This window comes from Carex rostrata, chromosome 12, assembly GCF_964058835.1.
Source record: "Carex rostrata chromosome 12, lpCarRost1.2, whole genome shotgun sequence".
In the NCBI taxonomy this organism is placed as follows: Eukaryota; Viridiplantae; Streptophyta; class Magnoliopsida; order Poales; family Cyperaceae; genus Carex; species Carex rostrata.
Window position 1 is genome coordinate 4,383,516 of NC_135929.1, and position 72,089 is coordinate 4,455,604.

The window sequence follows — 72,089 nt, forward strand, 5'->3', positions numbered from 1 at the left end:
GCAGTCTTTCTAATAAATCAAATTATATTGTATTTCATCTATTTTCAAAGAAATATATTCAACATTTCTAATATTTTAATACAAAAAAAAATTAGAAATTTCTGTTAAAAAAAAAAAAAAAAAAAAACTACACCGATCCACAGGATCGGTGGAGGGCTATTTTGTTTTGATTTTCTGATTTTCTGTGACATTCTGCGGCAAGAGAACGGTGGAGTGATAAATGGGCTGCACTGATCCTAGGGATCGGTGTAGGATGTGTTTTTTTTGCTCCACCGATCCTAGGGATCTGTGGAGGCTAGTTTTCGAAAATTCCAACAGTCTGGACTTGTTCTATTAAATTATTTCAATGTAATTCTATTTTAAAAAAAAAATCCACTCCTAGTCTCTGGTGTGATTGACTCACTACAGCGTGTACAATTACATTTTTGACACATAAAATTATAGTTAGGAGGATGTACGACCGGTGACCGCCATCGGTTGTAACGTCGGAAGGACTAAACCGGTCTTGATTTGAAATCCTGATTTGAAGCCAACGGGGACCCATTTTAACTCGATGGCTAGGCTTGTGATTGGATGCTGCCATGCTGGTACAACAACGCAGTGGAATTAGTACACTGTGATAGATTTCAAGATTTTGTCCATTATATTGTCCCCCCTGTAGAGAGTACTCGGCAATCAAAGCAGGTAACTGTTGTGGCCTTGTGGGTATTCACTATTCAGATCCAGTTGCAATATCTGACTCTGACCGTGTACACTGTAGAATGAGATCTGAGTCAGTCCGCTTTAATCTAGCACGGATTTTAAAAAGGTATTGAATTATCTACAGTACCGCACTTGGTTCACTGAGATTGGAATTCGTCTATTTTGATATAAGGGTCTGTTTTTGAGATTCATTTTTAAAAAAAAATTTAAAAAAAAAATGATCCAAATTCGAGGGAATTCGTATCCTCTGCGTTAACTCAAAAATGAATATTTTGAGTTAATGCAACCGTTCGATCAGCTTTAATATCCATGCAAATTAGATCTGTACTAACATTGAAGACCGCATATGTTTTAGACTAGAGCCGGATGGACTCCGTTTATAATCGGACGGTCGATATGAATTAAAAATACTCTTTTGAGTTAATGCAGATGATGCGGACTCAATTCCAGGTATCTAAGAGGACACTCACTCTTATTGCGGTGTCTATGACAGTTCGAATCAACATGAAATTTTAATCAATTTCAATTTTAAATGAATAATTATAATATTTATTGTTAAATATTTAATAATATTATATCTGATTGTTGAAAGTATTATTTTGTAATTTTGACCGAAAATGTACGCTTTAAATAAATTTTTATATGTAAAAATAGTAAATTTCGAATAGTAAATATTTTTGTTTCTAAACTTCGAACAGTCAATCTCTATTTTCAAATGTACTTGCAAACTAAATTTTACAATTTTTTAAAAAATTACTAATTTTTTAAGTTAGGTAGAAAATAACTACTTTGATCTAGATTTATTTATTTATTTTAAAAAAAATCCCAAATTCACTAAGTATGATCATGTCAATTGATTCAATTGATTGTTTGAATTTTAAAACTGAAAATATTAATTCATAGTACCGATCATTATTATGGCCGGCCCTCGTGTTGGACAGTTAGGGCGACTGTTCCGGATCTCAAGATCCAAGGGGCTCCAAAAAAAATGTTTGTATATATATAAAATGTATATATTAAAAATAAATAAAATATTAGAGTCCAAATTTTGTATATATAACGAGCTCAAATTTTTCTATAAATAGGTATCATTTATTGGCATATCAATAAAAAATCATACCGGCTAATCATTTTCACAAGTACTTCAATATCATATGCTTATAAGTCGTTTTTGTGTTTTAAAAGTTTAAATAGTCGATCCAAACCGTTCAACATGATATCCATATTAAAATGTGTTTGGAGACCAAATTTTATATTTTTTTGAATTTTTTTTTACCATTTTGTAAGGTAGGTAGAAAAATCATTGTTTTTGTTATGGTTCAGAATCTTCTGAATCAATGGATTTTCTACCTATCTTAAAAAACAGTAAAAAAATTCAAAAAAAAATGTAAAATTTGGTCTCCAAGCACGCTTTAATTTGGATATCATATTGAACGGTTCGAATCAACTGTTTGGACTTTGAAAATACAAAAATGACTTAATAGGCATATGGTGTGGAAGTGCATTAGCCGATCTCATAAATGGTTTGTATATATAAATGGCCCAAATTTTTCTCCCATCTTGGGCCCCAAAATATTCAGGACCGGCCCCAAAAGTATCATATCCAGATGCAAACCCACATGGTTCCATGGGGAGCAACTGCCCCCTTGGATTTTGAGTTTTAGTGGTGATCTATCGGTCCCGATCGACTTTGCCTGTCTCTGAATTTTTTTTTGGCCCCCTTTGGATATTTGATTTGTAGTTTGGGTTAAATTTAGTGTTAAAATCAAAATAAATTTCTTAATTATGATTGGTAATTATAATTATAAGTTAGAGCATCAAAAATTATAAGTTAAAGCATTAGAAAATATAAGTCAAAGTATTAATTTTTTTTTAATATCCAATTAATTAATTGATTTAAATCTGATTCGATATTTTTTTACCCTTACGAAAATTCTGAATCCGCCATGATCATATCCTCCCTCAAATAATAAAACAGAACAGAACACGTATATGGAGACAAATTTAGACGCATATAATCAAAACTCTATTTCTTAAGTTTGCACTTCAAATTTGTTTTTTCACTGAGCTGAATAAAATTTACTGCATCATGACTAACACCATACAGTCGCTACAATATCTCAAGCTTTTCTATTTACTTTCTTCCCAGATGGTCTTAAATAATTATTTCTGATAGAATAGCTTTAAATTATTGTTAACATGATGTTCGAATATTAAAAAATAATGAAAAAAAATTCAAAGCTTGTATCTTCTGTTGAACATAGTAGTTCTTTAATTCAAGCTGAAACACATCATAAATTGAAATAAACAAAAAAAAATTAACAAAATTGCTACAGTTATAACAAGGGACATATGTCATGCTTCAAATTGGAGGATAAAAACTGTAAATTTACAATTGTTAATTGTAGTGTCCTAAATGCACGTCAATTTACTAATTCTCAACTAGTTTCGATACAACACAATAGAGATAGACAATCAACGAAAACATGGAGATTGAAGTTTACTAATTCGCAATTGTTGCACATGAACACACACTAAAGATTTGTTATCTGCTGAGATTGAAGCCTATTAGAAGTTGTCGACAGTACTAAGCCTACCATCAATTTGCAGAACCATTTAAAATGATTAAATGCATCGCAGAATATCTTAGTTCAATAATGATGGCAAGAACCTGCCTTTGTTATAGAAAGGAAGACGCATGATTCTTATATAAAAAGTCATGTGTTCAAAACCCACAAAATAAAAAAAATCCTATGTAACATACACAGATTTGAAAGTGTGTTGGATGACTTGGTCTCAACTCATAACTCCTGATTTCAAAAAAAAAAAATAAATAATGACAAAGAAGATTAAAAAAACGTAGTTAGCAGTCATTTTTTTTAAGAATATATATATCATCATAAAAATATCTCAAAAAAAAATGTATCACAATGACAAAGAAATGAAAAGAAAGCCAATAGCATGACATAATTCAAACATCTGACAAATTAATGAATTTTCTGTGCTCTCTACATAATCATACAGATGATTTTTTTTTTCTTTTTTGTCAAAGGAATGTTGTGCAAGGGATTCAGAATCTTGAACTAGTAGAATAATGAGAAGAGCGTCTGCTGGTACGGGAACGGTCCTTTTTCCACATGGCTTCCAGGTTTTGGAAACATCTCAATGGCTTCACCTGTCACAATATGTTACAAAAATGCTGTCCTTGGTTGTTAAGCTTGTTTTGCCACATGCAAAAGAACTGTGGTACCAAAATTGTTTACCATGCCAAATACCAAAAAGCCAAAGAGTCAAATATGTACAGGTCTCTTCTTTTCAAATCCTGAACAGGCATGCGCCTAATACGAGTAAAGAACTAATTGGTTTAGGAGAAACCGAGAGCAGATACCAATGCCACACTAGTAAGGTCGAGTACCAGCACGTACCAATATTTATTGGTCAATCTCAATTTATCAGGCCATTGTTTTGTGTATCTTTGTTAGGTCATGTTTTATTTAATCACGTAATCTGGGCAAGAAAAAGGTTAAAAGAAAAAAAGATGAAAAAAAAAAATTAAGAACAGTGGTACCACACTCTGCTGGTTTGGTACAGTGTTGGGCCGGTCTGGTGATCCATGACGAGTCTCAGCATACTACGATGATACACATACATAATCATATTTAAAATATCATCCTACACATTTTTCTTCTAAAAGAAAGTACAAGAACAATGGTGGTGGTGTAAAAGAGAGAAATCTATATGTACCTTCCAGCGTTTTTTAGAAGTAATATTAGCTTGAATTTCAGTCAGGCGACGAACTATCTCCTTAAAATATGGCCTTGAAGCAGGATCCTCACTCCAACATTCTTCTATCAACCTAAAAAATTACACACGAGTATACAATCATATTATACCATACAATAACATTATTAAACACAAGATTTCCAAAAAAAAAGAAGTGAAAAGCATACTCTTTCAAGCCGTAAGCATAATGCTTGAGAGGAGCTGTAAACGGAGGCCTCTCCTTAGAGGTTATTGCTTTTGACACTTCATTATTTTCTTTAGCAGAAAATGGGGGGCAGCCTTCTATCATCTGAATTTAGTCAATTCATAAACTGATAAACATACAAATAAATGAAAAATATATAATATGTTGAAAAAAATATATTTCTTCAGTGGATTAGTTCACCTCGTGGAGAATCAAGGCAAATGAGAAAACATCAACCTTTACATCATACTCTTCATTTCTGAAAACTTCTGGAGCTACATACCTGCCTGGAACATTTTATTTACCCAGTAATCCAGTAAGTTAAAACCTTTGGAGTAGATACTATACAGCTAGTGAGAAAAGAAAATGTTTCTTTAATTTGGAAAACCACTTCCGGAGGTGGGTTCTATTTTTATTTCTTTATTAAATCTGGGCAGACACAGGTCTGTCCTTGATGACAAGTGCATAAAGGTCTTTATGAGATTTAGCAATTTCATCTCATGCTCAATTATCTCTTAACTAAGCTGATTTTTAACCATATTTTGAGTTTAATTTATTCCACCATACCAACAAAGCAATTCCTTTACTAAACACGCATGTTTCATATGGTTTACAGGATCTGCTCTAGACTCCGATTATATGAAAAACCCAACAGAGAGAGACACTATGCCCTAGGAAAGCAAACACTGTACAATTCTTTCTTTTTAAAAAAAAGAAAAAAAGGAACTCACAATCACTGTTTTGAAAATTAACAGGATGATTTTCTCTAACTTTTCTCCATTTTAACATCTTGCTGATGCCAAAATCAGCAACTTTGAGATGGCCTGAATCATCCCTTAATATATTCCTGTTATCTTACAAAGTGCAAACACCACTGGTTAATAGTTTGTTCTGGAAACTTTATTAACAGAAAATACACCACATTTTTTGTAAATCACAGACACACTTTTGTAAAGTATTTACATACAACAATCAGTATTTTATCCTTTTTGCCTTTCCTTTTGACCCCTCTCATGGTAACCTTTTATCGGTTTTACAGCAATTCATGAATTAAATCATATACAAAAAAATCCTTCAGTGCAATTTGTAATTAAAAAATACTGGGTCAGAATTGCAAAAAAAATCATAAAATCTAATAACATAAATACAATAACTCACGAGGGCTCAAGATCGCGGTGAATGATAGCTTCTGGTTTATGCTCATGCAAGTAATTCAGACCTCTGCCAACACCATTAAATTAACTGAAAGTAAATTTCTGCATGGAACAAAAGAAAAATAGAAGTGGGACAATAAATGATAAAGACCTTGCAATGTCAAGTGCAAACTTGACAGCCAGTGATGTCTTTAGAGCTCCCTTACGGCCCAAGAAAGTACGGAGATCACCCTGCATACAAATTTTATAAGACAAAGGGGTATATTCAGTGTTCTCATTCAAATAAATTATTACAAATTTAATACCCTAAATTAAAAGTGTCATTTCATATTTTCTAAACCAAGTATACTACAGTTATATGATTATGATTGTGTTAGAAGAAACAGTACCACATATGGCTGATATCTATTGGTAAAGTCATTACTTTCACAATGATAATAATTTAAGTCTTTTTCAGTAACTTCTTTTCTTTTAGCTTATCTACCTCATACATACCTGTACCAGTACTGGTGCCAAATCCTTAAGAAAAAAACAAACCTTAGGCAAATATTCTGTGACAATCATCATCGGGGTACTTTGAGTGACAGCACCTAAAAACTGTACCACATTCGGATGTCGTACTAGCTGAAGCAATGTCAGTTCATCTCTGAATGCCCTTCTGAAATTGTAACAAAAGAGTTTACCTATGAGTCTAGACAACACCTTAAAAGAACAAACCAGAATTTAAGAAATAACGGGGGACCAACCCACACTTTATCCTCGTCAGTTATTAAATCATCATCTAGTTGTTTAACTGCAACCTGAGTCCCTCTCCATGTCGCTCTACGAAAAGTACCCTAATCAAATGCAAAAGAAATATTACGGAAAAATAACTAACTAGAGATAGCAGCTAATGTAGGTGACTATACGGAAAGTAGTTGTCCAAAGTCATAATTCCATTTCTTTCTTTTTTTAACTTCTATTCTTCTGTTGTTATCATTATTATTCAGTCTTGGCTTCAAGAATATAAAACAAACTTAATAAGCTGCATTTCCATGTAATTCACTTCAATAATTTCATGTTTATTCTGGAAATAGTATGAACTGAGGAAATAACCAAAAGAGGGGTGATACCAAATGAGATGTATTAAGAAGCTTTAACATGTCAATAACAAAATGTCCATAGTACCTTAGTAAGCTGGATGCTATCAGTAAAATCAAGTTCACGCGGATCAATTTCATATTCTGGCACTTCACGCACATTGTCTACACGCATTGGAGCTACCTTAAAGTCAGACAAAGGGAACAATAACAGTCAGAAATGTCACATTGAAATACTGGACTGTTGGATAATAACCAAAACTGGAGTAAGATCTAGACTCTATGAGACTTTAATTATTCAAACTATTTTTGTGGCAAATTTGGAAAAATTTCAACCAGTACAAGAAGCAGTAACTGACCCCACCAAATTACATAATCAGATAGCATTTGTACAATTGAAGTAAATATAAAACAAAATGTACTCTTGTATTAAGCCCAATTCAACCAATCATATAAGCTTTTGTGCGATTTAAGGGGAATTGACGAAATTTCTATCTGATTAAATACCAATTCAACCAAGCAAAACACAAAATAAGTAATAACATTTTTTTAAAAGAGGCAAAAATAGTAATAATATTGCAACACAATTACTCTGTGAAATAAATCTACAAACCTTCATCCTGGCACCGTGCTTCTCGAATAGCTTGATCACCTCATTATTTTTGTAATGTATAGCATCAGCTAGTGGCTGTTCATAGAGAACAAAATAACCAAGGTTTTAACTTTTAACACAAATAATAATCAATCGATTAATTATGACACTGCGAAAGCTTAGAAGAAATAACTAAGAAACAAGTCCAAGCTGTACCGTACTGCCCCAGCGATCCTCAGTGTCGACCTGAGCCCCTTTCTCAAGTAACATCCGCACTACCTCAGTTTGACTCTGACAAGCTGCCACGTGGAGAGCTGTCCGACCGTCAATGTCCTTGAAATTGACATCTACACCCGAATTGATGATTTCCTGGATCCCCTCGACATCGCCTTCGTTAGCGAGGTACATGAGTCGTATGTTGGCATCGATGTTATCTGGCAGGTCCATGTCGTCCGAACTGCTTTCGTCTAGATCCTTACCCCGGTCAGGTGCCATCGACGATTGCTTTCCCAAGGTAAAGCGCTGGCCATTGTTGGCTTTGACATCCATTGCTTATACTAGAAGATTTGGTACTTAAAACCTAATATGAGAGAGAGAGAGAGAGAGAGAGAGAGGAGACTTTCTTGGAGAGCGGATGAAGACGAAATGTGAATAAAAAAGGAAAGGTCAAGTTGTAAACAATTCATCGTAGACTAATTCTATGTTGAGTTAGGCTGGGTTGCTATGGATAGCACAGTGGCCTCTATGCTACGGCTCAATATTTGAGTTTTCAAAATTCAAACGGTCGATCCGAACCGTTCATCTTATTCTTCATATTAATATCTGTTTGGAGATCAAATTTTACATTTTTCTGAATTTTTTTACTATTTATTAAGCATTTTACAAAATTGTTGATCCAACGGTGGCTGCACAAAACAGTAAAACAGTTGGATTAGCAATTTTCAAAATGGCTTAATAAATAGTAAAAGAATTCAGAAAATTATAAAATTTGGTCTCCAAGCAGATATTAATATGGAGAATAAGATAAACGGTTCGAATCGACCGTTTAGATTTTGAAAACTCAAATATTGAGCCGTAGCATAGAGGCCACTATGCTATCCATAGCACTCAGCCTAACTCTTCTATGTTTTAGCTTTTTCCAATGTATTGTGGGTCTACTTCCACCTAGAAGAATATTACCATGAAGTCTTTTGTATAACGCTCCATAATATACACCTGGTCCAGGAGATGATATGTCCGGCGTAGTCTCTCGAGGCCGAGTAAAGGGGGGGTTTAACCGCTTAAGCAACTCCAGTAACACTCAGTTGTTCTCCTCGAGCTAAATACCCGTTGCGGGTGCAGTCTGAAGAGAAATACTATGTTTCGACCCGCTATAAAGAAAAGAGTATAATGTAGAAACAGAAGATCAATGGATTACTTAAAAATAAGTAATGTTCAGGCAGTGTTTTAAAATGCGGTTTTGTTCATGCATGCGGAAGGCCACTGCATACCGCATATGTGGATTTTCATGCGGATTTATATATGCGGATTTTAAAATAAAAATTCACGTATATATATATATAGAGAGAGAGAGAGTGTGTGTGTGTGTGACTAATGTGCATTCGTATGCATACGGTCTAAATTTAAAATTTTAAAATCCGAAACGTCGATCGAACCGTTCATCTTGTTCTCCATATTAATATGTGCTTGGAGACCAAATTTTACATTTTTCTGAATTTTTTTACTATTTATTAAGCCACTTTGAAAATTGCTGATCCAACAGTGGCTGCTGATCCGCATGGGAGGACTGCATGGCTGCATATTCGGACCGCATGGCCACATTTTTAATCCGCATATGCATTTTTTTTTCCGCATGGCCGCATATTCGGACCGCATATGCGGCCGCATGCTCAAAACCGCATGGGATGACTGCTTGGCCGTTCTGAGCGCGGCTGCCGACCGCATACGCATATGCGGCTGCATTTTAAAACACTGTGTTCAGGTGTGGACTAGGGTCTAGAGGCAAAACAGGAATTTACTAAACGGAATGAGCCGGCGCCCGGCGGGCTTGTTGCTGGAGACGGTTTTTATAATTTAATGAGGAATTCAGTGATTTGATGCCTTTTCATAGCTATAATATAATTGATAATAATTCAAAATTTCGAAAGTTAATTACAAATACGAACTGTTTATTTTGTTATATTTCTAAACCAACACAGTACGTAACAAAAGGTAAATAATTTGAGTTCAGTTGCAGAAGGTCAAAGTGTGAACAAATTACATGTGCAAAGGAATCACAATAAACCGTAAATTTTCCATTTTTTAATAGGGTAGAAAACAAAATAAAAATTGTCTATTCTTCTAAAGTACTATTTTATGAATAAAACAAAGTAAACAATTCAAATTTATTATTTGATTACAATTTGGATTATTAAAAACATATTTTGATAATGATGACGATTTTTGAAAATTTATTGTGAAAATTGTGAAAATAATTATTCTCAAATTATCTCTTCTTTTATTTAAATTACTACAGCTAAACTCGGCTGCGCTTACATAATTGTACTATGATCGACGAATTTTCTTTCTAAGAAAAAACAAGGAAAACGATGTTAGATTTTATGCAGACGTGACAACACTTCTTGAATTAGTCTTATTTGAAAATGAAATAAAAATAAAAATAAAAGCAAAGAAGGTTCCTGAATTAGATCAAACACCTGATGAAAGGTCATAATGCCCAATAAATGAGACATTTAATAAGTTTTGTGGTAATACTATAGGCCCAATTTATAACAGATTCTGATTTTTGTTAGGACTCATGGCAACGGAAATTCTCATACTAATTGTTAGAAAACAAATTCTGATACCAATTGTTAGAACAGTGCAAACCACAAGAACGACAAATATAACAACAAACTACAAGACAAGACAAGACAACAAATTTCCGATGGAAAATCTCAACGAATAGAAAAAAAAATGTTACTGCCGTTTTCCTCATAGTCATTCTCTGTCCTTTCATCGTTAAAGTGTTATTCTTATTATATATATATAGAGAGAGAGAACGGCTAAGCTCAAATTGTTTGTTTCTGGATTTAGAAACAAACGACTCGGTTCTCTAATTTTCAAAATTTAAATGGCCGATCTAAACCGTTAGATGTTTAATCTATATTAAAATGTGCTTGAAGACAAAATTTTATATTTTTTGGAATTTTTTTACTATTTATTAAGATGGTTTGAAAATCGCTGTTTTTATTAAAATTTTGCACCATAAAAAAACAGCGACTTTCAAACCATCTTAATAAATAGTAAAAAAATTTCAAAAAATATAAAATTTTGTCTCCATGGACATTTTAATATAGATTAAACATCTAACGGTTTGGATTGACCGTTTGAACTTCGAAAATCAGAGAACCGAGTCGTTTGTTCCTGAGTCCAGGAACAAATGATTTGATCTTAGCCATTCTCTCTCTCTATATATTTTTTGCCAAACTTTTATTATTATTCAGTAACTGAACACAGTTTTCTCTTTTTAGTTTGCATATTGAATTATTATTATTATTATTTTTGAATAAAAGTGGGGTTACTACCAGTTTCATTAGAAACTAAACTGTCTTACAGATTACAGCATAGACCATAGCAAGTTATTAAGTTATTATTATTTAGCTTGGTTTATTGTTCGATTTAAATTTTTATTTCCTGTTACAATGAATTTTAGTGTTTTTGTGTTTTAATATGTGTTTCGATATCATTATTTCTCCAATTGATACCATTTTATATCTTCTGGTTATTATTCAGGACCATAAAATCGTCTTCCAATCCTTCAATTCTTAATCCAATTAGCCAACAATATTTTTTCTATTAATAGAAGGGTTCATTGACAAAGAATTAACTCGTCAATTAATACACATAACTTGTAATTGAAAAATCGTATTATTAGAATATAATATATACATCATGCACATTATACACGGGAATTTTGATTAAGAAAAATTAATGCAAGTTTTGTCATGAAATGATTTAAAATTTGAAACGATCAATGTTTAACATTACGTGATGGAAATACGGAATATCAGATGACATTTAAATTTGTATGAGAATGATACACTAACTGATTGATAAGACAAAATAACATGCCAGCATCAAATTTTATCAATTCTTTATTTAATTAATATTTTAATGAATTTCTCAAATTAATCATCGGCCTGGTTTCAATTATTAAATTTGAAGTCCAGGTCATCATCAAAGCCCTTTAATCAATTGCTATTCAAACATATTTTCTTTTTGGTTTTCTCCGGATTGGGCCCAACCCGAAATTATTTCTCTACCTAGTTTTACAGAGTATGGCCCAATTCCAGTTTCTTCTCCTTTTTTCCTCTTAATTATTTATTCCGGCCCAACAACCCAACAGATTTCTCCTTTATATACTAAATTAATTGTTATGCAATGCAGTCCTTCTGACATGGGAATATTACATAATTTAATGCGAGAATGTATCTGTAGTTGTACTGATCTCCAAGGTATCTAATCTAAATATGGCGGGCTCAGCCGGTATTACCCCTGGCAACCTCTTCTCAGCCATGCATCAAGAAAGTGGACACACTCCCACACATTAAAATTCCAAGTAAAGAAAAACCCTTGCTCGGCGAGGGAGAAGAGAAAAGAGATTCGAATAACCCATATAAAAATTCAAGCACTGCCTTTCGTTGAGAGATGTAGGATCGAGAAGAGGAACGCTGAGAGAGCGAGAGAGATGCGAAGGAATAAAGGGGGAGAGGGACGAAGGAATAAAAGTTGAATCATACTGTCTTTCTCAGTTTCTCTTCAAAAGATTCAATAAAATAGTAACTAATATTTTAAAGAATAAGGCTACGGTGCTATGGGTCTACCTATCTATAAAATAGTAAAAAAAAAATTCTAAAAAATATAAAATTTGGTTTGCAAGTACATATTTATATAAAGATCATGTTGAACAATTTGAATCGACCGTTATAATTTTAAAAACTCAAATATTGAGCCGTTGCATACAGACTCTTTATGCAACCCATAGCACTATAGCCTTACTCTATTTTAAAAGCACCACTTTTTTAATTTTTTTTTTATACCCAATTTGTTCTTTAGGTCTTTCTTTCTTTTCTTTACACAACCAATTGATACACAACTATTTAATCAATAAATTTTTTATTAACACAATATTATTTAAATATTATAATATATGAATAATTTTATTCTTCATTAAATATTTTCTTGAAAATTTACAACTCTCTCATACATTATCATAGAATTTTCTTTCCATAAAATTTATGTTTATAAAATATATTATTTTATTGAAATTATGTTTTTCACTGATACATTATTATATGATTTCTTTTCTTAAAAATTAGGTTTATACAATAAGTAAGTATTCTGCCATATTTATTATTTATATTTGGTTGCGTCTTTAAGATTTTTAAAGAGAATACAAGAGTGTAATGTTTTTATTTTATTATGAAAACTATCACCATTGTATATTTTGACGATTAAACAAAATTTTATTCGACAAAAATTTACTAAAGAAAATGGCATAATTACCTATATAAATTAAACGTGAATTAATGCAAATCGCATGAATAATTTTGACAGTCGACTAATGATTAAAAAATACAAATAACAATGCAACCTGACACTACAATAAAAAAAAATTACATCAATCAGGCCAAAATAAATGAATTGTTTGCACTAAAGTAAAATTGATAAATTATCCAATAAGTTTCTCAATATCATATAGATCGACATGTTAATATTTTAGACAAAAAAAATAATAAAGTGACTTGAACAAATAAAAAGTTCAATGCATGGTTACATAGAAACAAATAAAAAGTTTAAATGACCAATTCATGATACGTGCTTGCAAAAATTTACCCTATATTTTTTTTATTTGAATGGTCAAACCAAGTTGTTATGTACTAGAATATCAAATTTTACTACTTTCAAAAATCCGGAAAAAATAATATAATATCTAATAATAATCAAATTGAGTTTCTACAAAATTATTGGATCAAATTTTCGGATATAAATAAAATATGATTGCAAAATGGAGTAAAACTAGGGTGTTCTTAAGTTCACCAAGTCTCTTGGTGAACTCAAGTCTAAAACCCATCGAATCGGCTTCAAATGACAAATCTGAACTGTTGAAACCCGCCTACCTTATGAGTGATGCGTTTACATGTAAAACATTTTAATTTTAAAATTAATTTTGCATAGAGTCAAGTGGTCAAAAATAGTTCAAAAAATGAATGCATTAAAATTAATTTATTAACCTTTGACTGCTTGACTTTATACTAAATTAATTCACATGTTTAAGATTTTCACATATAGACATATCACTCGTAAGGTAGACGGGTTTTAACGGTTCAGATTCTTTATTTGAAGTAGATTCGATGGATTTTAGACTTGAGTTCACCAGGAACTCGGTGAACTTAAGACCAAAATTTTTTTTTCTTACCACCCTAATAAATAAGAATTAAATGTATACTACTCATTAATTTTGAATTCATATTCCACCACGAACTCAGACTCAATCCGCGGAAGGATCCCCAATCCGAATTCATACTGGGTACGGGACGGATCCCTCTGCATTTTGGGTCTGATTTCGGATTGGTGCGCATATTGAGTCTGAGTTCAGATTGCGTACTACTATATCTGCCCAAGTTTCATCCCTTATTCTTTCAGAAGGCAGCAACAGAAGTATTTTTATAATTTCATTCCTTTTTTTTCAAAAAATTTATATTTTGCAGTATTTTTAATTTAGTGTAATTTTTTTAATTGTTAGGTTTGTATATTATTTCAACCAACTATGATTAGAATTGCTTGTTATTTTGGTGGTGAAGTATTACAAGGACCAAATGGCGCTTATTACAGTACCCAGACACTGAAAATGTTCAATATCGGCTCAGGTTTGGATTTTAGAGGTATAAATAGGAAAGTGTACCAGCAACTCGGTATTGACCACTATAATTATGAACTGGTAATTACCACAAGGATCAATATTGGCCAAGGCAACCAAACCTGGTTCCAACAGTTTTCGGTACAAAACGATAACAGTTGGGAGTTATATGTCCAAATGACAAAGAATTTGACCACTCCTTTCAAGTTCCTAGAGTTATACGTGGTAGCCAATCTCAGACAAAACCCTAGACAGAACTCCAGATAGAACACCAAACAATTATTGCTGTTGACTTATGGTTTGGGCCTCGAGCATTCTGTAACGGGTCCTAGCCGAGCTCCATCTGTAGCGGGTCTTAGTCGGATCCCATCTGTAGCTGGTCCTAGTCGGTCCAATCTGATAGGGGTTGATCCCGGATTCCATCCTCATCCTCTAGCTGAGCTCAATTTCAAAACAAACAAACATATAACTTACCTATTTCATTTAAATGAAAATAAAAATTATTTGCATTTCTCAAAATGTAAACTTACATATGAGTTTATGATCTTGTGCTCCTCGAATTTATACCAACAAAGAGGGATGATACTCTATTTCGTCATATTAGAAAATATGGTACGGGCCAGTGATAAATCTAACTGTAAATTATTTTGCGTACGACGGTTTTCATTGCTATCGCTGGTTGACGCCATACTAACATCAATTTTATCAATTTTGTCAATTTTTCACTCTATCGATAATTTCAAACATTACAATCTAATAATAATAAAAATATCTATGGTAATTCGATAATATATCACTATTTTTGGACAAATCGGTAAAAAATCATACAATCTACGGTAATTCAGAAAAATAAATTTCTAATTTGGTGCATTTCTACTCAATTTTGGTCTAAATCAAAGGTTTAAATGACGTTTATCGCGTCATAGTGGCATGGTTAAAAAAATGGTGCTATAGCCATATAGCGCTATAGCTTTTATGGTCCGAAATCGCTATAGCGCCGCTCTTGCGCGCTATTTAGAACCTTGGTCTAAATACAACAATGTAATAATAATATATTATAATTTTTGGACACTAGTCGAACTATTTAATATAAATTGGTCTAAATTCTAAATTCTAAATCTAAATTGGTCTAAATACAATAATTGGTCTAAGTTGGACAATTCTAAATTAATACATTTCTAAATTATAAATTATAAATTTTAAATTGATCTAGATGCACAAATATTATAATATACTACTATTTTGGTAACATATATCTAACTAAACTACTTAACAAAATAATTAAATAACAAATTTTAACTAAAAAAAATAAATTACCTTTTTACAGTGGGAGGTGTGCGCTGGCCTCTGGGACGGATTGGAATGGTAAAAAAATGATGTGCAGTCGCTTATATGCGTTCCCCAATTCGAATTCAGACTGGGTATACGAACGGATCTGAACTCAGACTGAGTATGCGGACGGATCCGTCTGGATAATGTGATGAGCAATATGTTGAGATATATATTCTGTAATCCAAACGTTTCCATCAAATTTTTACATCATCGTCATATCCCTAGCTATATTGGAATATTGGTGGCGTGGGCACGCAACCCAGCAGATTTATTTCCTGGAGCTTACTGTGACCCTTTAATTCTATGACCGAATATGAACTTTTTTTCAGAAAGAAAATAATACAATTCGACGCAGGTCACGCAGTCACGTGAAATGTAAGGAACCTTTGAAAAGCTCTGGATGACTGTGCTTCCGGTCTTCACTAGAAAGTAGAAGCATAACATAAAAATTTAAGACTTTTGAGTACTTTTTATATACTTTTTAAAAATAGGAAGAGAGATTGTGCGTGTGTATATATATATATATTTCTCTTTTCATTAATTAAAAGAACGGCTCAGGCCTCAGGGCCCGTACAAATATCTTGCTTCCACAACAAAAGCTATTATGCGCGGGCGCGCACACATACATACATACATACATACATACATACATACATGTACTCAAGTTATTTTTCCGTTTTCAAAGTACAAACAGTTAATTGGAAATGTTCAACAAGATATCTATATTAAAATGTACTAGGAGATTCAAATTTTTACATTTTTTTTACTATTTTTTTAGATTGGTAGAAAATTATTATTTTTTATGTTCAAAATATTTTGAATTTATACATACATACATACATGTGCTTATAAGTTATTTTTTCATTTTCAAAGTCCAAATAGTTGATCGAAACTGTTCAACAAGATATCTATATTAAAATGTATTAGGAGATCAAATTTTTTACATTTTTTTACTATTTTTTTAAATTGGTAGAAAATTATTGTTTTTTATGTTCAACATCTTTTGAATTTATGGATCTTCCACTTACCTTAAAAAATAGTAAAAAAGTTTCAAAAAATGTAAAATTTTGTCTGAACCATATTTTTATATGAAGATCATGAACGGTTCGAATCAACTGTTTAGACTTTGAAAACGTAAGATGACTTAGAACTTATAGCTGGTGTAATGAATGCAAATATATAATTCTTTATTGATGCACTAATTTTAGTTAGCAAAATAATTATAATCAGTGTTATATGAAGAAGTATTTCTTGTTTTAATTAAATAAGAAATCGGTAGACTAGATATTACTTATCTAAAAAATGGTTAGAGTGAGTCTATGGTACTGTATATGCATAACATAAATTAGTTGGTAATACAAATTAATATATATTTTTTTAATTTTAACGGTTAATTTGAGTCGTTCAATATAATTATTATATGAATATGTAATTACAAATCGAATTTTATATTTTTACTATTTTTTAAGATTGTAAACCGTCATTAAAAGTCACAATTACTGACGGTATACAACCGTCTGTACATGGTCCATATAATCACTGGCGATGCCATCACTAGCGGTACTAATAAGTAATAACTGCCATTGATGTCCATTCACAACTGTTGGTGATGATGTGTTTAGATGTTTTTTGTGATAAAAGTGGTTTTCCACATGTTTCATTACGAAACCATAGATTATGTTCAAACAAACTAATACCTTAACCAAAATATAAACAGGCAGTAATAAAGAAAGTGCATATCACAGCAAAAAAGCAGTTACAACAAATAAGTAGACAACATGCGATAAAATACAACACAGTAAAAATGATAAGTAGATGTTAACACTAAACTTTTTTTATTTTTATTTTGACTTAGAGAAATGTTAATTAATTTCCTGTACCCTGAGCCACCAAACCGGAGCCCGTCCCCGAACTGGTTTAACTGGATTTAACCGTCCGCTAATAACGGTAATTTATTAATTTGCCATTAATTAACGAATTGTTGTTTTAACGGATTGCAGTTTTAATTTGATTGTTTTAAACGTTAGCTTTGCATGCTTTTGTACTGTGTTTTAATTTCGTGGACAATTGTTAGGAACAGTTGTAATCACCAATCCCCAATTAGTCCCCCAGATTGTTAACGGTCCTCTAATCATTTTCTAACTAATTAAGTACTTTAACTAGTTAAACTAGTTATAAGTACTTTACTGTACTTTAAAGTACAATTTAAACCCAGTTAGCTTGGGGACGCGGTGGGGAATTTGTTCTAATTTTAATTATGCAAATTAACAACTTTTGATATTTAATAACTAAAAAAATAGTCTTCATTTTGAACAATTAATTTATTAAATGAAGATTTTTCAATGTTTGTAAACACAGGTTTATATGCTTAAAAATGTGTTTGAAGAATAAGCTTTAAAATGTGTTTGTAAATACATGTTTATATGTTTGTAAACACATGTTTATATGCTTTAAAATGTATTTGTAAACACATGTTTATATGCACATGTTAATTTTAATTATGCAAATTAACAACTTTTGATATTTCATAACTAAAAAAATAGTCTTCATTTTGAACAATTAATTTATTAAATGAAGATTTTTCAATGTTTGTAAACACAGGTTTATATGCTTTAAAATGTGTTTGAAGAATAAGCTTTAAAATGTGTTTGTAAACACAGGTTTATATATTTGTAAACACAGATTTTTCAATGTTTGTAAACACAGGTTTATATGCTTTAAAATGTGTTTGTAAACACATGTTTATATGCACAAATTTTCAATGCTTTGTTTATGTTGTTTGCTTGCTAGTACATATTGGTAGAGGTTTGCTAAACCCGTTAGGGGTTGAACCCGTTTTGCCCGGCCCGTACCCGTTACCCGTGGTACCCGTACCCGTTGCCCGGGTACAAACGGGTAGACGGGTACGGGTAATAAACGGACCGGACAACATATTTTTTTAAAAAACCCGTTGTACCCGTACCCGTCTACCCGCCAACCCGTACCCGCCTACCCGTACCCATCTACCTGCATACCCGTACCCGTTTCAGTTCAAAAAAATTCGAATTTTTTGAAAAAAACAAAAAAAAAAACGGGCGCACCGGACCCGTACCCGTACCCGTCAACCCGCAACGGGTACGGGTAATAAACGGACCGGATAGAGGTTTTGGGAAAATTACCCGTCTACCCGTTACGGGTTTTACCCGTACCCGACCTACCCCTTTACCCGTCCTACCCGTTACCCCTAACGGGTCACGGGTAACCCGTTAGCAAACCACTACATATTGGTTGACATGCTTTACTTGTTCACAGGTACTGTTCCTGGCACATTCTGCACAAATGAAAAAAAAATATTTGCTGGGGGACACCCTCGGGGATTAGTACAAATTTAGAGTTGTAAATTTCGTGCTCGGGGACGCGCTTGGGAATTGGTTCAAATTTAGAGCTGTAAATTTTTGCTCGGGGACGAATTCGCGGATTCATTTTTGTTTTAAAAAAATGAAAATTTAACTCATTTACAATTAAAGTTAAACACTTGAATGCAGTTGATTAAACACTTTTCTTTATATATTTAAATTATACGATTGTTTCGCTGCATTTGGCTGTGCTTTTGTTAAATTTTTTTAACAGAGCATTTTTCTCTTCATGCAATGAAATTCTATACAATAAAGAAAGATTGGTATTGTTATTGCGCTGTATGAAGTAAAACCTGATCTTTTTATCACTAACATTCTAGAAGGTTAGGGGACGCGGACGGGTACTTTGTTTGAGGTACAATTATCAGCTTTCTTTGACTTATTCAAAATATTTAATATAGCTTTCTGTGGATGGGTAATTGAATTTTTAGATTGTGGTAATGAGGAGAAAATAATTAAAGTAGAAACAATTTTGTAATTTGTTATTATTTTTTAAAGAGTATGGCTAATATAACATCAGTGTCATTTCAGTCTATATAACACAAACTCTAAAATCTATCAAATCGAGTTCAAATGGTGAATCCAAACCATTCAAACCAATTTACTTTATGAGTGATGTGTTTACATGCAAACTTTTTATATTTTCGAGTTATTTTAGTACCCAATCAATCGGCAAAAAAATTGAAAACTGAATGTATTAAAATTAACTTAAAAACTCACACATTTGACCGCTTGACTTGATATCAAATAAACTCAAAAACTTATAAATTTTACATATAAACGCACAACTAATGAAGTAGATCGGTTTGAACAATTTGGATTCACTATTTGAATTCGATTTGATAGGTTTTAAAATTTGTGTCATATAGACTGAAATGACACTGATGTTGTATTAGCTGTACTCTTTTTTAAATATCTAAGGATTTACGACCGACGATTTTGAGGTGGTCAAATCATGCATTGCCTTTGTAGGCGCAAGGTATCTTGTGATAAGAAAAAGATAGAATTTTGGAACCGACAGATCCGATAGATGCCATCCCTCTTGCAAGCATCAAAGACCTTGAGATAGGACATGAGACTTTTCATCATGCCTAGCTAGCGTAATCACGCAAAATAAAGGAGGGGGACTGGTGGTATGGTATATTCACTTTTACCTCGCTGTTATAAAAAAGAAAATAAGATTCTACTTCTATTTTTTTTTAAGTATAAAATATGATTAAATTATATTATAGTTTTAATTATTTTTTTACCGACGTCCTAGTAATTAATTAATTTGACCAAGTTTTTAATCTTGAACTCATATGTGCTTTTTTTCATACAATAAAACAAAAAGTTAAGTAACAAAATAACTATGACTATGACTATGACTATGACTATGATGAATGATGTTAATGTATTTAGTAAATTAAGTGTGCTTTATGTTTCACAATTAGTCAATTACATCGTGTATCTAGTAATCTCATTTATTTAAGATTAGCGATGGCTTAATTTACATTATGCTCTTAATTTTCTGCCCTAAATGTTTTATTATATAAAAACATATTTTGTAAAAAAAAAAAAACAGCCTATATACTAGAGTGAGATTATGGTACTTTGAAAAGCGCAAATAAGTATGTGTTATAAATTTATATTGTCATTTTTAAAGTTCAAACGGTCGATCCAAAGTGTTTAATATGATCTCCATTTGAAAATGTACTTGGGGACCAATATATTTTTAGATATTTTTAAATAAGTAGAAACCACTACTTTCAAATGATTCAAAATCTTTTAAATAAGGTAATTTCCTAGTTTTTTAAAAACATAGTACAAAAATTATTAAAAATATATATATAAGTGACCTCCAAGTACAGATTTATAGAGATTATGTTGGACGGTGTGAATCAAAACATTTGTTGTGGGGCCGTGGAACAAACGTTTCGGTTTTTATATTTTCAAACTCTAAAAAGTCGATCCAAACCGTTCAACATTCAATATGTATTAAAATGTATTTGGAGACTAAATTTTACATTTTTTTTATTTTTCTACTATTTATTAAGTTAGTTTTAAAATTATTGTTTTCAATGATCCATAATTTTTTCACCGTTTATTAAAATCAGTAATTTTAAAACTGTCTTAATAAATATTAAACAGTAAAAAAGTTCCAAAAAATGTTAAATTTGATATCCAAGCATATTTTAATATAGAGATCATATCTAACGGTTTAGATTGATGGGTTGGAAAAGGATGGAGTCATGGAGATGGCAAGAATGTCACTGAGCTGTGACAGTCAGAGCTCTATTAACTTCATGGAGGATTAAATGTTTAATGAGTGCAACAAGCAAAATAATATCAAGTTACATGTTGTTCGACAGGTCATTTCAATATGCAGATTGAATGTTAATGCAAGAAGAATGTTCCTATTGGGACATCAACAGAGACTCAACTGACCCCAAGTCCAGCTAGCTATTATGCGGTATATATTAACTGGTTTCAGTTTGATGTTAGTAACTTCTTTTTGTGTGTTTTTGGATGTTTGTTGTTACTTTGCTTTTTGAGTCAAGGTGAGATTGCTTGGAATGAGCCTTTTCAGATTAATTAGTGTTTCACAATTAGCATGTATATTAGGGTTGTATTTGTAAGTTTTACATCTTCTACTTTTGTTTTGTATTTTCATTTGTTTGTAGATGACTTTAAGAGTACTTAAAATTGATAATTTATTCCCACATAGATTAATATTCTTACAATTACAAATATTTATAAAAAATGAGCCTGTTAAGATAGATGAAGTTTCATCACATGCAAAATGATTGCTTCGATGATCACTCCTATATATTTTATTTCCAGACAGATTAATTAAGTTAATTAATTTTTTTCGAAAGAAACACTTAAATACTTGACGATGATTCTAGCAAAAAAACTGGAATTAGGATTGGTTATTTACACACAGTATCAGATTTTAACCGATCCTGATCAAGGCGATAATAATACTACACTAATCTGGATCGGTTAAACAACCGATCCTAAAAGTTTGAATTAGGATTGAAACAACCGATCCTAATAGTACAAATTAGGATCAGTTATTTGAAACAACCGATCCTAATTTGAGTTTCCACCGAAAAAAAGGAATTTGGTTCGGTTGTTTCAAAAAACCGAACCTAATGCGCTTTTTTTTTGCAGAACCATTAAAAAAATGGAATTAGAATCGGTTGTTTCAAAAAACCGATCCTAATAGTACTATTAGGATCGATTATTTGAAACAACCGATCCTAATGCTTTTTTTTTGCAGAACCATTTAAAAAAAAAGGAATTAGGATCGGTTGTTTCAAAAAACCGAACCTAATAGTACTATTAGGGTCGGTTTTTTGAAACAACCAATCCTATTTTTTTTTTTTTTTTGCAAAACCAACATTTTGTGAATTCAGATTATAATGCATTACATATTATAACAAGAAATTTAAATCCAAAAAATTTAATTAACAAACATACAAGTGACTGATTGAGCTATTTCTTCAATTAACACACATTTATGCAATTAATGTAAAGCACAACAATAAAAATAAATAATAATTACCTCTTTTGCAATCACGTCACTTGAGATTAGAAAAGACCCGAAAAAGAAAAACAAAGGAAACAATTAGATGGAAAATTATTTTCCAATGAAAAAAAATAGTGTTTTAAAAGTATAATAATGAGAAAATTAGATAAAGCTAATACCGTGATAGTTGATCGGCCGGATGATTAATAAGTAACTTGAGCGAGATATCCTCAGGACTGTAAAATAATATACAAACACCATTAATTAATTTTTGAAACAATAAAAAAAATTAAAAGACGGAGACAAACTTGAGCCGAGATGTCCTCGGCTTTGAGAAGGAGAGACGGAGACAGAGAGAGAGAGAGACACGGAGGAGAGGCGGAGACAGAGAGAGAGAGACGCTAAGTTGAAAATGAGAGGCGTGAAATGAAAATAAGAACCCTAAGCAGGTTATATAGGGAGTTATCAGGTTCAGTTATTTATTGAACCGATCTTAATAGTATTGAGACTCAAAATTTTTGGCTAAGTACAGAGACGCAAAATGAAAATCAACCCTAGCGCCAATTAGAATTAAGATCAGTTGTTTCAAAAAAACTGATACTAATAGTACTATTAGGATCGGTTATTTCAAAAAACCGATCCTAATTCCTTTTTTCTTTTTTTTTTGCAGAACCAACATTAAAAAAAAGGATCGGTTGTTTCATTTTTTTTTTTGTAGAATTAGGATCGATTAATTCGAAAAAAATAAAATATAAATAAATAAATAAAAATAGAACAAAGTAATCATCTCCATTATATGTGGAGAGTGGTGCAACCTTTCCTCCTAAAACAGGTGCCCCAGAAATATTTGAAACAATAAATCCTTGGCACAGGGGGCTAAAGTAATCATCTCCATTATTTATGAAGTGATGTCGTAACTCTTTATAACTTTGATTTGATTTGTCAGTTGGATATAACAAGTCTAAATAACACTAATTAAGGACTTGGCATTGATTCTTAATAATTTATTTTATTCAAATATACAAAAGAAATTATAGTTAGATTGCTTCAATGATGTCAACTTCTCTTTTTTTTAGAGAATAATTGGATTATTTGATTATTGTCGATATATACCATTTGCTCGGAGATAGGCAAACGAACATAATAAATAGTAAATGCATTTTAAAATAATTATATGAATAATCTCTTAGGCTTTTGACTAAACAAAATACCGATTATTGTACGTCTATCGTCAAACGAAAACTTAAACTGAGTTTTTGAGGCACTAAATGACGTTTTTTTGAAATTTTGATGCTTCAGATACCTGGGGGTTGTCCCTAGGGTGACATTCGGATCTGTCTCGTCCCCCCCTTTCCGAAAAGTGGTCATATGCGCAAATCCAACTTTCCTAGCAAAAGTCATGTCTGTTTAAAGTTTTTTCGACAACTGAACTTTGGAAATTCATAACTAATTGTAAAAAAATCCAAATAAATTGAAATTTGTGTCAATTCTGCATGTTTTTGAATGCTCTACATGCTGGTATAATTATTTTTTCAGTTTAGTCCATATATCAGTTCAAACTTGCTGATTTACCAGAAGAGGTCAAATTTGATGTTTTTAGTGGATTGCACTATACCAGTGGCCTTTGCTTAGTACTTGGTTGCTGAGTTTGGACTTGGTACCATACCAGAGGTCAGTCTAGGATGCTTTGCGCCGCTGTTGCGCACTATTTAGAACCTTGTTTTTGGCATACAAGAAAATTTTTTCTTCACAAAATTATTTAAATAAAAATATTAAGATCTCTAAAAAAATAGTATTAAATTATTTACAAAATAGTATTAGGATCGGTTATTATAAAGAACCGATCCTAATAGTGCATACCTTAGGATCGGTTCTTTATATAACCAATCCTAATACTATTAGGATCAGTTTTTTCGAAGAACCGAACCTAATGTATGCACTATTAGGATCGGTTCTTTAAAATAACCGATCGTAATACTATTAGGATCGGTTTTTACAAAGAACCGATCCTAATTAGCATAGTATTACGATCGGTTCACTTAAAAAGCCGATCTTAATAGTTTTTAGGATCGGTTTTTTTGAAAGATTTTAAAGCATGTAGTTTACATTCAAATTTTAAAGTATATTTTGTTTTAGCATATATCTAATAACTAAAATTTATGTTTGAAATATTTTATTTCGTTAGTTTACTGTTAGTAAATTGGAAAAAAATGACATCATAAAATATACATATAATATATAAAAGGTAAAATATTTTGGATATAAGAAATTTAAACCTAATTATGGAAATGTGATGCAAATTTTTATATTAGAAAAATACTTAACTTGATATTCATACTATTATTTAAATTGATTTGTTTTACTGTTTTGAAATCCATTGCTCTTATTCATAATGCATGCTTAACAGAATGTATGTTACAAATGTAGGGGCCAACGAAACTATTATCGCTACTGTCAGGATCATCTATGTTAAATATAAAAAATGAAGTGTGAAAATGTACCTAAATCAACATCTCCCTTCTGTATGAGAGCGACAACAATTTGGTTCTTTCAGAATAAAAAAATTTCTTAATTTAAAGGGTATCATTTGAATTCTATCTTCTTTAAATTCTCTCACATGCACACCTGTCCATTGAGATAACAAACATAAGTTCAGGATGCTTTGTATTCTGGGAGACCAAACTAATATAATCAGCCCAATGAACCCTTAGTTGTCTTATTAAATAATTATTAGTCAATTAATTAATCCATCAATATTATTAAATATTACCCTTAAAGTTTTACAATTAAAGGTCCATATGTATATATATAATAAACGGTCACTTTCAATATGAACATAAAATTGATATATATAGTATATTAAATACATAGTTATTTAATTTATAATAGTCGAATTTTAGATTAATGACCGAATGATGTAATTTGAAAACGAAATGTGTACGTCAGATTTAGCTACTACTTTAATAAAAATTTGAAAAAAAGAATATTCATGTATGGACCGACTTTTCACGTGGACTACTTTGGAATCTTTAGCTCTATGTCAAGTGGCGTACGTGGCGTCTGATTAGATTACGCTAAATTGTTCCCTCGTTCAACTTTTGCATGAAAGATGCTTTCCTAACAACTAAAAGTAATATCCGATGCAAGAAGACGCTAGCATAGTTTTAGCTAGAAAGCTTTGCATGAACATGACAGACTATATACCCACTGATCACTAACTTCATTAGCCTAAAACATAGTTTTTCTCAATTTAGCATACATAAATTAAAAGCTGATAGCAACCTCTCTCATTCCTCTTGGTAGCATCTACCAAGTTCTCAAAAAAAAAAACCTCTCTCATTCCCCCTCTTCTCCTCTTCCTATAAGAAGACATCGCTAATGCACTATTTCTTCAAGCAATCCTGATATATTGAATCCAGTTAGCTAGTTCAACTTAGTTATTTCAGTTCACTCACTAGCTAACTCGCCGCAATGTCAGACCCTTTGGTTATGGCACATGTAATTAGGGATGTGTTGGACCCCTTCAGACCAACAGTTACCTTTCGAGTGATCTATACCAACAGGTTGATGCTTAATGGGACTGAACTACGACCGTCATCAGTTGTGAACCGACCGAGACTTGATATCGGTGGTACTGACCTCCGAGTTTTCTACACACTTGTGAGTTATCATATATATATATATGTATGTATGTATAATTGTGTGAATACATGCACAGCCGACACACTACTTAATTTTAAGTATATACAAAGTTGTTGATGTTAAAGAAGGCACTCAGTGAAAATGTCTTTTTCAAATGAAAATATCTTGTGCAACACTAATTTGCTCACCTAGCTACAGGTGCACGGCCGGTATTGTTGCTTTCCTTACCCTTTTTTCTTTTCTTTTACTTTGAAAGGTATTGGTGGATCCAGATGCACCTAGTCCAAGTAACCCAAATCTAAGGGAGTACTTGCATTGGTGAGCTCAATATATAATCTCCATTTCTTACTTCAATTTGTTGAATTTACTGGCATTGACAATATTAGTGTACTTGCTAGCATCATATGTATACACATAGAATTAATTTTTGAGATTGATGTGATATTGGTCTTTATATATACAGGCATTTATTTGAGTGTATCATTTTGTATATTAAATGTCAAATAAATGATGTTGAACAGTGCACACAACAATTAATGATGTTTCATGTAATGGAAATTTTTTAGCTCGTCCTATAATTGGTTAATTTGTCTCGACACATTAAGGGGGAGAGAGACCATGAACATAATTTTTTTTTTTTTTTATCTTTCTATCATAGGATGGTGACTGACATCCCTGGAAGCACAGATGTCTCCTATGGTATATATGTCAAAACTTTTCATCATTTTGCATTTTTTTTATTATTTTATGATTTTCTTCAATATTCTTAGAAGCACGAGAAACACGTCTATTATATTTAGTTAAGAATTGATCTTCATGTGAAAATATAGGTTTCAAACCTTGTTAACTCGGAAAGATGAAAAATATAAGTGCTCATTTTTTTTTTTTTTTTTTTTTTTAAAAGAGGCGAAATCCCATTTCCATTGCTGAAAATATAAAGTTACAAAATTAGGCCATATACTGGCTGTTCAGGAATAACCATCCGACCACACATTCCAAAAGAGGGTATAGACAAGTGAGAATCCAAGCAAAAAACAGGTCTAACAACCAACATTTTAGACAAACTAGCTAGTGATAAGCCTCTGAATAAAGGGCTGGTAATAACAAAAATTATGTGTTCAGTTAATCACGCCGGAAGTACGCAAAAACAAACCCTGTTTATTATTAACACTCAACATTATGAAACTTATAATATGATAACAGACTTTGCACCTGATTATTTATTAACTTGCCAATTTTATTGTAATGATGTTTATAAATGAAGTTTAAACAACAAAATCTAAAAACTTCCCTGGTTGCATTAGTTATAAGACATCATTCATTATGATTTATGAGATGTTTTATTGCACCAATATGGCACTTCATTAATAATGCCCATATAACATCTTCAAGAGGATTTTATCATTTTATGGGTGCTTTTATTTACTAAATGTAAATACTAATTATATAATGCAGGACAAGAGGTGATATTCTATGAGAGACCGGAACCAAGATCTGGAATCCATCGCATGGTTTTCGTGTTGTACCGTCAGCTCGGTCGGGCAACAGTATTCCCGCCTGACATGCGCCAGAACTTCAACAGCCGGAGTTTTGCAAGGGAGCACCACCTCGATATTGTTGCCGCCATGTACTTCAACTGCCAGAGGGAGTCTGGTTCCGGTGGCAGGAGATTTCAGGCCTGACAAATAGATGCTTTAATTAACTGCATAAACACAGTTTATGCTTATCTATGCTTAATTAATGCTGATTGTGTGTGATTGTATGTGTATCCTTATTATATATGTCAGTTGCTCCAAGGAGAATAAATTTGTGGCAACTGCCTGGTTGATTTGCTAATATTATATATTGAAGATGGATATGATGATCTTATGCATCGCCTTGTTCTAATTAATGTACTAAAATAATGCTACGCGCTATAATATGTTGGATAATCTTATTCATCACCCTGTTTTAATAATGATTATTAATATCAATAAATAATGCATCGCCTTGAGATTCGTGCTATCCCTGAATAGGGACCGTACACGTCGGTCAAGCAAAAGTTGAGATATTTCACAGGATACGCACTCAAAAGCCACCCGATCATCATATTTCAATTCAGTAAATCATAATAAAAAAGTTGTTGATAAATTTCAAGATTTTAAATAGCGATTATCACGTCATAGCGGAAAAGATTAAAAAAAAAACTATTACGAATAGCATAGTTATAACAAAAGCTATCTTACATAGCGTTTTTGTTTAAAAAATTATATTTTATATTTCTACTAATTATTAAAGTCACATAGAGTAATAAGTATACAAAATTAATTTAGAAATTAGAATATTCATATTAAACCAGTACAATATTGTCCAAATTGTTATTCAAAATATTTCTAATAATATCATAAATTATCTATATTTTTTCATTCGAAATAACATAACCATAATGACATAACATATATATATTTTTTCTATTAAAAAGACATTGCCATCATGAATATTATATTGAAATGTGAATAGGCGAGTCCACTTTTTTTTTTCTGCAATATTTGAATTCACATCCTCTCCATTACTTGAAAAAAAATATCTTTTACAATTAGTGGATCCGGACCGTCCCTTTTAACTTGGCTCAAATCTTAAAGTTTCAATACAAGGAGATCCTTTAACCAGACGTCGTTTTTTTTCCACTCTCATCATTCTCTCTCCGTAATATCAACCTTTCCAAGGCCTACAGGTATCTTGAATGGATTATATATAAAGTGCTGTCTCATTGTTAGGTCTTCACTGTGGGACTAAGATAAGTCCGGATCCGAACTGGAATTTTTTTTTTGTTTTTTTGCAACATTTTGGACAAAAAATATTTTAATCTTCATTTTACACATCGGACGAAACAGTAATTTTAAATACTCTTTAATACTCATTAATCGTGTACAATAACTTTGGTACAAATTATCATTTTTTAATACTCGTTAATAAAATCTGGCACAACATATCGGGTATCGATACGGCGATACGATATGTATCGGATACGATACATGACTATATATGAAGTATTAAGGTAACATAAATTATTATCTATTGAATTTGCCAATATAACTCGGCAATTATAGAGAATATGAGTAATTACTTTTGTTATATTTATTACATGAGCATTCATGTAATGATCGATGTTTATAGTCCAATTATATTGTAGACGTTTGTTGCTTTTCTAAAATGCTAGATATATAATTATGTATTTGACTAATGGTAAGGCTAGCTTAATTAAGCTAGATATCTAATTAAGGTCTAATTACAACTATATTATTTTGGATTTTATTTAATTTCTTTCTAAGTAAGCTTATGATAATTTTACGCTGTTATCAACATTTACTTGCAAGTAGTGCAGTTTAGTAAAAATGAGGTGGATAAAGGATGTGTTATATTTATAATTTGGACTTCATAAAATGAGGGGAAAAACATACTTTTTGAAAAAGTATTGGCATCATAATTTTTTTTTGAGTAAAAATGAGGGTCTTGCCCATATTTATATTAAAAGAAAGGATCCGTTACACAAGGGTGGTAACCACCAAAATAAAAAGCAATTGAGCTCATAACAGTTGAGCTACAAATAAATAAAACTGAAAATACGAAAGCATTAAATGGAAAACATAATAAAACCGTTTTAAAAGAAAAACTAAAAAGATAAAAAAAATATATAAAAATTTCTTCCGTCGGTACACTAGCTGCCGGTGCCCTCAAAGCCACTGCCATATCTTGTCAGTATTTCTCCTTAACAAATTATGAAATTTGGTCCCTGATTTTCTTGATATAACGCATGTGACCTGTTGCCCCACCTTTGAATTTTGCTGCGGCTTCTGATTTTTTCTGATTTAGGCTGTGTTTGATTGCTGCGTTTGTTCCATTGCACTATATCTGCTCTGTAGCAGTATCTGTTCAATTAATTCCTGTATTGTGTGATTTGCCTCTGCAAATATTCGGATTGGCATCATAAATTTATCAGCCGTTTTAATTCGCTTAATTGTTAAATTATTAAATGACCACTATGATGATCGATAAATGTGCTCAATGTTTTTCTGTTCTTAAACTAATTAGAGTTGTGGGTAAAAATGAGGAGGAAACTGGAAGAACTATATATATATATGTCTGGCGTAATTGACTAAAACATTATCATGTATATATGTTGAAAGTCGTATAATCAGAATTTATTTTTTGTTAATAAAAATAATTTGAACAGCTTAATCATCATTAATTTCGAGTTAAAAAAAAGTAGAGCTAGAATCTACTTTCTTTTTTAACAACGAGGTTAAGAATGAATATACTATACCACCACCTTTATTTCTGTGATCATGCAACTAGCCATGTCCATTTCATATGGTTTGTGATTGGATGGCACCTTTGAAGCTCTAAATCCTATCCATTTCCTATCATAAGATGCCTTGCATCTAGAAAAGTAATGCATAAATTGACAACCTCGAATTATAAATTGTTTGATATTTTCTTAAAAATCAAAACTATATTATGATCCAATATATGATTAATTAATTGTTTGATATTTTCTTAAAGCACAAAACTATATTAGAAACTAGCAAATTATCTAGTATCAAATGTTCATGGTGGAAATTCAAATGGCCTTTGGTCTGAAGTGAAAAGTCACGAGTTTGAATTTGAATGGAGAAAAATTCTTTATTTTAATAACAGAAATATTAATAATTAAATTCCAACCTACTCCAAAAAAAAAACTATTATCATTTGTATCCTATACTTTCTTTTAAAAGTCAGAATACATTTTTTTTTAATCTAGTTATGCCAATAGAAGAATAACCATCATATTGATATCTCTCAATATATAGTTAATTAATACAAGAATGGTGTGTTTTTTTTTTTTTTTCATTTGATCTGTGATAAGATCAATTCGTACAAATTAAAAATTATATGGACAAATTTTTATATGGATCAAACAACTCCAATTAAAAATTTGGTCTTATACACTTGGATCACCTCCAATTCGAACTCATGTTTGTATGAAAATGCGAAATGCGCATAAGATTCTGTTATTATCCATCATTACGATGAGATATGTATTCCATACCAATTGTCGTCATCCAACATTTACAGCATCGCGCGTCGTATTCCAGGTATGATCGATCAGAGAATACAGGGCCGTACGAACTGAAGCAGTTGCTTTCGTGAATTTACATTTATACGACTGTGATATGAGCTTTTTCAAAACATTTTAATTGACTTATGTCCCTCATTTCACTTGCATAGACGAAACTTTTAAAAAGTTCAGATGCTTGGCCGACATTTTTATTTTTACCCCATTAAAAAAATATTTTAATAATAATAACCAAAATTTAGTAACAATTTTAAAAATACCCCACCCGTGGAATTCCACGGGCTGAAATTTTTTATTTTTTTTATTTTTTGTATTGAAATATTAGAAATGTTGGATATATTTCTTTGAAAATAGATGGAATATAATATAATTTGATTTATTAGAAAGACTGTAACAAATAACCCGGATCAATATTTTTCAGGTCGGATTTTTCGCTGCTGTAAGAAAAATTAATATATTTATTTATGTGTTATTGGAAAAAAAAAATGCTTAGATTCTGAGTTATTGATCCCGGTTCAAAAGTCACTTCTATGTAATCTAGAAAATATTGTGATCCTTCTAGGACATTTAATTTATAAAAAGTTGTATCTGTTTTGAGAATTTTGTTTTATAAAAAAAAAAAAATTCCAGCCGTGGAAAAATTCCACGGGTGGGGTATTTTTAAAATTGTTACTAAACTTTGGTTATTATTATTAAAATATTTTTTTAATGGAGTAAAAATAAAAATGTCGGAATGCTTGGTATCATATATATATTTAAATATTCTTAAATATTCTTAGAGCTTTTGGATATTTTTAAAATTACTATGAACTTATCCGCTATTTCAAGCATGTCGTTTATCGTTCACAGAAAAATCAAAACACAAACTGTAATTTCGCCCATTTTATGGATTTACCTGAGACCTAATGCCGTGGCAGTGGGAAACATACATGTGATATATAAAGCTTGAAATAGTTTGGCTTTCTCAAAGGAAAAAAGTTTAATTAATTATAACAAGAGGTTTTCTCAATTTATTCCAAACCCTAAATTCTAAGCTCGAGCAATAAAACCAAAACAAAAAATGAACTTTATCTCTATATTGCTATGTGAAATGAGAAAATAAAACTTTCATTGACTTTTCGATCTAGTCCATATATAATTTTTTATTTTTTTACAATTTTCAATGAAGTTTGAATTATATATTATTTCATTAGTAATAAGTATGAATTATATATTAAGAGTGAGTCTATGGTACTATGCATATCACGGGTTGTTACCGTGCTACGGCTCTATATTCGAGTTTTCAAATCCTAATGGTCGATCCGAACCGTTCATCTTGTTCTCCATATTAATATGTGTTTGGAGACCAAATTTTACATTTTTTGAAAAAAATTTACTATTTTTTTAGATATTTAGAAAATCACTTGATCTGAAAATTCTTGACCATCCAAAAACAGTGATTTTCAATAAATCTAAATAAATAGTAAAAAAATTTCAAAAAATGTAAAATTTGGTCTCCAAATACATATTAATATGGAGAACAAAATGAATGATTCGGATCGACCGTTAGGATTTAAAAACTCGAATATAGAGCCGTAGCACGGTAACAAATCGTAATATGCATAGTACCATAGACTCACTCTAAATAACATATTTTCATGGTTCACTCGCAGTTATCAGTAAATAGTTCAGACTTATAACTACTGCACATTATTCTCACTTATTAATATAGGATTTGAATACACAAGGTAATTCATGCTGGACCAGTAAACTCCATGAGCGTTTTCAAACTTTTCAAGTGAGTGATTAACCAATTAATAGAATTGGACGATGCTTTTTTTGGGGGCTAAATCAGAAGGTGAGAAAAAATGCATTCTTTTGCGAAACATTATGCATTCCTCGAGAGAATAGTGGTTTTCTGGTCAAGAACCTAGCCTACCACAACATTGTACTGTTATTGAGATGATGATGCGCATCTATATCTCATTTCAATCTCGTTCAAATTTCTCATGATCTATGAGAAATTTTGCGAATCTAAAACCACGAACGTTTTCTATGTAATTTTCTCTTTCAAATGAGATCTATGATGACATACTTTCAGACAAGTCGTTACAGAAGTATTTATCCCTCATCATGCAAATATTTATACCTATACAGACATATGAAAGTATTACTATCAATTATTATAAGTATTTATACTGATATATGAAAGTATTAATATAAAGTATTATAAGTATTTATACTGATATATAAAAGTATTAATATCATGTATTATAAGTATTTATACTGACATATGAAAGTATTAATATCAAGTATTATAAGTATTATATGCAAAAAAATACTTTCAAGTATAGGTATAAATACTTACACGATGAGGGATAAATACTTCTGTAACGACTTGGCCGAAAGTATGTCATCATGGATCTCATTTGAAAGAGAAAATTACGTAGAAAACGTTTGTGGTTTTAGATTCGCAAAATTTGTCATAGATCGTGAGAAATGTGAACGAGATTGAAATGAGATAAAAAAAGCTCACCTCTAAAAACGTGCATGGTCCCCCATTTGATTTGAGATCCCCCCCCCCCCCCCCACTTTCCATGAAAAAAATGTGCACGGTCCCCTAAATACTTTCGTGCTTAGGGATAAATACTTTCATTCTTAGGGATAAATACTTATGTACGTAAGTATTAATACCTTATGAAAAAAAAATGACAGCTGGAGTTTTTTTGCATTTTGTGCGGGATTAATTGCGGGGTGGGAGGTGCGGAGTTAATTATCAGCTTCCAAAACAAAATAATACTATTGAAGAAATATTTTAATAAAGGCAGTATGAGAGGGGGCCACGGAAGTTAAAACAATTATGGAAAAAACCGAAAATATAAAGTTGGATAAAAAAATATTTTCTCTATCTAATAAGTTAAAAAATATATTTCTTACCCATATCCATATTTAATAAACTAACAAAAAAATTACTCATATTCATCGGATAGGAGTCGGCTAAATGGTTAAAAGTGTTATAAAATAAAGATAAACAAGCATAAAGAATAATAAACAAGATAGAGTGAAAAAAAGATGGCAATCTCTTTATTCATATATTTCTCATGTGTGTACAATACAAGATTACAAAGTCTCTATTTATAGGCTACAAATTGTAAATGAAAAAATATCTAAATAAATGGAGAAATAAATTTCAATAGTAGTGGCCATCAATTCCAATTCTAGTGCATGGAGTAGTGGGGAATAAATTGATGATTAATATTGGGAGTTACAATATGAATGACATCCACACATTTATAATATATTTATAACAGTCCCCCTTGGATGTCTATTACATAAGAATATGCCTCACTAAAATCTTATTAGGAAAAATCCTATGGGATAAAAACCTAGTGAAGAAAAAAGAGTACAATATTCTTCTAAATACGTAACTACAGCCTTACCAGGAAAACCCAGTGGGAAAAATCATGGTTAAGAAAAATATAATACATATTAACTCCCCCTTATGATAGTATCAATCAAGATCTTTAAATCGGTGAACTCCAATATTACGACCTAGCTTTTCGAATATTGCAGTAGGGAACGCCTTAGTGAATAAATCTGCTGGATTTTTTTCACTTGAACGGATTTGCTGAACATTAATAACATTATTTTTTTAGAGATCATGTGTGAAATTTTTTTTTGGTGAAATATGCTTTGTTCTATCTCTTTTAATGTATCATTCATTTCATTGAGCAATACATACAATATTATATTCATATATGATCGTCGGGATCATTTCTCTAAAAGACAAGCTGCATGTCTGACAAATGTGTTGAATCACATATCTTAACCAAACACATACTCGACTTGCTTTTGTGTATTGCTAAATTTTCTCATAGGTATCGAAGTATATGTTTAATTATATGTCAATATCTTTGCGTGAGAGAAGAACTATATCTTGCTAATAAATATTCACTTAAGTGCTCATATTGCACTAAGGCATGGTACTTCAGGACCAAATAGTTCTTCATCATTTTCTCGAGGTCTAAAAGGATCTTTATTCGCATCTAATGATCTTACAACCATCGGAGTGTTTAATGGATGTTATTTATCCATATAAAATTATTTCAGCACTCTTGGAATATAATTTTCTTGATGCATAAAAATGTCATTTTTAAATGTTCAATTTGCAATCCAAAAAATTTTTGTTTTTCCAAGATCTTTCATCTCAAATTCTTCCTTTAAATAATTTATTGCTTTCTGGAAGTTCTTCACGAGTTCTAATTATACTTAGATAGTCAACATAAACTGCAATTATAACAAAATCATTTACATATCTTTTCATGAAAATACATGGACAGATCGTATCATTCTTATATCCATGTTTCAATAAATATTCACTTAAATGATTATAGCATATGCGTCCATATTGCTTTAATCGATATAAAGATTTATTCAATTTAATCGAATAATATTCTCGAGAACCTAAATTACATGCTTCAAGCATCTTAAATCCTTCAGGGGTTTATAAATACCATTATCAATCGAGCCATTTAAATAGGTTGTAACAATATCCATTAGGCACAAATCAAGTTCTTCATGCACTGCCGGACTAATTATGTTTCGAAAAGTTATTGCATCCACCACAAGTGAGTATGTTTGTTCATAATCAATTACAAGTCTTTGCGAAAAATCTCGGGTGACAAGCCGCCCTTTATATCTTACTGTTGGAGTTTCGGGGTGCTGTAACCAAAACCCGTTTAGGCTTAAGTTGCGGAATGACCGTAGAACAAAAATTTCTACGGCCAACTTAAGCTCAGGATTAAACGGGGTATGTCAGGAAACTTTCCAAGGCGGTCCACCTTCAGTATTCCTTTGGCATCAAAACCCAATTTAATTCTTTTACAGATCTACTCCATGATTGATTTCTAAAACTTTAATCTACTTACCAATTAAATAGATTAATATAGCATATTTATACCTTGTTTCCAAATCACAGTTGGAATGCAGACCGAGCGAGTAGAGCCTCACCAGGGAAGGAATCGACTCGGAGTATCACACGTGTGATACCTCTCTCGGTTATCCACCAGGACTAACCGGAGAGCGGTTTATTTCTTCTGCCAGAAATACCGTAAACCGCGGAATTCTGCAAAAATACTATTCACGGGGAAAAGACGAAAACCCGTAAACACGAATTTTCGATTGCTCAGTTTCATCAATATGCAAAACTGACATACCGCGAAATTCGGTAAAACACTATTCATCAATCCCGTAAATATAATTCACAACAACTCGCAAGATTATACGTCAACTACGTATAACTTTCTTTTCTCAACCGAAACACTATTTGGGAGAGAAACCGAGAAAGAGTGAAAATACCGATTCGTTTCGACACGAAACGGTATGAGTGAATTAGCGATTTTTCTCTCTACCCCCCACCCCTCCACCCCTATTTATAGGGTTTAGGGTCAGTTGCCAAAAGACCAAAATGCCCTGCAAGTTCGGCCTATTTACAAGATATGCAATTGAATGGATAAGGATGACATGTCATGTGGATAAAATCGATGACGTGTCATCTGGATAGGATCGATGACATGTCATGCGGATAAGGATGGATCTGAAAAGACCCGAATGCCCTCGGTCCGAACACAAATAATGTTCGTATAATTATTCTGAACAATTATATATATTTTTCTTGCGGTTGTTTGTTTCGGTATCGATGACGTGTCATCTGGATAGGATTGATGACATGTCATGCGGATAAGGACGAATATGAAAAGACCCGAATGCCCTCGGCCCGAATACAAATAATATTCGTATAATTATTCTGAACAATTATATATATTTTTCTTACGGTTGTTGTTACGGTAATTTATACAACGTGTCCTGCACATTTATAAATTAACCGGTTAACTTTTATATAATGTGTCACACACGTTTATAAATTAACCAATGTTTTTGCTTGTTATTTTTACATAACATTTATAATTTAATTATAACACGTATAATTAATTATAACCATCTTACTATTGATCATAACCAATTTATAATCAATCACAATAAGATTCTCCGATTAACTCCTATATGGTGTGACCCAATAGGATCTGTGTTATGTTGGTAAATAGAGTTAAACTGTTTTAACTTCTATAATCATGAGCGGCATCTGACAACACATCATGACCATCCAATTACACAGATGATGCTGTACAGTACAATATCACGATCCAGTAAATAATTTACTTGTGTCTGTTCTTCTGTCTCATAGCTATCATATTAGTTTCAAGGTAGATGTGTGTCATCCTTGCTAACTGAATCTTTTCTTGATCTTGAGCAGATTATCAAATATAATTACTCTTGTAATTTTACCGCTAGCAGATAATCTTACTCTATCAAGGGGCCCAGTGATGCTATAGCTCGTATAGAGATACGAGGGACAAATAGTATTCTTGGTAAACCATCACTACCTCAGCTAAGCCATGTATACCGAAGAGCTACCGTCATAACTGCATTTTACCGACAGCGTTTGATAACAATCACACATATACATTTCTTAGTAGGAAAGATGAATACCTCATACTTTAGAACTTAACACTGAATGAAAACATTAATGACACGAACACAATTCTATTTAATGTTTCATTCGGGGTCTGTCAAATACCATGTTCCTAGAACATGTATCTATGTGATTAAAATGACATCTCGTGTCAGGTGGTTTGTAAAACTTAACCATCTTTTAATCCACATACTAACCTTATCGCGGTAATTAGTGTTCCTGCTAATTACCTTGGTCAGTGACTTTTTAAGAGTATATATCATCTATATTATGGAGTTTCACAATTTCAGTCATGAACTCGAAATGATCCATAAATTCAATAATACTCAAGGCAACAAAATGATATATAAATAAACATTCAATTCATGAACAAAGTTTTATGATAATTTATCGTATTATTGACTTCTAGATTATTACAAACTAACACTTACAATTTCACCCTTCTCATTTTTTTTCGCATAAATAATCATTTATATTCTACTGATTTTACACGTTCGGGTATTAGGACTACAAGTCTAAAAACTTTTCATTTTTCAAGAGAGTTTAACTTTGCCTCAATTGCATCTTTCTACTTTTGGCCAATCATTTCTTTGTCGACATTTTTTAATAGACTTCTAGTCATGATCCTCAATATTTATTATATTTAGTGTTATATTATATACAAAAAATATCATTGATATCAATTTTTATCTTGGTTCCATCTTCTTCCATTCATGATATAATTTATCGACATCTCTTTATTTTTATAAATTTCAGATACCCGAGTTTCTGTTGGAACTCCAATATTACTTATAATTTTATTCTCTTCTGGAGTTTTATCTGAAATTATCATATCCTCGACTTGACCATTTTCATTCTTTGCTCCTTTTCTTTTTCGAAGATTTTTATATTTTTAATCTTTGAAACCGATTGCTTTTCCACGCTTCATGCGTGTTATAATTAGTCTATCCAACAGGGACACCGACTTTAATTGGAGCATTAGTAGCTGGTACATGTGATTTAGTCACTTTCTTTGAGTCTGTGAATGTGTCTGGCAATTGATTAACTAACATTTGCAAATGAATTATCTTTTGAACATTTAGTTCACATTCTTTAGTACGAGGATCAAAATAAGACAATGATAATTCATACTAATATTTTTTTTTCCACCTGATAGTTTTCTCCCCCTAAGGTTGAGAATTTTTATTCATCAAAATCACAACCGTCAAAATTAGCCATGAATAAATCTCCCATCAATAGTTCTAGATACTCTTATATATGGAGATTCAAATTCAATATAAATTCTCAACTTTCTTTGATATCACATTTTAGTGCGTTGTGGTGGAGCAATTATAACATATACCGCACATTCAAAAATTCTTATATGGAAAATATTAGGTATATAACCAAAAACCAATTATAAGGGGAAGCTTTATAATAGCTAGTTGGCATGATGCGAATTAATTTTGTTGTATGTAAAATATCATATCTTTTTTTTATATACGAACATCTACAGGATGTTCAACATTAATTTCGACATTGTCTGTACGTATTTTCATAATTGGATAATCATAAAATTATGCTCTTTAATCAAATCTATTGAGCAAGTAATTTAGCAAACACCAGGTTGCGATTTGATAATAAACATACATGTGACCATCTTGTTGATGCATCAATTAAAATCATAATATTTTCAAATGGTTCACATGTTGAATATAATGTTCCACAAATATCATATTGTATACGTTCTAGAAATAAAACCAACACAAAAAAAATCATCAGATTAAAGAATCTTCTAGTTCTTTGATAAATGTTCATAATAATTATCTATTATTTTTCGCAACACTATTGATCCGGAATGGTCCAACCGGTCATGCCAAACTATAAACATATTCTTGTATGTAAACTTCTGGTTTACAATAAGATGTTTTTCAATTGCACTAATATATGTGTAGTACAAGTCAGAGAAAAAACATGCAATTTATTTTCAATATGCATTGTTTTTCATATATTCAATATTTTTTCATTAGTTGTCTCAATATGATATCCATTTCGGCGGATATTCTTAAAACTTAATAAATTCATTTGAGACTTACAAGAATATAATACATCATCAATATAAATTTATATTCCTCCATGTAACAACAAAATAGCTCTTCTGGAGCTTTCAATCAATATTACAATTAAAAGAAAAGAAAAACAACACAATAACAGAAATAAGAATAACAATTGTAATTACCTTTTCTTTATTCTTACACTCATTAATTTTAAGGAATAAATTTAGAAAAAAAATTAAAATGACCTTGTCAGGTGTAATGTGTGCATTTTAATGTACATCATATTTGAAAACCGATGACTTTAAATGAGTTATTTCTAAAATTATTATCAGATTTTTCGAAGAACAACAAAATTTAACAAAATTAATTTGTAAGACTAGTATTCTAGTATCAATTTGAGTACCATTTTCATGCTTCATAGAAAGTATTTATGTGGCATACATAGCATGGTAATATGTGTTGTCTAATAACAATTGTGTGTGATGATATGGAACTAGCATTTATAGGTTGTATAAGAAATAACAATACGTGTCTTTTGATGGCCTCATATAGCTATTTTTTTTTTCAAAAGTATCCACAGATTCATAAAATTAATAATTGAATATAGATCAATATATCTTTCCAAATAAGCATATATAAGCGGTATCCTTTTAATAAAGAGAGATGGTTGGAAAGTTGCATAAACTTTGAAAGCAATTTGACTCAGAGGTGATAAAAAAAAATTATCCGAAAGAAGATTAATTTTAATGATGCTTGATAAAGATCAACATTATTTTATTTTTATTTTTTGACGTACTACAAATACGTTGACGTACGACAGGTACGTGACCAATGATAGCATGAATTCTCTTGTTTGCTATTTCGTCACTTTTCTTTTTTCTCATATTCTTTTTATTTTATTCTCATTATTTTCTTCATTATCTTTCTACTTCTAGTGGAAATATATGTTTTTGGAATAATCACCATGATAATAATCTCAATTTTGTCCACATGACTAGTTGTCCATCATATTATTTTTCACTTCTAGTGGAATTATTATTTTGGTCAACCATAAAAAAATATAATCAAAATATTTCTAGAAATCTTCTTCCAGAAAATTAAATTATTAGAAAAATTTATGAACATCACATTAATTTTTGCACATTGTTTAAATTTTCTTCAGGAAAATTTCTTCTAATCTTCTCAATATTTATCTTCTTCAGGAAGATCAAAATTATATAATTGTTTTTAAAATCTTCTCCCGGAAGATTGAATTTTTGAAAAAAAAAATATGAACATGTTAAAATTGAATTGGCTTCGGGCCAATGATATGTCGTCAGTTAAAGCATCAGTTAAATAGTTGTTAAATGCCAATATTATGACATCATTTAGACTTGAATTGACTTCGGGTTAATTATTTTTTTCAAAATTCTTTTTCAATAATATAAAATGGCTTCGGGCCAATCAATAAAAATTGAGAATTTATAATTAACAGATCGCTTCAGACTATTTGATAAAGTTGAGAATTTGTTATTAGCAGATAGCTTCAGGCTATTTGATATTAACATAATATAACATAAATATAACATTATACATGTTATTTATATGGCTTCGGGCCATTTTATTAACTTCGACGGTTTAATTTGAATCATTGCATAATTTGCTAAAAGGCAACATAAGGATATCATGTAACAGTGACAAAGATCGTTCAAGTACCAATAAAAATAGGAGAGACTAATTATTTATTATTTTTTTATGGTTAAGAGATTAAATATTTTAACAATCCGATCATTTACTTATATTTCTTGAAATCTTCTTCCAGAAGATTAAATATACAAAAATTCATAACTTATTCAATTTAGCAATTATTTATTATAAGAATTATTTATTTAAATGGAATTAAAATAAGAGATATCAAAGTTACCTCGAATCTTCAACTAGTAGAGCTTTCGTGCTGATAACGTGTTATAAAATAAAGATAAACAAGCATAAAGAAGAATAAACAAGATAGAGTGAAAAAAAGATGGCAATCTCTTTATTCATACATTTCTCATGTGTGTACAATATAAGATTACAAAGCCTTTATTTATAGGCTACAAATTGTAAATGAAAAAATATCTAAATAAATGGAGAAATAAATTTCAATAATAGTGGTCATCAATTACAATTCTAGTGCATGAAGTAGTGGGAAATAAATTAATGATTAATATTGGGAGTTACAATATGAATGACATCCTCACATTACAACATGAATGACATCCACACATTTATAATATATTTATAACAAAAAGGATATTATTGACACCCCAACCTATGTGTCTCATAGAATGATGAATTCACATGCCCCTAGGTTACCTGACTGAGGACAAATACGATCAGACGGTTATTTTAACCTGACACGAATCTCAAAATAGATTCCCTATAGGCTTCATAGGCATAGGATTAAGTTTAATCCTGCTAAAATTAATCTGGACCGTCTGTTTTAATTTACTTGAGTCAGGTACAAAGGAAGATAAGGATCCTAGAATGATCCGATGTGTTTAGGGTGTCAATGACACCCCTTTTACCCGTTTACCCTACCTGTATCGTATTCAATAAGGCAGGTATGGGTAAGATTTTTTTTCGTTAACTTATTGGGTATGGGTATGGGTATGGGTATGGGTACGGATTTCGTTAGATAAACGGGTACGGGTAAATGTTATTTCGTACCCGTTAGTTAACGGGTAATTATATAAAATAAATTATATCATAAGAAGAATATTATACTAAACATTTTACTTTTTTATTTGAATGTTTTATTATTTTGTTAAGAAATTGAATTTGTTAGAAGAGATATTTGTGATTTTGATTTTTTTTGCTTAATAAAAAATTATTACTTAGAACTAATTGCATATTTATATTTTAATTTTATATTAGTAATTGTGATTGCATATATATGACATGATAAGTTTAGATGGATTATTTGTAAAAATAATAAAATTATTATATTTGTATTATTCGTTATTCGCCCACTACTATTTTGTTATCTGCTAATTTTAACGGGTATAGATAGGATAGGGTAAGTCAAATTCTTAATGGATATGGGTAAAGTATGGATAAGATTAATTCTTTACTAGATATGGAAATAAAAAGTATTATATATATTCTTTTGTCTGTTCCAACCCTGCAATCAGTTGTTTTCCCTATCCTTGTTGCCGCCTTGGCTGGTAATTTGGTGTGCTGCAATTAATGTGCACATATAGAGTATCAAACTATCAATTCATCACGATCAGTTGAAGCAGCACTGACAGATAATTCTTTGTGCAATTTGTTATGGGAGTGGAAGGCAATCCAATGGACATCAGACTAAATAAACAGGTGTAAGATTCGCACATGCTTGATCCGCACAAATTTTACAGTAGTCTGCACGAATCTTAATGTCAAATGGATGGCTTCTACTGGGAAACATACAGCGTTTTATCCGATCGATGTCGATGTATCAGACTGTCCCGCCCGGGTTCCTTTCCAATGATGCAGTATGTCAATTTATGAATTACCTTGCTAGCAACAAGGCATCTTATGGTGGGAAACAGATTAGAAGAGGCACGCGAGAGATAGATGCCATCCACACGCATAGCAATCATGCGAGAACATCAGATGGAAACCTGGGAGGTTAGCATTGGAGGAGTGCGTATTCTTCTGAGATATCTCAACTTTTGCGTGACCGACGTGTATGGTGCCTAATCGGGGATAGCGTGTGGGGGGGGGGGGGGGGCGGCGGCGGCGGCGTATTATACGTAACAGTATATTCATTCCGTATCTCATCGTTTCAAAAAGAAAGTAGATATATATTCTACTTGTACCATCTTTTTAGTTTAGCTTTGCCTCGTATGCACGCGTCATTTTCTCAAATCTAAGATTAATTAGCTAGGTAAATGAAATAACGTGCCAATTGTATATATATTGCAGTTCATGAAGGTGTACGTACTTTGTTTAATTTCATAAATACATATATGATATCCAATTATACATTTTTTTGTGACACCAAATTACACTCTTGATTTTCAAAAGTTTTCAAAGTTCAAATAGTCGATTCAAATCGTTCAACATAATAGATATATTAAAATGTACTTGTAGATCAAATTTTATATTTTTTGGAATTTTTTGGAATTTTATATCAAAAAAAATGTAAAATTTGGTATGCAAGCACATTTTAACATATACATCATGTTGAACGGTTTGGATCGACTGTTTGGACTTTGAAAATATAGAGTGCAATCCGATTTCACCAAAAAAGAGTGTAATTGGATCCCTCTACATATATATATAGTATATAATCAATTTTGAGCGTTTCTGAATGGTAAATACTACAGTGCTAGATGAGATCAGCAAGAAAAAAATATTTGATTAATGACGTTTATTCTCTAATGAGCGTAAAACAGTGCAGATCTTGATTAATGATACGACTATGGATATATATTTTTGGTCACAGTATGGGGGTAAGGGAGGATCAAATCATGCGGGGGTTTACTGCTCCCTATTAGCGGCAATTGGCGCTAGTTAGTTTATATATTTCTTATTGCAAAATTAGAGAGATAGGAATTTGTAAATAACTTTTAACCTTAACCTTTGTCTTAATATATATATATATATATTCGTTGTCAACCATCAAAAAAAAAATTTGTACTCTTTTAGATAATAAAGAAAGAAAAATATTTTGCTCAGAGTTACTCAAACGAAGCAAAATGTAAATTTATTTTTCATTCTTCCTTCGATACCGTTGTTTTCTTGAAATGGAAGTTTCCTTTAATTAAAAGAAGCAAAATGAAAAATGTTACGTGGAGCGTTTCGGAATAATAATCACCATGTTCTTTGGTAACTTACTCATTGTACAATAAAACAAGCATAATGTTGGTCTAATTTAGCAAGAAAGCTATGAGAATTAATGCTAAATATTAGTCATTGTTTCTACTATCCTTTAAGAATGAATTGAATTATTTTATGAAAACCAATTATCTTTCTTAGCTCATAATTTATAAAGTAAGATATTTTATTGATTAAATAAAGAAATAAAGAATATTATCTTATTGACGTGGAGATAATTATTGGTATTATAGTGTAGTTCTATTTCTAGAAAAAGATTTATAGAATCAATTTTATTTGACTTCTTCGACAATAGACTCGATAGCTATTAATATAAAAATTTAAGGTAAGTATGTTGTCTATAATATTCAAGTAGCCAGTGCGTTCATTTTGCATAATTTGAAAATATTTTGTCCTTTGACATATTTTTAAAAATCACTCGATGGATGATCCTTGGGTTTTGAAATTGAACTAAATTATATACACAACACATCTTAATCATAGATAATTTTGATTTTTTTTTATTTGATAACCTGTGACCAGATTATCATAATTGTCAAATGAAAAATTATCTAGTCCCCCACTTGGAACTTATATTTCTACGTTCATCTTTTTTTTAACTTCATTTCTTCCTCTCTCTCGTCAAAAAAAAAAAAATCTCTCTCATCATCTGTCCATCTTGATATCCATCTTGATATGTTAGATATAAATACTTAATATATATGTTATATATAAACAATTAGGTTGTGCTCCACAAATGCTGAGCTCAGAGGAAGGGGAAGGAAGAGCTCCAGCGTCGTTCCCCTCACTACAGTAAATTCTACACCCCAAATCAGGGGTTATAAATTTCAAAGCTTTGCATAGCGGTTTACCCTCGCTACAGTAGCGCATTCATCTCCTTCCCTCTCTGATTATCTTCCTCTGGAGCAGGGTCGAGACGTGGACAGCCCACTATCTTCTCATCTTCCCCTTCATTCCCATTCCTTCCCTTTAATGAAGGGATTCTACCCCCGTATGTAGCACGGCCTTATATGCATCGGTATAAATACTTGCATCATAAAGAGAAAAGTTATTCATTTCTTTCTCTCATCACCCAACCACCTTTTACACGTTTTCAGATGAGGTTTTTTTTTTCTCCAATCAATCTCATTAATATTTCTGACGATGTGCAAGGAGTCCTGCGAATCTAAAACTACGAACATTTTGTACTCGTATTTCTTTTTCAAATGAGATCCATATTAAAGTATTTTTTTTGTTATATTTGCTCCCCTATTTGTTTTTCTTATTGATATGCTAGGTAAAAGTACTTGAAAGTTTAAGTATTCAGACTTAAAATTATATAGCTATAAATATTTGATATCTTAAGTATTCAGACTTAAAATTATATAGCTATAAATACTTGATATCTTAAATATAAATGTTTAATATGTTATGTATAAATACTGAACTAGCCAACTATTCGATCTTCATAAATAATTGATATGTTTAGTGTTTATAAAGACTTGGTATGTTAGGTATAAATACGTAATATGTTATATGTAAATACTTGCATAGGAAAGTTGTAAATACACTAGCGACTTTCTAGAAAGTGGTCTCGGTCAAAAATCGCTAGTTAAGATATTTGACCGAAGATTAATTTCTCTGGGGGACTATTATCACGTCCCTTGTCAAATAATTTTCTTATGATTATAATTTATTTTTCTAGTTTACTTGTTGAATATTTGGGCTTTACAACAAGAATAATAATAAAAACAATCACAAATATACTATGAAAAATAATCAACTACTGTAAATCTACTATCCGTTATTAATATCAAAATTAGCGTAAATTTTAATCAAAAGGATATATTTTCAACAAAAAATGCTATTGAATGCAACAGTACCTCATAATTAATTAATTAACTTCAACCACTACAAGAAAAATCTCTCCAAAAAGCCTGCATGAACAACACAGACTACATAAAGCTATAAACACACTAAGCTAAAAGCTGATAGCGACCTCTCTCGTTCCCCCTCTTTCCCTCTTCCTATATAAGAAGGCTTTCCTCGTGCATTGTCCATTAATTATAGCCAACCTGGTAGTGGATACAGTTAGGGGTTTCATTTTACTCTTCCTAGTTATTATAGCATGTCATCAGATCCTTTGGTTTTGTCACGTATAATAAGCGATGTATTGGACCCCTTTAGGCAATCGATTTCCATTCGACTGTTGTATAACAATAGGTTCACAGTTACGGGGTCTGAACTACGATCATCCGCAGTCATCAACCGACCAAAAATTGAGATTGGTGGTGGCGACCTCACAGATTTCTACACACTTGTGAGTAGAAATCTCACACTCTTAATGTTAAAAACACAATGTACATGCCGCATTAGATGGAAAACTTATTGTGCAATACTAATTTCGCTCTCTCGATCGGGTGTGCTCTGCGTTGTTAATTTCTTTCTCCTTTGTAACTTTGAAAGGTACTGGTGGACCCGGATGCACCAAGCCCAACTAACCCAAATCTAAGAGAGTACTTGCATTGGTGAGCTTATAATCTCATTTCTTCTTTTTGGGGTTAATTTTACTGCTCATTCAAGCAGCAACATGATTAATTAGCATCAAGTATATAATTTCACAGAGTTTGGTCGTGATTTTGGTTGTACGGTAATGGTTTATGATATAATGTATGTGAGTATGTGACCATAAATGATGTTAGACAAATATACTCGGCCTTTTCTAGCTTTATTGTGTGCATATAAATACATTAAGGAGAGAGATTATATGGGCATAATTATGCTTCATAAACTGCCATATGCTTTAATTCTTACCTTTCCTTTTCTTCTAATAGGATGGTCACTGACATCCCTGGAAGTACCGATGTATCCTTCGGTATGTAAATATTTTGCTAGCCTTGTGCATAAAATGTATACTTGATAATTTGCTTTCATATTTTCATAAGCATGAACAATGTATGTTACATTATAGATCTGGTATATATATACCTTCAGAAGTTCAAATATTTTAGAAACATTAACACTCCTTGGAATGGATTCTATATATATATATATATATAAGCAATGTGCATATTACTATAAAGTCATGACAGAAACAAAGGGTAAAAGTAAAAAATAGATCAAAAGATACAATATATAGTGCACATACCCATCAACTAAGATTCCTTATTCAGGTATCCAAAATCCCAATCAAGACGTCGCAATACTATCCATGATTGACTATTCTCAAAGACTGACGTACTTACATTAACTTCTCAATTTTATATTTTTATTGTCTTGAAGTTTAAATTGAAGCTCAAACAGCACAGTATTTACATCCCTAGCTATTAGTTGCAATAAATTGGTATCTTTTCTGTGAACTACTGAACTATGCAGAACAGAAACAAAAATACATTGTATTGCCCCGTATCACATCTTGTCTGAAAAGGATATAAGGACAGTTACTGGTAGTCTGCTACAGCAACAGCTTGGTAGAGTTTCTACCAAGTTTTTCAGAAAAAGACAGTTACAGCCTTACCGGTACAACTTTATGCGTTTTTTCACTTACAAGAATGTAATTGATGCAGGACAAGAGGTGATATTCTATGAGAGGCCAGAGCCGAGAGTCGGGATCCACCGCATGGTTTTTGTGCTATATCGACAGCTTGGTCGGTCAACAGTGTTCCCACCTGATATGCGCCACAACTTCAATTGCAGGAGTTTTGCACGCCAGTACCACCTGGAGATCATGTCCGCGACGCACTTCAACTGCCAGAGGGAATCTGGCTCGGGTGGCAGGCGATTCAGGCCCGACAACTAGATGCATTTGTATAACTGTACAAGTACATTTTATGTATATATGTTTGCGTAACTGAGGGGACAGAATAATATGTGATTGCACCAGAGAGAATAAATTGGAGGCAAGTACGTACGCGTGCCTGCTTGATTATTGCCAGTATTATGGAAGATGGAGTAAAATATCTTAGGTGTTTGAGAATTGTCTACTGTTTGCATCCCCTCCATTCAGCGTTCGCCACGTGGAGCTCACTGAGTAATATATACATGGTGACATGGAGAGCGCCATTATTATTGTAATGGATATGACTAGAGAAAGATGCAGCAGGAAAAAGTATAAAAATATCTCACTCAAGCTTATCAATGTATATATATGAGTTTGGAAAAATATTAAGAAGTTTGGAAATAAAGTTTGTACTTGTACATATACTACATGGTAATTTTTTTTTCCTTTCCATACTCTTTTCAAATTCAAATTTGAATCCTATAGCTAAGAACTTGCACTGGGGAGAGAAAGGAGAATTAAGGATAACTTCATAAGCGAGTTTATGATAATTTGAAGAATCTCGTACTTTGTGTGAATTTGATACCTAATAATCCCTGCTCTTTAGTCGACGTCAGACATATTCTACTATACTGTCTGTCTACATATATTAAATCTAGTATCTATTTATTAGAAGAAAAAAATATTAATATCGTGTCCATGCATTGAAGAGGGACATATTACAAGATGAAAATAATTATCATACAAAATGACATATCTTCGTAAAAAAAAGTCCAATAAAAATAATAATTATTCAATAATAAAAAAGAGACCAACATATTTCTTTAATTGATTATGTAATTTGATCCACATTATGTCATTCTGTAATTTGAAACATTTTGCACCCTTTTATTAGGAAAAAAATATTTTATATTATTTATTCCACAAATGACATTTTTTATATGATATAAAAAAGATAAAAAGAAATAAAGACGTGACCAATCAATTATCAATCAATCCAAAATTTGATATCTAAAAAATGGAAAGAAAAAAAAAAAAGAATCAAGATCAAAAGAAGGCAGACTAAATAAACTTGTGATTAGTACGTATTTAAATAAATTTAGATTTCTACACGAAAATAAATATTAAAATAGATTCATAAAATTAAAAGAAAATAAACTATTTAATTGAAGAACTTATAATCAATCCAAAATTTCATTTTTTTTTTTTTTTAATCACAGTAGTTTACGGAACAGATATTTATGTGTTTAAATGGAGAAATGGAGACATGGGTTTGACTAATATCAGATAGTTGAGCTTTAATTGGACTATTATAAAGTTGTGGTTTTACTGGTGCAAATAGTACTGTCTATGATCATTTTAGTTGGTGCTGTTATAGTGTTATGTTGTGCTTGTGGCCTTGTGCTGTCCATTCCTGCGACATGTGGCGAATATTTTTGGGGTAAGGACTAAAATAGCCCAACAAAGACACCTTTGATATAAAGGGGTTCTGACGTTCTGTCCTTGTTATTGTCGCATAATTATAGATATGTTGTCATATTTGAAAAGATTGGATAAGTATTGATTCTTTTCATGATTGGTTAATGTATCTCAGATTCTCAGATTCTCATGGATGTTGTTTGGTTGTGCACTAAAGTCTAAATTAATTATTTCAACTTAAGTGGATCTAACTTATTTATATTTAGTTGAACTTTAAAGTTAGATCATAGCTTAAATTATTTTTTATTTAATTAGAGTTAGTGGAGAATTAAAATTTGAAAAGTCTAAATTAATTAATTATTAATAATAAGATACTTATTATATAATGTTAATATATTAATAATAACAATAATATATTATAATAATTATTTAATATATTAACAACATAAGATATTTATTATGTAATTATATATTAATAATAACTATCAATAATAAGATACTAATTACATAATATTAATATAGTATAATATTATTATAATAATTATTTAATATACTAACAATATAACATATTAATTATATAATTATAAATTAATAATAATTATTAATAAAAAGATACTAATTATATAATATTATTATAATTATTTAATAAAGTAATAATACAAGATATTAATTATATAATTATATACTAATAATATATTATTAAAATCATTCGAGTTAGCCTATGACGTACTATAAAATTAAACCACCATATAAAATGGTTTAATTTAGACCAATTTACAGATCAGTTTATGCTATTTTAATTCAGTTCAATTAATACTTATTTAGTGGAATAACGAGAACTTATCGCCTTGCTACATCCTTCAGACAACAATCAAACATGAGGCATGGTTAATTGGTTGACTGTTTTTCAAAAGTGATGCCACAGATTTAATTTTAAATTTTTTTAATGTTACGTATAAAAAAATCGACAGAATCTTTTCGAATGTTGTCGGCAATGCGACTCTGTACATTACACTATATATTATTGTTTAAATTTATTATTTCTGAAGAATAAGGAATTAAGGATCCTTCTTGAAAAGCTTTTGTATAAAAATATAGATTAATTTGTGTTTTTTTTCTACAAAAATAAACATAAATTAGAGGTAAATTAATTAACCTCCACACTAACTACCGAATTGCCGTCATTTTCATTAATACCCTAAAAAAAAAATTAACGAATATGTCCTCAATTTTTTTTTTTCAAAACTACCCCAACCGTCCCCAATAGGAGTACCCCAATCTTGACCACCCGACCGCCCCTGTGGAGGACGGCCAGCTTTTTTTTTTTTTTTGGAGATCTTATAATATATATTTTCATTTAAATAATTTTGTGGAGTTTCCCAAATTCTTGTTTAGGGTGTATGCCAAAAGTAAGACATTTGATATATTTATGAGTGAAGTTGCAACTCTTTATAACTTTGACTTTATTTGTCAGTTTGATATCACAAGTATAAAGATAACACTAATTAAGGACTTGGCTTTGATTCTTAATAATTTATTTTATTCAAACATACACAAGGAAATATGGTTAGATTGCCTCAATTATGTCAACTTCTTGCTATAATTTTTAGAGAATAATTGAAGAGCGAGAGAAAAAATAATTAGATTATTTGATTATTGTTAACATATATCATTTGCTTGAATAATCAAACACACACAATAGATAGTAAATGCATTTTAAAATAATTATATGAGTAATTCTTGAATAATCTCTTAAGTCATTGTATGTCTACCGTTGATAGAAAACTTAAACTACATTTTTGAGACACTAAACGATGCTTTTTTACAATTCTGATTCCTTCGGATGCCCGGGGCTTTTCCCCGGACAAAATCTGGATCCATCTCGTCCCCCCCCCCCCCCCCCCCCCCCCCTTCGAATTGTGGTCATATGTGCAAATTTGACTTTCCTAGCCAAATTTATGGTTACTTGATTATGAAATCGATAACTCGAATTGTTGTTTATTTATAATTATTACATAAAATTAAACCATTTTATAATCGATAACTCAGTGAAAAAGGACGATTATTTCTAAAATTATGAAATCGATAACTCAAATTTAAAATTAAACCCCTTCGAATTGTTGTTTATTTATAAGATATAATTATTATTATAAATAATTATATTTTATGTAATAAAATTTCCAATATACATATTAACAATGTACTATAAAAGTAAATTTATATATTAGAAATAATAATTTTTTATTAGAAAATAATATATCTATTGTAGAACTTATTCTTAGAATTAGTAAAATAATTAAATTAAATATCATGAAATATTTTTTTCATGAAAGAAATTTTATAGTTTTATACTTCATAAATAAATTGAATAACTACATAGAAATTCTTTAGTTTTTGTGATCAAGTGAACCCCTAATGGTCCATATTAGAATTAATATTTGGTTTATAAAAAAATAATATTGCAACAAACATTGGATTATTCTCAAACACATAATTATTTACAAAAGTATGTTACAAAAATAAATGACTACACAAACTTAGCCACAAAATAATACATATTAGATTCCACTTTTTCTCCTAAAAAGTTGCTCCTTTTTTTTTCCTCAAAAGTTGTTCATTTACATTCAAAATTGGAAGTAGATGACAATAGTGGACAAAACATCAATACAAAAACCATTTTTTTTCTTCGGTTTTTTATATAAAACCGGCCGGTTTAATTAAATATATCCGGTTCTATTTCATGTCCAATCCAAATAGCAAATCAAACCGTAAATCTGTCTGATTCCGGTTTATTCTGGCCAAACCAGTGATAGCGGAAAAAAATGCAAACACAAAAGAAAATTTAAAAACTTAAGAAAACACAAATTATACTGATAAAATAGTAACGATACAAGATATTTGTTGGGGCTAATCAACCAAAAAAGGACTCACTCAACCCTTAAGGGATTTGCTCACCCAAGAGGGATCCAACGGGGACTCGCTCACCTAAAGGAGACCCGAGGGGACTCACTCACCCTAAGCTTAGCATCACACTAAGACAAAAAACAAAATAACTCTAATCTAATCTCCTCTCCTCTAACCTATGAGCTTATTTATAATAAAAGGGAAATAAAAATGAGTTGTTACAAAATCTTGCAATATATAATTTTAAAGCAGCATGATTTTCTCTTTAATGAGCCATGATATTATGCTTTTAATGAGCTGTTAATTGGCAGCACTAAATTCCATTTTGTTTCTCTCATTAATTGGCTGCATCAACCAGCCGGTCCGATCTGATTTTGATAACAATGCCTTATTTTTTGGCATACACCCTAAACAAGAATTTGAGAAACTCCACAAAATTATTTAAATGAAAATATTAAGATCTAAAAAATTAAAAAAAAATGGACTGCCCCACTAGGGAGAGGTTAGGTGTTGAGACTAGGCTGCCTCTACGGAGGGCAGTTGGGGCAGTTTTTTTAAAAAAAAATCTAGGGTATATTCAATAAAAAAAAAATTTAGGGCATTAATAAAAATGACGGACCGAATTGTTTAGTTGCTATTTTTAAAATATATATATATATATATATATATGAAAAGTTAGACATATCTTTTTAAAAAAAAAAAAATTTTATTTAATACACAAGTATTATCTTCGCACCTTTAAAGAACACCACACAGCTATTATTTACGCACTTTTAATGCTCGGATACTAATTATGCATTCCTCTTTGATTTTACTTTTCGTTCAAAAGAGTTCTCTTTTTGGCTTTGTCAAGAATAGTATGGGTCCTAGTCCTACTATTATAAGTTTTACAAAAACATGCACCACACTAGCTAAGGTGAATGCACCTGACATGTCATGGGTAATATCTTAAAGTGATTTAAATCAAAAAAAAAAAAATAATAATAATATTAATATCTTAAAGTGATGCTTTAAAAAAAAGTCTGTAGCTTTTGAACGGAACAAAAAACAAAAAAAAAAAAGTTGGCGCTGATTATATTTGCATTGCGCCCTTCGAGATCGCAGATATTGTTAGCAAAAGAGGGTTCAAATACTTCTATATTTTTTTTGCGTCCAACATGTTTCTATTTTTAAAAAACTTTAATAATTCAAAAATTGAAATTTGAAAATCAAAATAAAAGCGTTAGATGTGATCTATATTATTTTTATGTGCTCATAAAAAATTATCACATTTTGATTTTGTTTAAATGTCAATAAATACGTTGAAAAATCAACGTCTAGAAATTATCCATATTAGTGTGTTTTTTGCAAGTTCTTGATGACAACCAAAATAAAATTGAAATATTATAATTTTTTACACGTGCATAGATAAAATGATATAGATCATATCCAACAATTTTATTTTGACTTTTAAATTTTAAATTTTGATTTATTAATATTTTTAAAAATGGAGGCATGATGGAGGCATTTGAACCCTCCTCTTGTTAATATTAATAATTTGAATAATTATATCATTCCCCACATCCCTGTTCATTCATTTATCTCCGTGCTATTTCTATTAATATTAACTTCCTTAACTGTCATTTATCCCCTCCATTTATCTCGTTAATAACTTCTATTTATCCCCGCATTAAATTATACTGTCCTCTAATAGCAATCCCCGCTAATAACTACCTTAACTAACTTTTGAATTAAATTATGAGGAGGGTTCAAATGCCTCCATGTTTTTGTGCTTCCATCTCTCTCCATCATTTTCAAAGTTCAAACAGTCGATCTGAACCGCTCAACCTAACCTCCATACTAAAATATGTTTGGAGACCAAATTTTATATTTTTAGGAATTTTTTTACTATTTTTTTAGATAGGTACAAAATCAGTAAATCTGAACCATCTAAAAACAGTATTTTTGTACCTATCTAAAAAAATAGTAAAAAAATTCCTAAAAATATAAAATTTGGTTTCCAAACATATTTTAGTATGGAGGTTAGGTTGAGCGGTTCGGATCGACTGTTTGAACTTTGAAAATGATGAAGAGAGACGGAGGCATGATGGAGGCACAAAAACATGGAGGCATTTGAACCCTCCTCTTAAATTATACTATCCCCTAATAACTTCCTTAACTGTCGATAGTCCCACTAATAACAGTCATTGATTAAACATGACTTGTTGGCAAGTTCAAGAATACAGTATTCATTTTACTTTTGTCAAGTATTTATCCTTGTAATATAAAATATTCATAGATGTACTAAAAGTTGCAATTAAAATATTTAGAAATAAATATTTATTGATGTTCAAGAAATATATCATTATGTGCGACAAGTATTTATCGTTATTTCTGACATTATGATACATTGATTTGATTAAACATTACTTCTTGGTAAGTTCAAGAACAAAGTATTCACTTTTGTATCATCAAGTATTTATCCATGTAACATAAAATACTCATCTAATTTATTTAAGTCATAGATGTTTTACTGAAAGTTGTAATTAAAATATTTAGAAATAAATGTTTATATGTTTATTGATATTCAAGAAAATATTTATCATTGTTCCCGACAGTTATATATCATTATGTATGACAAGTATTTATCATTATTTTTTGACATGATGATACATTGATTTGATTAAATATTACTTATTGACAAATTCAAGAACAAAGTATTCATTTGTGTATTATCAATTATCCATGTAACGTAAAATATTTACCTAATATATTTAAGTCATAGATATTTTACTGAAAGTTGCAATTAAAATATTTAGAAATAAATGTTATTTGTTTATTGATGTTGAAGAAAGTATTTATTATTGTTTCTGACAAGTATTTATCATTATGTCTGAGAAGTATTTATCATTAGGTAAGGGTATTGTTTATTTAATGGTCCCCAGTTGTGCGGGGACAATACAGAGAAAAAAAATTTGTGCGGGAACCACTGATGGATTGATGTTCAAGAAAAAAGGAAATTGAGTGGTCCCCCCTGATTATTTTGGAAGTTCGGGCCAAGAAATTTTGGACCACCCAGTTGTGCAGGGACAATATAAAGAAAAAAAAAGAATTGTTGCGCGGGGAAAACTGATGGATTGTTTTGGACCAAAAAAATAGAGTTCACTGCATAGGCATTAATATTTTTCTAAGTGAAGGTAAATAATTCAATGATCCATATTAAATACTCGCATTTTTCTCAAGATTTAGTGATCCCGTCGTAATTTTTTAAAAGTTAGTGCGGAGATTGTTATTAGGATTCTAATAATTTTCCCACATCCATATTTACTCCATCTATTTATTTTTAAGAAATTATTACTACAAAAAATTCGGTACTAACTAGATTTGTAGTTCCTATGTTTGTACCAAAGCCTCCAAATAATTAACATAATTGTCTCTCCTTTTATTTAATTGAAATTAACTTTCAGTTATTATTTTTAATTTCTCTATAACAATAGTTTTTAATAAATGAATAATTAGGTGACAACAAAAAGATTATTTTTTTTCAGGAAGATAAAATAAAGAGATTTTAAAAAAATGGTTATGTGGGAAAGAAGAATGTTATGTCAGTTCCTTTTTAGAAGAGAAATAAATTATAGGTTTCATTTATATTTACTAGAGTTCATAAATTAATTAAATTTGATTAGTAAATACGAAAGGATTTAAAAAATTTAAAAATATACTATATAGATTTAAATTGGCAATGTCGACAATTTTTAAAAATGAATTTTAATTTGATCTATATTGTCCATATATAACGCATACATAAAATGATGGGTATTAAGCCGAATTTTTTATTAATACGTAAAAAAAAAAATTTGATGAATATGCCCTTGCATTTTTTTTTCAAATTGTCCCAACCGCCTCCTATAGGGGCGATCCACACTGAAGACCTGACCGCCCCCTGTAGGCACGGTCCGCTATGAAGACCTAGCTGCCCCAGCTTGGGGCGGTCAGCTATGGAGGTGATATAAATTCGTTTTTGTCTCTCTCCTGCCCACTCAAAACTCATTCCAACATTCAGCAATGGCATAGAGAAGGAGAAAGAGAAAGAGAAGAAGAGAAAGGCGATTTCAGACGTTTTTTTGGACGACTACATGTATTTTTTTAATTACTTTTTAATTATTTTGTAATTACTCATTAATTACTTTTAATTACTTACTCTTTAATTAGTCTTTAATTAGCTTTTAAATTATTATGACCTATTAGTTAGAATCAACCGATTATTTTCTAATCGTTATTTAGAATCAATACAAGTCTAATCCATCACTGTCATTTGAAATAATATGTGAACTTATTTGTTTGGTTTGAACTAAATTATGAACTTTAATTGTATTGTTGAACTATTTTAGACTATTTTAGAACTACACTTATTTCTAGCATATTCAACAATTAATTCGAAGATAAATGATAAATTGATCTTCTAAAATACACAAAAATTCATAAATTATCTTCTAAAATACATTAAGAAAGTAATTTAAAACAGAAATACTAAATTGATGAATTTAAAACTCTACTGTGTGCACAAGTAATCCTATTCCTTAAGAGACGACTTCTGATTAGTGACACTCGGCGAAGTGCTTGCCTTACCAGTATAAGTACACAGAACAAAGTCATCGTCTGATGTTGGAGGCTTTTCATCAAAAAAATTTTCGAACCATATCCGTATGGGTTTTCCACAAAGTCACCGTCTGATGTTGGAGGCTCTGCATCATTTTTTTTAAACCGTATACGTATCAGTTTTCCACAAAGTCATCGTCTGAAATTTCAAATCGAATAAGCTGCCTATCAAATCTTCTTTTCACAAAATATATTTTGCAGAGGCATGCTTTTCCCTCATTCCTACCTCGACCACTTATTGGCACTCCTCTCGTTATGCCATGATTGGACGATCTACCTCGGTTGCTACTGTTCGTCTTGTTAAACAACAAAATAAACATAAAATAATACAATCCATATAAACAGAAATACTACAACATAAGTTAACACAATCCAATTACAACACAAAATAGTACAATACCATAGAGTACATAAAATAAAACAACATAAAATTCAAATATTAAAAATGAGTTCAAACATAACAATTATACAAGCTAGTAAGTTCAAACATAAAAAACTACGACAGAATACAATCCAGACTATGGTTTGCAAGCTGAGGAACTTGCTCCCTTCTTATCCTCAGCCCGACGGATGCACATAGGACACTCCCACTTATTGAGACGAGCGTCATTCACTGGATCTGCATACAGATCCATGTAATTGGGGACAACAGCTATGCCACATTAAAAAAAAAGAACATATCCACCATATCTCCTTCATCGCACATAAGCAGCATTGTCCCCATCCAGTTGAAGGGTTCCTATCTTTCCAGCCTTCCATGAACATTTCTTTAATTGATGGATCAAGAGTGCTCAATAATTCTTCAGTACCTCTGGGCGAAAACATACTTTGCAAATTCCTCATCGCGAGGGATTCACTCATTCAAAAATTATTAATAAGTGTTATTTTTTCTTCATGTTCGATTTTATTTCTTTCTCTATTTTTTTCAACTTTGGGTGTTATTGTAATTAGGGTTTCAAATGACAGTGATGGATTAAACTTGTATTGATTCTAAATAATAGGTCATAACAATTTAAAAGTTAATTAAAGAGTAATTAAAGAGTAATTAGAGGGTAATTAAAAGTAAAATGAGTAATTACAAAATAATTAAAAAGTAATTTTGAAAAAATACCTATAGTCGTCCAAAAAAATCGTCCAAAATCACCTGTCTCTTCTTCTCTTTCTCTTTCTCTTTCTCCTTCTCCTTCTCTGCCTTTGCTGAATGTTGGAATGAGTTTGGAGTGGGCAGGAGAGAGAAAAAATTGAATTTATACCACTTGCATAGCTGACCGCCCCAGCCTGGGACGGCCAGGTCTTCAGTGTGGGCCACCTCTATATGGGGCGATTGGGGCAGATTTGAAAAAGAAATGCGAGGACATATTCATTGAAAACTTTTTTTAGGGTATTAATAAAAAAATTCGGTATATTAAGTGATTTAAAATTTTAACAGTTTGAAATGAACGGTTCTTATGCATCATCAGATAATACTTAAATGGCATGACATTAGATTATCTATATGTCCAATTACATATCTTTAATTTTCAATTTTTTATTTGTGCAGAAAATTGAGTATCAAGTTTGATGAAATAATTATTGTTAAGTGATCCTTTCTCATACAGAATGTATTAAAAAATTATGAGTAAAATAGAAAATGATTTAAACAGTTAAATCATAATATAAGATATCAGGGAAAGATATTCAGAGGCCAGTCTATATCTGTATTGCGAGTTGGCTTTGAACGGTTTCATAATTCACACTGACAAAGTAACAATTGAGAAGTAACAAACTACGAATCGATACAGATAAGTGTATTAAACAACCGCCACATCGAACCAGTATACCATTTGTCCTTCCTCGGTTAACCCTGTTTATCATTTCAAATTTCAAATCTGAACCCCTTACCGTGCCACTCCGGGTACTCTCTTTCTCAACAATGGCATCCACCCCGATGAAAACCCCAAGTTCCAAATCGCAACCATCCGCTGCTGCCACTTCCATGCTCCGCCGCGCTCCGCCTCCGGCGATGGACAGCATCTCTTCGTCCTCCGGTAACACCTCTTCCGATTCCACCAAATCACGTTTCGAAGCATACAACCGACTCCAGGCTGCAGCGGTTGCCTTTGGAGAAAAGCTCCCGATCCCTGAAATAGTGGCCATTGGTGGCCAATCTGACGGCAAGAGCTCGCTCTTGGAAGCGCTCCTGGGGTTTCGGTTCAATGTCAGAGAAGTAGAGATGGGAACACGACGGCCTCTGGTTCTTCAGATGGTGCACGATCTAACAGCTCTGGAGCCCCGATGTAGATTTCAGGTTGATAAGTTAACAATTGTTATTTTCTTTTCTTTTTTCCAGTTTTTAGTGCCTGTGAGCGGTGAGCCGTAGCAGAAATATGAGCAATTAACCATTGGTTTACTTTTTGGAACTACGCAACATATCTGGGCATGACATCTGTATGATTTTATCTAATGATTGAGTTCTCACTTGAATATCGAAAAGATTGATACCAGTGCTGATCGACCTTTTTTTTTTACAACCTTTTGAATTTAGTTAATTCTATGCTTGGTAGATCGGTGGAATGACACACTCCACTTTGTGAATATGTAGTAATTGAAATACAAGGTTAGGTGTATAGATTTGTGAACAACCTTTGACTGCGAGAATTGGTAGGCTGAGTACCTTAGATCGAAGAGTGAGTGTGTAAAAAGAGCCCTAAGGGGTGTGTAAATACTTTTCTTATCTTAATATATTGTTAGCAGGCTTCTTGCCATCTGACCTTCAAAAAAAAAAGAGTACCTTAGATAAATACAAGGTTTTTTTTTCTGTATATTCTTATAAAACTTTTTGATGCAGTGGGATGCTATCTACAATTACAGAAAAAACTTATTTAAGTTGTATTTTGATGAATTTGTTGAGTTTTCGTCTCTGAATGTTACATACTATTGGTCACATGAGACAAACCCCTATAAATACTGCACATAGGCCTAATATATAATGAAGTTGTACAAATTTCTGGGCTTTTCTGTAATAACTGAAACCTGTTTTTGAAATGAAATTAGGATGAAGATTCAGAAGAATATGGCAATCCGATGGTTCTTTCATCAGCTATAGCTGACTTGATAAGATCCAGAACTGAGACACACCTTAGAAATGTTCAAGCTGCCGTTTCATCTAAACCAATAGTCATGAGAGCTGAATACGCACACTGCCCCAATCTCACCATTATTGACACTCCAGGTTTTGTTTTGAAGGTCAGTTTTTTCTTTGCCAAAATGAAATTCAGATGTATCGGTGAGATATTCTTTGTTGATATCTGCCTGTGTTAGCTGTTGAAATGAGTGATTGGCTGTGCAATTCTTTTAGTATAATTGTCGACTTTATATAATTTTTCTTCTTTCAATAAATCTGTATATCAAGACCGTCTGCCATTCATTGCAATGCAACATAGAAACTAATGCCCAATAAATCACAGTTAGGCTATTCGTTGTGCAAAAACGCCTCTGTTTATCTTATATACCCAATTAGACAATTACTCGTTCTGCCAAAAACACTCCGAAGCCGGCCCCAGTCCTTACCAAATTAAACAAAAACAACCTTGGGCAATTATATTGTTTCATGACTAAATGGTGCTGAATTTGGAATTTCCGGTCCTTGCACAAGTACAACTATGCTAACCAGTTATGTTATTTCATTCATTTTCATAGGCAAAGAATGGTGAACCAGAGAGCACACCCAACAATATCCTATCCATGGTCAAGTCTCTTGCAAGCCCACCACACCGCATCCTTCTCTTTCTTCAGCAAAGCAGTGTCGAGTGGTGTTCGTCCCTCTGGCTTGACTCCATTCGCGAGATTGATCCCACCTTCAAGCGCACAATCATTGTTGTCTCCAAATTTGACAACAGGTTAAAGGTAAGAAGTTGCAGTGCAAAACCAGGAGTTTTGGTTCTTTTATGGTTCTGATATAAAGTGGCATGTGCTGAAGGGTATTAGTCTGGTAGTGGATATGATATTGCATTATATTTATAGTGTTGTTTAAGTTACTCCTTTGTAGAGTTTTATGACTGAGCTGCCTTAGAAGAGTCTGATTTAAACAGTGACTGTTCCGGGGAAGCACTATACGTTGGTTACATATTTTTTTAGGGCATGTTTACCCTCACATCTACATGCTAGTGTATATTTGTAGACTTTTAATATTTGTTTATCAAGATTATGAATTCAAAGAAACTACGTAATATTTTATAGGTTAAAACGTGGGCAACTTATTGGTTAATAGTTAGCTTTATAAAATTGGTAAGTATCCTAAACTTCCATGTTTTCAAGTTTTACTAATTATTACAACTACCTCGTAGGAATTCTCTGAACGGTGGGAGATTGACAGCTATCTCAGTGCAAGTGGCTACCTCGGAGACACAACACACCCATTTTTTGTTGCACTTCCAAAAGACCGAGGCACCATCTTTAATGAAGAGTTTCGGCGACAGATCCACCAAGTTGACACCGACATACTAAGGCACATGCGTGAAAACATAAAAGGAGGGTTCAGCGAGGAAAAGTATGGTCCTTATGTTGGATTTGGCTCCTTAAAGAAGTTTCTGGAAAATGAATTGCAGAAGAGGTACAAGGAGGCGGCACCGGCAACTTTGGCTTTGTTGGAGCATAGATGTAGTGAGGTGTCAATGGAGATGGCTAGGATGGACTTCAAGTTGCAAGCAACTTCAGATGTGGCACATCTTAGGAGAGCGGCAATGATGCATGCTGCGTCTATTTGTGGCCATTTGGTATGTAGTGGCTTGTTGGATTTTGGTTTCTATTTTATAGGTACATGTATCCTGGTCTAGTCGTGAAAATTCCATGGATTTGATCCATATCTTAGTTTCAGCTTTGGATCTTTGAATTTATGCATGGATAAAGCCTGCATGCAATGAAGAGAAATGTACATGTCACAGTTTCAGTTGGGTGACTTGGGCTTGATTTGAGTATTTGGCTTTCAGGTTGGAAGGTCTGCAGTAATGAATTACTAATGGGTACCAGCTGGTATTGGATGTAGACTTGCTGATTGTTTAACTTTACAGTCTTTGCAGTACTTGCTTTTTCCTAATGTTTTCTTGTATAGGGTCTATATAGTCGTGCACATTCAAGGTCTAAACCAGAAATGAAAAAGAAAAATGGTATGATGAAAATTTAATCTGGTACTGATGTTCAAATGGTCCTAATATGAAAAATGTTATAGATGGTAAATGCATTATCCTAATCTTTTCTTTCATTGGCAAAGGGTGCATTAATTGATGGTGCAGCTGACCCATCACCAGAGCAATGGGGAAAGACCACAGCGGAAGAACTAATGCACAGTGGTATCAACTGCTGGCCTGGTGTGACGGCTAATATAAAGCCTACTAATTCAAGTCTCAGGCTATATGGTGGTGCAGCATTTGAGCGAGTCTTGCATGAGTTTCGATGTGCCACATACTCTATTGAATGTCCTCCAGTGTCCAGAGAGAAGGTATGTGCTCTATCATGAACATTTGATGATTTCTTATTTAACACAGTGAAAAAATTGCATCATACTGTTACAAACTTGTATCCTTCAAGTATGTTGTATTATGCATGCCCCAACAAACCAAGGGAATTATACACTATATCCTGGCAAAAAAAAAGGATACTTTCTGTCCATCTCATTCCCTCATTTTCTGCAATGGATTCTTATACCAAACCTGTTTCACTGTTTGAATCTCCTCAAAATGGCAAACTAAAGCAAGAAGTTTTACTTATAAAGTATGACAGAGGGCAAGGTGGTATTTGTCATGCACAGAAGGGCATGTGTATATTGCTCCATGTTACAGGGTTGAGGTGTATCTCATTGTTTTGCCTAGTCACAATAAATCAACTTTCCATAATATAACTTATTGGAACATAGCTACATCCATATACATAATATTTTGTGGTTTTAGGTGGCAAATATACTTCTGGCTCATGCTGGAAGGGGAGGGAATGGAGTTGTGATGGAAGCTGCAGCCGAGATTGCACGTGCAGCTGCACGTGCATGGTTGGCGCCACTTCTTGACACTGCATGTGATCGTCTTGCTTTTGTTTTGCAAAGTTTATTCGACCTTGCAATGGAGCGTAGCCGCACTTATGAGACTCAGTGTAAGTATTGATCCCTTGATGTTACGTGTTTTTTTGTACGTCACTTGTATAATAACAAATCAGGTTTATTTATCCTCAATATTATAGCTTGAACTAGATGTTGAGTCCTAATTTGAGACCATGGAGGGAATAAGCATCATCAGCCCAGATGATTTAGTAAACTGTAAAAGTAAAAAAATAAAATACAAAAGAAAGAATAATCAAGCTAGTAGCCTTTGATGGATCGGGCAAGATGGTGGTATCTGGTATTGGTACACCAACAATAGTTATAATTCTGGAATGGTGTTGATTACTTTCTTTAGTACCCTTTTTAACACATCTCATGTCCACTTAATATGCACTTCCTCATATTGTCAGACCAACAGAACACAGAAGACATGGAGGGATATGTAGGTTTTCTGGCTGCCTTACGGTGTACATATAGTAATTTCATAAGAAACCTATCAAAGGAGTGCAAACAACTGGTACGGCACCACCTTGATTCAGTCACAAGCCCCTACTCCCATATTTGCTACGAGCCTGAATCAAACCCAATCCACCAGCTTGCCCACCTCCAATCAACCACCTTATTTGACCTAACTGATTTACGCTGTTCACAACACAGCACCGCAAATGCTGCAGATCAAGAGAATGTACCCCCACCACAGAATGACCAGCCACTGACACCAGGCAAGGGTCCTGCTGATTTAAAGGATGTGCTAAGAGAGAGTCAATTGACTGTCCCTGAGACGCCTTCTCCTGACCAGCCAGTTGATATTTATGGGGGGAAAAAGAAAGAAAATGGAAATAACAATAATGTGGGGGAAGGTGGTGGTGCCAAAAAAAGGCAAGCGCGTGTTGTCCCCTATGCAAAAAACCCAGATCTTGGTAGGGACCGGATTAATGGGTATATTTTAGGTGGCAATGATATCGGGTCTAGACTTGGATCTCCCTATGCAAATATATGCTCTGTTTCAGCTCAGCATTTTGCAAGGATACGTGAAGTTTTGATTGAGAGAAATGTGCCGTCAGCACTGAATTCAGGATTTTTAACACCATGGTATGTTTGAATTAATCTCTTTATTTCATTTTTTATCAAATATATTGTTAATGTAGGTTAATTAAATCAAGATTTATATCTATTTGGTATACTGTCATAAAACCTTTTCAATGCCCCATGCCTTTGTGGACCTTTTTAAGATTTCTGTTGGCCTTCTTTGTACCCCCTACTGTGTAGTAGTTTTTGGCCCAATAATTTACCTTGTTTGTTCTTTGAACGCTGTGCAGCCGGGATAGATTGTTCCTGGCAGTGGGCACGGAACTATTTGCGGTGAATGACGAGAAATTCATGGACATGTTTGTGGCACCAGGTGCAATTGAGAGCATCCGGATGGAGCGACAATCCCTCCAAAAGCGCCAAAAGACTCTCCAGTCATGCCTGACAGAGTTCAAGAACATCTCCCGTTCTCTTTGATCCTGCCTTGTTGTTTCTCAATGCAGCGGCTTGTCTGTTTAATTTTTGCTGAAATGTCAATTTTTCTTTGGCAGTAAGTAGGCTGTTCGGGAATGAGTAACTGGTGTCTTATGGTCTGATTAAGTTTGAAAGTGAATCACAGGTTCTTAAATTTTAAGTGGTTTTGTTTAGTTACAATTAATTTTGCCTGTCAGTTGTTTTCCGTTAGAAATGTCCAAAAACAATCATATATTTGCTTTAGGCAGGCAAGTTACATGCTTTGTGAATTGATCAGTAACCCGTATCTGATTTTCCTACCTGGTTCTAATATTAGTCTTTTTTTAACAGTAAAAGTTGTGTCAGTCATTATTTTGATGTGCAATACATTTTTGTTTGCCGAAAACCTGGGCGTATTTGAAAGATTTAATGGCAGATCCTTATCCGGTCTGATTTTTTTTTTTTTTTGGGTCGATACGGGTGCAGCCCTTGACCCTCGAAATGAGGTGAGGAAAGCACAGGATGTGAGCATTAATTAAGAAAAGATGAACAGCTGGTGGATGTCTCAACTGTCTCTGAGCACCGAGTCTTGTCCCCAGTTGCCGTGGTCCAGAGTAGTGCGTTAAAAGCAGTCAACAAAAGAGCAATCATAGATTGGTTTCTAGCGACCCTTGTTTTCTAGCTTTTGCTAAGCCCTTCTTGTACTGATGTAGTACAGTAAAACGCAATAGGAAAATACATGATTTCTTTTAAGAAAGCATGTACCGCAAATCGAAGAAACTAGTTCTCACTGAGGCCTAAAAATTATCATGAGAGAAGGAAATTATAAAGAAAGGGGAAAGGAGAATTAGGTAAGAAAGGAGAGTATTCTCATGTAGTTGCTTCAGAAATACACGTTGAGGAGGAAAAAAGATAACATTTACATGTAGTTTTGGAGAAATATTCACGGAATATGCTAGCATGCTATGCATAGCATAGAGCTCATCCGTGCAACAGCTCGGATTTTGAGTTTTCAAAATCTTAACGGTCGATCCGAACCGTTCATCTTGTTCTCCATATTAATATGTGTTTGGAGACCAAATTTTACATTTTTTATAATTTTTTACTATTTCTTTAGATTTATTAAAAAACCCTGTTTTCAGCAAATTTGGACCATAAAAAAACAGCGATTTTCAATAAATCTAAAGAAATAGTAAAAAAATTCTAAAAAATGTAAAATTTGGTCTCCAAACACATATTAATATGGAGAACAAATTGAACGGTTCGGATCGACCGTTAGGATTTTGAAAACTCAAAATCCGAGCCGTTGCACGGAGGGGCTCTATGCTATGCATAGCATGCTAGCATATTCCAATATTCACTCCCTCTTTCATTCTTTCTCCTTAGCTCTTTTTTTATGTAGCAAGTAACATATATATTTTAGTTTCATTTCCTCTTGAATTCCTTCCTTTACCGCGCTGCGTTTGAAACACAGACTGGAAATTTGAACTAACAGTGGTCCAGCCTAGGGCTGGGACCTTAGTAATGCCTTATCTTTTCTTCTTGGGAGCAGATGAGAAAATGGGTTGGGTTTAGTTGGAGTCTAAATGGTAGTCAATGCAGATTTGGTGGGTAATAGTTGAATTTCTGGGCCATAGCCCACTTTCTCTTAAAAAAATAGAGTATCCCCGATTTTTTTATTTATATTAAAAAAAAAAATTTAAATAACCAAAGAAGGGCTGTATTTTCAAAAAAAAAAAAAATTCGGTTTTAGCACTAATTACCGGAAAAAAAAAATCCGGTATCCCGATTCCAAAATTTTTTTTTCGATTTTTAGTCCCAAAACTGAAAAAAAAATTCTGAAAATGGAATTTCCCGGTCTCAATTTTTTTTATAAACTCATTTACATATTATATATACATGTATTATATTATATATACATATATTATAAAAAAAAATCCCAAACGACATTTATAAACAAATTACTGATCATTGTATGCCTACTGTTAAATGAAAACTTAAACTGAATTTTTGAAGCACTAAACGACGTTTTTTTTAGATTCTGATATTTCGAATGTCCGGGGGCAACCCTCATGGCGGTATTCGGATCTGTCTTGTCCCACCCCTTTCTGAAAAGTTGTCATATGCCCAAATCCGACTTTCTTAGCCAAAGTTATGGTTGTTTAAAATTTTTTCCAAAGATGAACTTTAAAAATTCATAACTGTAGAAAAATCCAAATAAATTAAAATTTGTGTCAATTCTGTGTATTTTTTTAATTCTCTACATGCTAGTGTAATCACTATTGCAATTTGGTCCTTGTATCAGTCCAGACTTACTGATTTACCAGCAGAGGTCAAATTTGATATACATATAAAAAATTTATTTATATCCAAAATTTTTTTTAAAAAATAACCAAACATGGGCTGGAATTTCAAAAGTACCCAAATCGGCAAAAAAAATTCCGGTCTTAACACTAATTACCGAAAAAAATTATATGTATATTATATGTATAATATATGTATATTATATGTATAATATATGTATATATCCTAATATAATATATTATTCAATAGAGTTGGGCTACGGTGAGTTGCGAAGTAAAGCGACTATTTTACTTCCCGCTCATATTTTGCAATGACGACTATTTCACAGGAGAAAAATACCCTTCTTATTAATACTTGTGGATGCATTTATTATAAGATTCGTTACTATTTACTAAACAGAGGTCAAATGCCAGATTTGTTCAGAGAATAAAAAATTCTGTTGGGTACTTAGTTTCAAAGGAAGCCGCATTCAGATAACTTGCCGGGGTAATATCCGCTTGCCAGTCTTTTATTCGTTAGAATTGCCATTCGGACTTCGATCTAAAAAAATATATATTTATATCTGTGTAAATTAAATTATTAGAATGATAATTTCTATAAAAAAAATATTTTACAGTCAAATAAATTAGACATGAATAATATTTTTTTTTCTGAAGCTCTAAAAATTAATTTAAACATGTATTATGTCTTGATATATAAAAATAACATGATTAACTGCATAAAAATTTTAAAAGAAATACAAACATCTTATCTTTTAGATGAGAATAGAGAACGTAAAATACGAGTCAGAAAAATAATAGAATTAAAAAGATGACAATGTTAATAATAATGTCTACTGATATATATCGTAATATATCGGATTTTTTTTTTTTGGGGTGTGTGTGTGTTTGAGACGTTATTTTTGTACAAATAATCTCGTTTTAGATAAGGTACGGAAGAGTTCTGACATTTTGTATTACATCACAAATCTAAACTAGTATTGTAAATAACAGTATGTGTTCATCAGACGGATATGATGCCGTCAAATAATTTATCAAAAATAATCAGGAATCAAGGACAATAATTGACTAATTAATTAAAAAAAATCCATAACCATTAAATCGCCATCAACGATGAATTGATTAATTAATCAGTCTCAACGGCTATTTTGTACAACACTGATTCAAACCATCCAATTAAAATTAGATGATATGAGTTCGGGACTTCGGGTATAGAATGGAATGAGATTAAAAAATATATATTGAAGAAATAGCAAAGTGAAACGACGAACAAAAGACAAACACTGCACATTGGACGGACCTGTCGAAGCGAGGAGGTTTTGGTGACGCGGTCCCACTTGCGCTCTGCCAAGATTCAGTTCTTGCCCGGCTTTCCCATCATTTTATCTGCTTGCGCCAATGTTTGATCATTTTACATTGAATAACGGTAGATGGCTTTTTTTTTTTTTTTTTAAATAGATACAATGAATCAGTGTTGTAAAAAAAACGTCCAACTGTCACGAATTTTTTCGATTAATCGATCAATTATTTTCAATTAGAACTGATTATTTCTGATTAATTCTTTGATGGTTTTATGTTAGTCCGATAACCGCATACTGTAAATAACAGTGTGATAAAATAAAATAAAATAATGAATCTCTCTAGTTTCATGAAAGATATTTATTAAAAGTACCGCAAACATTAATGTGTGGATCTCATCTATGAGTCCGTATCATCTGCATTAACTCAAAAGATAATCTTTTGAGTTAATGAATCTCAACCGTCTGATTTTAAACGGAGCCAATCTAATTTTTGTCTATAATATATGAGCACTTTAATATTAGTGCAAATCTAGTCTACACGAATCTTAAAACAAATCAGATGGTTGATATTCATTAACTCAAATGCTGAGGATATGAATTTCCCATCCATTGGATATAGGGATGCTGCTGGTACTGACTGGCCCATTTCTCATTGACACCATTTCCTTGAGTTTTAACCGCTCCCAAAAGATAAAGGCGTCCGTAAAATTGGGGCGATATTATATGATTTCGTCCGGATCCGAATTCAAAAAATTATCTAAATTATTCGATTCGTATTTGTCTCCGAGACTATCTGTATCCGTATCTGTATTTGAAAAATTATAACGGATAAGAATACGGTAAGACTTTTAACTATCCGTATCTAACCATTTACATTTTTAAATCGCAATAAATGTATTATTTTTTCTTAAATTAATTTATTAATTTGCATTTGTACCCATAATTTATTAAATTGCATATAGATATATATTTTGATGAACAATATAACACTATGACATAATTAGTGACTAATATTTTAATAATATAATATGTGTTTTGTAACCAACAAGCTAATTATAAAAAATATCCGTATCCGTCCAATATTTGATACGTATCTGTAACATTTAATATCCGATCTGTATCTGTATCTGAAAAATTATAACTGATACGGATACACTAAGACCACTATCTAATCCTTATCCGACCGTTTACACCCCTACGTAAAATCCACCTGCAATTCCTGTAAATGAGTAAATCCCATGAAATATGTAATTCTTTGATGAAGCATTTCCCAGGTGATACCAGAGTCATATCCTCTGGACCTCTAATGTAATAGAATATATATGTTTACATTCAAACCGTTCGATCAGAATCCGGATTGATATACAATCTGAGATGGAAGCATGAGGCCTGTTTAATATTCGTATTTGATTCTGATTGAATGGTTTTGGATGTAAACAGACAAAAATATATATATTATGTTGCCTTAGGTGATATGAATTCGGTGAGACCTTCCATACATGAAGTGCAGAAAGTTCCTGTAGTCAAGATTAAATTTTAGATGTGTTTTTAATTAAATTTGGGTTTTTGAGTTCCTTCAATTGATTTTTCTTTATAAGAGACAATATCCACAGCTTGCATTATACAACAAAGATTTATATTTATATATCTACACTACTTGATATCTCGATGTATAATCTCAAAATTTATTTTCTTGATGTCTTAGTTAATGAAATGTTACTGATTTGAATTTAAAAAAAAAAAAAGTGGTTATGAGAATGATTGACAAAATATGTATAGAAGTTAGAAGTGTTAGCAATTTTGATTGCAATTCACTAATTTTAGATTGTATAAAATACCTATAAATATGTTTAGCTTGGATTAAATGACTTGTAAGCGACATAGGGCACCAAAGTCAGCTTTCCTTCTTGGGCTTCAAATTAGTCAACTATCATTAAATAGGATCTTAATCTAAATTATATCAACAATTTGACCAAAATACAGCCGCATAAAAATTCAAGAAAATTTAATAATCTAGATCTATCATCTATGGGACTGACCATTCAACGGTTTGTAGAATAATGAGCAGGCTGGATTTTTTGGTACTATTTATTTTGTTAGATAGGTCTCTTTAGACTTATCTAACGAAGAGACATCATCGTATTAACGTAATATAAAGTAAAAAAAAAAAATTCAAAATTAGTATTAGAAAAGGAGTACTTCCCATGCTGTTGCAATTAATTGTGATGTCACGGCAACTTATTATCACCGTTTCATAGATATATAAATATTATGTCACGGTAACAAGATTTCTAAATGATATCCGTATTATTATTTTTCAGTGTGTTCCTAAATTAGTTTCGAATTTGTCAAATTGTGTGGATGACATATTATTTATTCTCGTTATTAGTGAAATTTACAACAACAACAAAAAATGCATTAATTATTTGTAGCACAAAATAACACGTGTTATATCCAAATCACGAACTCCGGATTATTCTCAAATTACAAACATGTTATTATGCTTAGGCACAAACCATCACTCGAGAAGTGCCATAGAATATCCCCAAGTAATGTAGCGATTAATATACAAAACAAAATATATAATGATTATGGTCTAGTAACTCTAGTTACAATATAGGTGCACGGCTTTGGGTGCCGTAACAAAAATTTAAATGGTAAATGATGCATGCTTTCAAGTATGCTAATTGTGGCCAACAGCATTATTTTAGGCCATATTGTGCAGCTAGAGTGCTAGACTAGATTAGTGGTTGGCCAGATTGCATATGAATTTAATTAGGAGAGAAAGAACTAGATTGGGTTTTACTGCGGCGATCGTAGTGTGTCTATTTGTGTTGCTTTGTTTCTCAACTCTTCCAAGTGAAAACAACAAACCTCGTCCACATTGATAATATTATAAATAGAAGTATATGTACATTTAAATGAGCAACTTCAAATTTACTTTCAGTTTGTTTTTCGTCAATCAACTTAAATTAAATTGATTTTAATCTAAAAATGCATATAGAGATCATTATTAGCTTCAATATATAATATTTCATATTTTGGATTTTTAACACTAAATTACTACGAAGTAGCAAGATTTAGAGAATTTCGACAAAATACCTCTATCACTAAGTAGCAGCGATAAAACGTTCAATTTAGTGTTATTTGTCGTTCAGTTAATTTGATATCATAGTAATTTTAGTATTTAAACTGTACTAGTATTTGTTATGCTCTTAAGCTTACCAAAGTTTTGGTGAGCTTAACTCTAAAACTCATCAAATCGATTTCAAATGATGAATCCGAACCGTTGAAACCCGCCTACCTTACGTGTGATGTATCTACATGTGAAATTTTTAAACATTCGAATTAATTTAGTATAAAGTCAAGTGGTCAAAAAACATTCAAAAAATGAATGCACTAAAATTAATTTATTAACCTTCTAATTTTGACCACTTGACTTTATACTAAATTAAT

At 31.8% G+C, this 72,089-nt stretch overlaps 4 protein-coding genes across 8 annotated transcripts; 3 read left to right on the forward strand and 1 right to left on the reverse strand.

The window, feature by feature from the left end:
- Positions 1-3,641: 3,641 nt before the first annotated feature.
- Positions 3,642-8,183, reverse strand: LOC144563229 (serine/threonine-protein kinase 12-like). 5 transcript variants are annotated; one of them, XM_078312663.1, is made up of 13 exons: positions 7,711-8,183; positions 7,516-7,590; positions 6,991-7,086; positions 6,574-6,659; positions 6,361-6,481; positions 5,975-6,054; positions 5,828-5,890; positions 5,401-5,516; positions 4,871-4,956; positions 4,653-4,774; positions 4,447-4,558; positions 4,271-4,333; positions 3,642-3,877 (listed from the first exon to the last, which is right to left on the reverse strand). In XM_078312663.1, exons 1-13 carry the CDS (start codon positions 8,041-8,043, stop codon positions 3,773-3,775), a joined length of 1,458 nt encoding a protein of 485 aa, XP_078168789.1. In that variant the 5' UTR covers positions 8,044-8,183; the 3' UTR covers positions 3,642-3,772. The 5 variants fall into 5 exon arrangements, with proteins under 5 accessions (XP_078168789.1, XP_078168792.1, XP_078168791.1 ...); XM_078312666.1 differs by having other exon boundaries at positions 3,642-3,901; XM_078312665.1 differs by lacking the exon at positions 5,828-5,890.
- A 17,862-nt stretch (positions 8,184-26,045) lies between these two features.
- LOC144563262 (protein VERNALIZATION 3-like) lies at positions 26,046-28,171 on the forward strand. The gene is made up of 4 exons (XM_078312713.1): positions 26,046-26,296; positions 26,535-26,596; positions 26,937-26,977; positions 27,734-28,171. The coding sequence occupies exons 1-4, from the start codon at positions 26,108-26,110 to the stop codon at positions 27,958-27,960; spliced, it is 519 nt and encodes a 172-aa protein (XP_078168839.1). The 5' UTR covers positions 26,046-26,107; the 3' UTR covers positions 27,961-28,171.
- Positions 28,172-46,818: 18,647 nt separating this feature from the next.
- On the forward strand, positions 46,819-48,874 carry LOC144563339 (protein VERNALIZATION 3-like). The gene is made up of 4 exons (XM_078312807.1): positions 46,819-47,061; positions 47,208-47,269; positions 47,576-47,616; positions 48,308-48,874. Exons 1-4 carry the CDS (start codon positions 46,870-46,872, stop codon positions 48,538-48,540), a joined length of 528 nt encoding a protein of 175 aa, XP_078168933.1. The 5' UTR covers positions 46,819-46,869; the 3' UTR covers positions 48,541-48,874.
- Positions 48,875-59,350: 10,476 nt separating this feature from the next.
- DRP5A (Dynamin related protein 5A) lies at positions 59,351-65,246 on the forward strand. Its single transcript, XM_078312785.1, has 8 exons — positions 59,351-59,767; positions 60,514-60,705; positions 61,159-61,365; positions 61,806-62,234; positions 62,729-62,956; positions 63,405-63,600; positions 63,958-64,639; positions 64,867-65,246. The coding sequence occupies exons 1-8, from the start codon at positions 59,393-59,395 to the stop codon at positions 65,051-65,053; spliced, it is 2,496 nt and encodes an 831-aa protein (XP_078168911.1). The 5' UTR covers positions 59,351-59,392; the 3' UTR covers positions 65,054-65,246.
- Positions 65,247-72,089: the final 6,843 nt, after the last annotated feature.

What these genes read in the sequence shown, in the direction of transcription:
- LOC144563229 (XM_078312663.1), bottom strand. Translation starts at nt 8,043, where the DNA reads ATGGATGTCAAAGCCAACAATGGCCAGCGCTTTACCTTGGGAAAGCAA. An exon ending in AGGATCGCTGGGGCAGTACG is followed by an intron (nt 7,591 to 7,710) that starts GTACAGCTTGGA and finishes CTCTATGAACAG; the next exon opens with CCACTAGCTGATGCTATACA. An exon ending in TAATTTTCAAAACAGTGATT is followed by an intron (nt 4,957 to 5,400) that starts GTGAGTTCCTTT and finishes AAAATGTTCCAG; the next exon opens with GCAGGTATGTAGCTCCAGAA.
- LOC144563262 (XM_078312713.1), top strand. Translation starts at nt 26,108, where the DNA reads ATGTCAGACCCTTTGGTTATGGCACATGTAATTAGGGATGTGTTGGAC. An exon ending in TCCGAGTTTTCTACACACTT is followed by an intron (nt 26,297 to 26,534) that starts GTGAGTTATCAT and finishes TTACTTTGAAAG; the next exon opens with GTATTGGTGGATCCAGATGC. An exon ending in AAGCACAGATGTCTCCTATG is followed by an intron (nt 26,978 to 27,733) that starts GTATATATGTCA and finishes TATATAATGCAG; the next exon opens with GACAAGAGGTGATATTCTAT.
- LOC144563339 (XM_078312807.1), top strand. Translation starts at nt 46,870, where the DNA reads ATGTCATCAGATCCTTTGGTTTTGTCACGTATAATAAGCGATGTATTG. An exon ending in CTAAGAGAGTACTTGCATTG is followed by an intron (nt 47,270 to 47,575) that starts GTGAGCTTATAA and finishes TTCTTCTAATAG; the next exon opens with GATGGTCACTGACATCCCTG. An exon ending in AAGTACCGATGTATCCTTCG is followed by an intron (nt 47,617 to 48,307) that starts GTATGTAAATAT and finishes TAATTGATGCAG; the next exon opens with GACAAGAGGTGATATTCTAT.
- DRP5A (XM_078312785.1), top strand. Translation starts at nt 59,393, where the DNA reads ATGGCATCCACCCCGATGAAAACCCCAAGTTCCAAATCGCAACCATCC. An exon ending in CGTCTATTTGTGGCCATTTG is followed by an intron (nt 62,235 to 62,728) that starts GTATGTAGTGGC and finishes TCATTGGCAAAG; the next exon opens with GGTGCATTAATTGATGGTGC. An exon ending in CCGCACTTATGAGACTCAGT is followed by an intron (nt 63,601 to 63,957) that starts GTAAGTATTGAT and finishes TCATATTGTCAG; the next exon opens with ACCAACAGAACACAGAAGAC.